Below are 72,089 nucleotides of genomic sequence, written 5' to 3' on the forward strand. Positions count from 1 at the left end.
AAACCCGTCAAAACACAAAACTTATTTCAAAAATCGAAAAATAACTTTTACCTCTACCGAACTAACCGAACCGATGGAAGTCTCAAAGGAAAGATTACATTAGTTTTATCAATAACCCCAAACACCTTAAACAATCCAGACGCTCAAGGAAAACCTTTGCCAAAACGAAACAGCGATAAAAATGCAAAAATACAATCGGAAATTTCGCCTTGCCACCTTTTCCTCCACGCCCGATCTCAGGTAGGTACGAGTATAACGTGTAGAAATTTACCGAGTATTAAATCTTTGAACAAACAACTTGCTCGCGCTTACACACACTCGCACACTTGGTGTGTGTGTGTGTGTGTGTGTGTGTGTGTGTGTGTGTGTGTGTGTGTGTTCTTATTTGTGTGTGTAAGGGGTGTGTGTTTGAGAGCTTTGAGCATCGTTTCTGAACGTTGAAGTGGCAGCGCTTCAGTTTTCATCAGTATTAATGATCGTTGTAATGGTAGAGAAAGTATGCTTGTTTGGGAAATTTGTTCAGTTTGATTAGTAGAACACATGGTATAGTTTTTTTAGCGAAATGCAATGCATAAGTAACTCTTCAGGCAACAATGCAGAGTTTTTACATTAAACTTCTAAGTTCAACGCTAAAAAATTCTGTAAATATGCAAAAATTACAATCATTACTCCACTGTAGCTCTAGCTAGACACTAACACACGTGATTACACTTATTAACACTAGCTAAACGTATGGAGAAATATAAATAGTTGTTTTTCCGTAAACATACAATTATGTAATTAGTTGTTATTTTCTATGCGTCTATAAATGATTTAAAAAAAGAACAGTACATTTTAGAATTTCAAGTTCCAATTTTAAATCATTAAAACAGTTAGAAGCTGATTGGCTTTATGAAAACTGTATGAATGACAAAAATGTTGCTAATATCTTCTTGTACGTACATTCTGTGTAAAAAGTATCGGGACTGGGTCGATAAAACAAAAAATGTTTGTTATTCATCCAAATTTATTTTATCACCTTCAAAGTATGCTCCTTCAGAAAAGATACACATACGCCAAAGAATTATCCAATCATCACAACATTTTTTTAAACGCCTATTCCAGAGTTGTGTTTAGTACTCGCGGCGATTTTTCCTTACATTTTCCGATCTTGTCTTCTCTCGATTGAAAACAGTGCCTCGAGGTGGTAATTTGAGTTTTGGAAAAAAAGAAGCTAGAGCCGTGATACCTGGTTAATATGGTGGATTCCCGATGGTATTTGTTGAGTCTTTGCCCAAAAATTCATTCACAATGTTGATCCTTGTGCGAAGGCGCATTATCGCGGTGAAAATCTTTCTAGATTTTTTTCCACAAATCTGGCCTTCTTTGTCGAATTTGCTGTATTAAATTCCACATAACCCGCAAATAATAGTCTTTTCCCACAGTTTGACTTTCTGGCAAGAATTCCGAGTGCATAACACCACGATAGTCAAAGAAAACAGTCAAACCGACTTTGACTAACAATCGATGGAAGACAAAAAGGAAAAATCGCCGCGAGTAGGTACTAAACACAACTCTGGAAACAGTTTTTAAAAAATGTTGTGATGATTGGACATTGATTGGATAATTCGTTGTCGTATGTGTATCGTTTCTGAAGGAGCATACTTTGAAGGTGATAAAATAAATTTGGGTGAATAACAAACATTTTTTGTTTTATCGACCCAGTCCCAATACTTTTTACACAGAGTAGTATATCAACAACCAAAATATTTGCTCACTTTCATTACAACTTAAAATATCATCAGATTTAATTGAAATCCATCCTCTTTAATTGTGTTTTAGATGCAAAAAAGGCATTTACCCCGAAAGGAGCTATTTTCATACCTCTTTTCAATACACGCCTACTTTCAGAGCATGAGTGATAAAAAGAATATACCTACCTGTATTAGTGTACTTTAAAATAAAATGTTGATAATAAAGTCATTTACTATACATAAATACCTATATGTAAAGTTACTAATTCTTAAGATGACATTAAGATTTTCTTACCTTCGTGCAACTCAGCTAGTGCAAAATATACCTAAACTAGCTGATCCCGCGAGCTTCCCGTGAGAATTCCGCAATAAAAAGTAGCCTATGTCCTTTCTCAGGGTCTAGCTAGCAGCTAGACCATATGTACACCAAATTTCATTCAACCCTGTTCAGTAGTTTTGGCGTGAAAGAGTAAAAGACAGACAGACAGACACAGTTACTTTCGCATTTATAATATTAAGATTATTGTATAGTTTGTGCCAAAAACACTTATTTTTTATTGGAAATTTTATTTAGTTTTAGATACTTATGTCAGTTTGTGCTTATTTTAGGGGAAAACTGCTTTCAGTATTCACAACTTCTGTTAAGTTTCTAACAAGATGCCAATTAACGTATTAAAAATGTCCATAAAAAATAACCCAACTTTCGGCACTTTTTAGCGTAAGAAAACATCTGTCAAATTAAAAACGAAAAGTTTTTCTTTTTAAGCCAAGTTAGCTATCGTAGTTACTAATAAATTGTTATAGAGGGGTTACTAATAAATTGTTACGAGTATAATTCCTCAAATTAGCTATTATAAGAGGCTCGAATTTATTATAGTTATATTAATAGGGCACGCCTAAACTGCGTTTTAAGGTGTCTGTTTCCATTACACATATTTTTTCTATAACCCCTATCACTTGGTATAGGTAATGTTTGTTTGATCCATACAGTGCTTTTAGTACAGGTTTGTTACTTTGCCGAGATCTATAAAAGCTTACGTTTTCTCGCATACAAAGTGATTTTTTTGACAAAAATTTCTACATATACAATACACAGACAGAAAACCCAAACTTTTTCCTTTTCGTAAATTGAAAAAGTGGAAAAACCCGTAGAATCTAGCTCGGATCCACTATGGTTCTCTTAGGGTTCTACAAATACGGAATTCGGCATATCTATTTTAAGGGTTGACAGGTTGACACCCTCCTCACAGCATTATGCAAATGCCCAAGATTTAATGTCATAGGTACTCACTATAAAAAATGCACTTCATAATCATAACACACTGGTATTAAACGATATTCCACGTATTACAACAATGGAAACGAGCTCCTAGCTATCCCCATTTAGCGTTCGCCAGTCGCTGATGGGCTAAGTGGCTGTTTAAATCGTCATTTCGGGGTAATTTCGTCGAAAACGCCCCTCGTTTCGAATTAAACACGATACATCATACGTCATAACCGACCTCTTTCGTTCGGAATCGTTCACCTTTTCGGTAACAAACCTTTTTTTCAGTTAGTTTTTTGTTGTGTGGTTTTTAGAAAACTATTTTCACTTTGTTTGGCTGTCAGTGTTTTTTTTGTAAGGCTGTCTGGTATCGTTAACTGCCAACTAAGCAGCAATTGGTAATTACGACTGGAATGCGAATATTACAAAAAAATATATAGAATATAAAATGACAGTCAATCTAAAATAAATGTATTTTTGTCAATGTCAACAAAAAATAACATGCAAAAATTTTAGAACATAAGCCTCTTTTACTAAGTTTTGCTAAACGATAGTGAAATAAAGTTTCACGTCAATAAAATATGTTTAACACACTGAAGCGGCTACATTCTAAGAGACTAGGTGGTACATTGCACAGATGGTAAGTTAAATGAAGTCAATCAAAATAAGAAGCACAGTAACGATCACTCATTAACCTTTAAAACAAAATTTCACAATGCTAACATCGTCCAAAGAAAAAAAAACATAAACGAATTCCAAATTCAAAATTGGAAAAGTGTTGCCAGCCAGTCACGCAATGTTGCCAGCACATAGCATCAGTATTAGATTATAAAAGAGGCCCATTTGCCTCAATTACTTCTGTTCAACCACTTGGCTGTAATAGGGCTGTTTAACTTAGATTAGTTGAGATTATAATCGTTGTTAGATAAACATCAGCGGTATAATGGGCCCGAGTTACGTCCGTCCGGAGGTGAGCTGTCTGGATGGAGAATCATTATTTTGAGGTTCAGTGTAATTTTAGGCTGCGGTCCCAGTTCACATATTGCTCGAAACATACTGACAGCGACGCTCGTATGTTTGCTAGTTTTCCACTCGATACGCAATTTGCGACGCGTGTTGCTATCGTTCTATTAGGGGGACAATCGACTATTGATAAACCGTTCAGAATTTGACAATTTGGTAAGTAGCTGATATTAAAAAGTAGACTTTAGGCAATGAAGAAAGGGGCGCCAGCCGTAAGTGTACAGGTTGCGCCGGTATACTAACTTAATACGTCTCAACTTGATTATTATTTTCAATCTCTTTCTTGCTTAAAAAATATAAAAAGAAAGTATATAAAAAATAGTCATTTATGTTCTACTAAGAACATAAATGACTATTTTTTATATACTTACATACTTACCATAAAAGAAGACTGCTTTTATAATTATTATCTAAAAGAAAAGTAATTACAATGTGGTAATAACAGTAAAAAAATCTATTCATAAGAGCACAAACTAATCTTGCGACAAACTTTTTAAGGAATCATCAAAAAAAACCTCTTTTTTATATAAATTTAAATAAGCGGCTTCAATAATCCTAAAACGGTTTACAGGATTATTTTAATTTCGGCTTTTAAAACCTTTAAATACCACATAATAATAGTTAAAGCCAAAGAATAGTTTAACAAAACAGATTTTAAATAAGCCTCTAAGTAAATAAGTACCTACATGAAAAAAATTAAATGAAAGAAAGTAAAGCGGCTTGGCAGTAAACAAAATGCGTACAGTTTTTTGCTTTGATTTTGTGTGTGACAAACCATCTTGTTCCTATATTTTTAATCTGAATCCATCCTGTATAAGTACTTACTTACTAGCCCATTATGAACAACAGCGGTTCTAAGGCCTGGGTCTCCTATTTACGCCGTAGATCGCGTCCAGCGTCATGCCGTAGGCCGCGTCACAATGCTCATTATGTCTACGCGCCAACGTCGGCGTGTGAGGGAGACCGCATCAGTACATTTCTATAGTGAGCAAGGTGACGCGGCCTACGGCGTGACGCTGGACGCGATCTACGGCGTAAATAGGAGACCCGGGCCTAATTAACCGTCGCGTCGTTTGATCGCACCGAGCGAGGCAAAGATTCCATCTTGTGCCATGACAAGCTAGTGAACAACTAGTGAATAATAAAATTAATTATTGTCAATAGTTATCAACCACTGGAGCGAGCTGTTAAGGTGAAGTTCTTGTCTCCTACTCGTTAGCTTTTTGGTGACAAACACTAGATTTATGCTAGACTAGTCAAACACTAGTCTAGCATTAATTTTTGAATACTCATATGCTTCTTAGATGTTATTCTTATGATCGTTTGTATTTACCTACTTAGTACATTTCAGTAAAGAAACATTCCAACGAGCAACGCACAATCACTAGACAATTTAATGAGCGGTTAAACTGACCAAACACAACCAATACACCGAGTTAAACAGACAACTAGATCTCGGCCCGATAAATAAAAGCTATTTCCACCAATTTATCTGTCAAGCCCCCCCTTAACTACGTACAATGCGCGCCAAATCTCAACCAAGATTGTAAAGTTTAACCACGTCATTTTGCACTTTATTTACAGTAAAACCACTCTTATTTGCTGGTAATACGAAGGTTTCATGTGCCCAGATGGTTTTGTCAATAAATATCGATAAGAGTTCTCTTTATTTATCCAGTTTAATTTGATTATAGTTATCTCGATGAAGCTGTCAATTGGTATTAGAAGGGCGCCATATTTGACAGATCGACCAATAGTGGCCCGTATCGAATCACACGGCTTTTTTTGTTCGTTATTTAAAATCTAATAGAGATGAGATATTTTGATTGGGATTATAGGTTTTTCAATAGTTTGTATTAATTATTAGGAAAAATAAATGAAAAAACATGCCTATTTTACTCGTAATGTATCAAATTATTAAATACGAATACTACGTACGAAAAACTTACTTTTTTATTTTACTGCCTCTATAATCCAAACTCAAAATAAACCTTAACTATGTAGGGTTCATAGAAAAAATATATTTAAATATATTTAAAAATTAAAAAGCGTGGCATAATCCGTAAGCTCGAAAAGCCGAAGTTTATAAAAAGCGCCGACGAAGCGCGAAAAGTCAAAAGCTCGATCCTTAAAAGGATTAAAGACCTCAAGAGTATCAATACTCGGCTAGGTAGTGGGTTCGAGTCCCGGCCGTGAAATAATCCCATTTTCCGAGAACGTACGGGTGGTTTATAGTTGAAGGAGGCATTTTTAACGACATTAAAAGATTTTACAAACAAAATTACTGATAACGAGTGCAAAATTGATTTAACTTTTTTTCAGTAATCCTTTTTTAAACTTGGTTTTAACGAGTCGGTGCGTTTAATTTTGGTCTTTTTGGATGGAATCGGTGGTTTTTGTTAGGATTATAGAAATTAGTTTAGCCGTATTTAAACGGTATTTTTAAATGCCATTCACCAGTATTTTATTAGTTAAATCGTCTTGGCTTTAATACCATTATAATAATTTAGTTTTACCGACGTATAAAAAGTGGTATGAATATACTTATATACTTACTTACTTAGGTGAGGCAAAGATAAGGCACTAATTCCTAATTGATACTCTGGTACAAAAGTTAAAAAAATATATGACGTATGATTTAATTTAGATTATTAATTTGAGATAATTTGTTTATTACAATTTTCAATTTCAATTTCAATCATTTATTCATAAATTCAACAATTTACACGTCATATAGTAATAATAAAAAGAGGGTAAGTAAGTACAGTATAAAAGTAAAGGCTTACGTATGTACATAAAATCACACATTATACATAGTTATAAATCTTAAATAGTGTTATACATGCATGCATAAACGTTATCTACTCGTAGATCGTAAACTGAAAACGTCTAGTCATAGATAAGATTAGTTAAGATAATGAATGTTGCCTAATATTAATAAATTGATAATATTTCTTGAGTCATAATATGCTAAAAACTTGAAAAAGCCACCCTTCTTGCCATTTAATGTGTGAGATGTCACCATGTATCATTTCTCGCCCGCCTTCTTTACGCCATCACCACCATTCTCACCATCTTCAGCTGGTAATCGTCCACTGCTGGACATAGGCCTCTCCCAAGGAGCGCCGCTACACGCTACTCGACCTACCACCCGTCTAAAATCGTCGGTTTACCAACAGACTCTACAAAAATTAATTTTCCCATGAAAGAACATACCTACCCTACATAAAACAGAATTGATTTTAGCTAACAAAGGATCTTCTTTCATGTAAGATCGGTAGATAGATAGATAGAATACCCTTTATTTGTACACCAAAAAGAATAAGTAATAAAATTAATAAGTTGTAATATAATTAGGGTACAAAATGTACTTAAAGCGATCGCTGCCAGACAACCTTTGGATGGACGGACTAAGAGATTGAGTAAGTAAATTTATTTATTAGAAAGGATAACAAAATCTATGTAACAAAAGCCATATCTCGGCATGCTAAAAGCAAACCTTCAAAGGATTCTAGAATCACTGTGCTGATATTCCAGTATTCGCACTTACAAAAAACATAACATTAACGAAGCGCTTATTCTAATCATTGAGTATTGACCATAGCCCCGTCGTCTGCCATCCAGTTGGCGCCCGTGACCCCCTTCGCCTTGTCGCTGGCCAGAAACACGATCACATCAGCGATCTCCTGTGGCTCCGACACCCGCTTCAGCGCCGTCATCTGAGCCATGTGGTTGAAGAACTGCTCCACATCCTCAAGACCCATGTTCTCTATGAAGTCAGTCCTGACGGGTCCTGGGTTCACCACGTTGACTCTCACCCCTTTAGGGGCCAGTTCGGCCGCGATACAGCGGGAGAAGTGGTCCAAGCCGGCCTTAGCGGTGCAGTATGCCCAGGAGCTAGGGAAGGTCTTGAGAGCGGCCACGCTCGATATGTTCACGATGTTGCCTTTGGTTTTTATTAAATGTGGCATCGCGAGGTGGGTTAGCTGCACGACAGCGCGCAGGTTAAGGTTGTGTATGTCATCGAATACTTGCACGGCTTTATCAGATTCGAACGGTTCTTTGATGCCGAATCCAGCGTTGTTGATCAAGACGTCGATCCTCCCGTATTTCTCCAAAGTTTTGTCGACGAGGTTCTTGAGATCGGCCTCGTTGACGAGGTCTGTGGGCAGCAGCAGCGGCGGCGGGCCGGCGGCGGCGCAGCGCGCGCGCACCGCCGCCAGCTTGCTCTGGTTCCTCGCCGCCAGCACCACGGCCGCTCCCCGGCGACACAGCTCCATGGCGGTGGCCGCCCCGATACCCGAACTAGCGCCGGTCACTATCACCACCTTGTCTTTGAAACTCATCTTGACGGTGTGATAACAAGCGATGGTGTCGAGCGACTGAACGCGCTTGGATTGAATCGTATTTATGTATTTACGGTTGTGACATCATATCAAGCGTTTTCGTCTATTATTGTAACAAGTGGTGCTCACAGTCGTGATATCACAATCATATCTAATGACAGATAATCAGTTTGTTACAAACAGTCCCAAGGTTATTTATACGCACACGTATGTAGGTAGGTAAATACGTATACTTACGTTATCTTACTTATACTATAAGATTCGCAATGGTTTGTTTAGTATTTAAGTTTTTATGGTCTACTCTTATGAAGGCAGTTGAGGTATACCTTACCCATGACTGTCACGACTGCAACTCAAACCATACCTTTCATTTTAAACACCCTGTATAATTATTTCCTTTACCCGGATATGTTTCAAGTACCTCGTTTATTAATGCCCACTTTTTTTATTCGTAAAGCGTGCGCACTAAACATTCGCACGTTGTGTTTTCGCGACATTGTATCAATCAATGATTCCAATGTCTTTAAAAAAACAACTTCACATTCAAATTAACTTGTTACTTTCAACCTTGTGTCGTATATAAAAAGAGCCATTGTAGTTTTCATAGGATCGAAGAGTTTAAAGCACCCTGCTTTAAACTCTTCTCTTTTAGAAATGTTAAGTTTAGTTGGCGATGACGTAACGTGGACTTTATGTGTGGTCTGTCTGTGACTTATGTATGTCTATTGTTTGTCATGATGGACTGTTATTTTTGTTCACTCTACACTTAGGTTTCAGGAATTCAAGCAAAGACTAAATTTAAATACTAGGTACTCCTCTAGCAGAGAAATTAATTCAAGATTTTATAGCAACACCTTGTAGATATTATTGTGTTTGTCGATAGACATAAAGTCAGTGTTAATAGCTCTGGTAAATTAGTAAATACGAATCCTAATGTTTGGGTTCCATATAAAGATAAAAACAACTGTTTTGAAATGAGTAAAAACATATATTTATATCACTTGTCATGTAAACCACTACATTTTAAAGTTTTACTCGTTGTTGACGATAGAATGTAACATTAATTTAATAAGAGTAGGTAGGTACTGCCAGCGAGAAAATGCTATTCGGATATACACACAAATACAATTACATACATAACTGTTTATCATTACATAAATCAATACATATTTTACTCTACCGAGGACTAACACTCATTGATGTTATTATTATATTTACATAATCGTTGTTAAATAATCAAATTTACAGTTATTCTATGATGCTCTAAAACTAATTTATTAATAATTTAAGGAATATTATTTACAATTCGGGATAAACTATGGCATATCGTCAAGTGTTTTCAATGTTTTTAGTTAACATTTTCTTTATGGATTATATAATCATAATGATATTTACCAAAATTAAGGAAATGTACAGAATGATTTTGATTAAGCTGTAAATACATAGTCAATTATTTTAAAATTTCTAATGTCTTAATAAGTACGTAATTTAAGAAATAAATAGTAATTTTATGTACAATTTCGTAAAGGACAAAGGCAGGGTTCTAAGGACGTTTTGTACCACTATGGAAATGACGGGTTCCGTAATGAAAGTACCATGATTAGAGAGACACTGTACATGTACACAAGTCAATTAATTACTAGATTTTTAGAAGCTGGGAGAAAAGAGAAAAACGGAAAAAAAGAATCTTTAAAATGTAGTCGCAATGGAACGTAAACATTCATACAGGAAGAATGGAACGTCAAGTGAAGTAATGTTTATGCCAAGTACTCTGTGATTTACGTCATAAATGTCTAGGTTGGATCTCAGTATAATGATAAAAATTGACAAACCAGAGCAGAAAAATTGAAATGATAAAAAAATGTGTCATGTCAACAACTAAACGTCAACACTTGAACAACAAAAGACGAACAACGTGAATAATAATTTGATAATAATATGTTAGGTTTAGGTATATCAAGTTATATGTTTACGTTTAAATAAATACGGGACGTGCAACGTACATAATAAATATAATGATTTTATTAATATTATCAACTAGATCAGGCTACTACTTTCATCATGGAATAATGTTATACTTATCCAACTTCTGAAGTTTTAAATTGCCATTCCGCAACAGGGATCTGCTATGCCATTTCGAAATGCTATATGTAAAGGTTCTACTATATGGGTATGCATTTGGCGAGTAATGTAATGAAATAATATATACTGTTTAAAAGATCATTGTTTTATTTACATAACATAATTTGCCTGGAATCAACTTTAGGAATTTTATATTCCTATTACCTACTTTATTCTATTCTCTGTTGGGGTGTAAGTACCTGCACCTGGCTCTCTAGATGTGCTAAATCTAGATAGGTATGCAGGTTTCCTTCACTGTAAGTGTGATGGTATACATTTTAATTAGATTCAAAGAACACATTGGTACATGTCAGCGCCGGGATTTGAACTGCAGAACGCAGTTGCTCTTCTCATATTTGACTTAGGTATCATATCATATCATCCTATGGTTCATAGAAAATATTGTCAGGATTTTGCGTGTTCTTGTTCTGCTGCTTCTGCAGGTTCCTGATGAAGAAGTGGGACGGGAGCCTGCCGGGGAGGTGGAACAGGAACCGGGTCTGGTTCTCCCCTTTGTCACATTTGTTCTATATCTTCAGCAGTTTCAGCGGTATTCAAAATATTAAATAATTAGGTTAGGTAATGGAAAATGAAATAACAACTACTATGACAAGATTGACAAGCAAGATTCAGTGTTATTAGATTTAAATATTCAAAAAATATCGATTATAGTGAATCGAATAAAGAGAAAAAGAAAATGGTTAACTATGGATAAAAGTCTTCAAGACTTAAATATAATGATATTTTATAAACCAAATGTACTAGTTTTGGCACAAATAGTACCAGAACATGTAATTTATTGATAAATAAAATATCTTTTGTATTTAAGAATGTATCGATATTTCTATTCGATTACTTTTTTGCTCGGATTTGCTGGTAATATTCCGAGGTCTGGCACCACTGTTGTTACGTTCCGTTCTCTATATGTTTGTTTTTACGTTCCATTATCCTTAGATTTAAATATTCTTCATTTATCATTTTTTCTTTTCCCCCGACTTCTAAAAATATTGTAATTACTGAAAATACCTTATCTACACTGTATTAATAAATGGTGAAAACATGGTTCTGAAACGCTCCAAAAAAAAGGCGGTACGCCCACTGCCGTTCTCCTTTAAAAAGTAGATATTCTCTATTCCCAAATACATTCTTAATTTCAGTAAAGTTCTCTACACAGTAAAAGAAATCTGTGCAGCTTCAGATATAATATGTGTTCACTTGATATATATTTTTAGCAACTATTACTAAGTACTGTGTAACTGTGCAACTATAAAGTCCTGAAAACGGAAGTGGATCCTATCTGTTAAAGACCATATTTAATCGATCCATTATGTTTATTTAAGGACTAATCCGTTAAAAATATATTAAGTATCGGTATTAAATTTTTAAAATGTATGTCAATGTAAGTAAATACTTAACAAAAAATTATAAAAAAATCTTTACAAAATCGCACTCTTTATTGTCAGAACTTTTTAGTTGCACTGTTGACTGTACATACATCCCAATACTTCTGCATTTACTTATGATTTTGTTTTAATCCAGGTTACGCTGTTTATACAATACATTCTATAAAGTTCCTTCTGTTCATTCAACCAATTATATGATATTAATAAAATCATAATTTTAGTAATATTTTTTAAATAAACGGTCTGTAATTTAGCAAACTGTATTTAAAAATCAGAGACGCCCATCAATTGGGTCTGTACTAAAAATATGTGATGAGTAAGTACACTGTAAGACCAATCCAATAAAGTTATACATACGTTAATACTGTGATATATTGTAGGTATTACACAAAACGATGTCATATAAGAAATTCCCATACTTTACTCTAAAGGAACTGTTTCATTAAACTACTTTTGAGCGATTATAGTAGCTAACCTACGCAAGTACAAAAACTTACATACGAAAACACATAATAGGTGCAAATCGTTGTTTACTCCTTATCATCAGTCAAGAATGTCTGCAGTTAACGAACAAATTATGTCACCTAATCAAGAAATAGCCAATCACCGAGTTAATAATTAGAAACTGACATTTCCCCGCGATATGCGACGTAAAATACCGACATGGCTGCTAATCGCGACCACTTAATGAAGAAAATCGATAATTAAAATCAACTAACAGTAATCGACTTGAAAATGGAATCGAGATTAAAAATTACGACTGGCCGGCGAGCATTAAATCAATTCAAGAAAAAAATATAGGCCACATTCATTAGGTTTTTCAATATGCCCTGATCTTAAAGGGTCGTCAGCAAAAATAATGATTGAATTTAAAAATGTTTTTACATTGTAATGCAAGTCGTAACTATAATAACTAAATACATACTTGTTGCTGTCGTTTTACGAGTAAGCCGAGTCGCGAATTCGATACCCGTGTCGTAAATCAATGGAACAAAGGCTCGCAAGGTAAATACAAATTATCCCTATAATCATGGGCCTATAAAACTTAGATGTACATTTAAAACGGCGATGTTTAACGAACAAACTCAATTTTTACTGTCTTTGTTGATATTCGAAATTCAAACCGTGTATTTTTTGCCGAAGCCCGGCTAATGGCCGGTTGCAGGCCACACTTGTAGCGGCCACCAATTAACTTCTTTTTTCGAAATCTCAGAAAACAATGGCAATCGAGTTTGTACGAAAGTTAATGTGCCGGAACGACATGAGCGTTTCTGAACGTTCCAGACTGGCGTTAAATTACACGATTAATTTCACAATATCGAACGCCGATTGAGCCATGCTAATTAAAATCAGCTTCTTAAATATCGCGGAAGTCTTTAGTAAGTAGGCTTATAGGTTTTCTATTTATAAAACTCTTTGTATACCAATTTCAATTCAGAATCAAGATGAAAGTGACAGCGGAACAACAGTGGTGATAACTAGCTCAACAATAACTCAGAAGTTTAAATCCGATTACGATCGTGCATTCCGAACGCACATAGACAAATAGCCGCGAGGACGGTCGTCAACAGTTTAGAAACAATTTGGTCGCGTTCATTGTACTTAATTATAGAACAGCGATGTAAACCCCGATTCTGACAATTTTGAACGCATCTTTAATAGGCCAGCACTTTTGAAAAGTTTAAATTATGGCTTGTTACAACGAAATAGCGATTAAATTACAATGTTTATTGTTATGGCTCTATCTTGATGAACCTCGTGTTGTCTTTTTCTAACGCTTTGACAGCCAGATATAACGTTCAGAAAGTATGGCCGCTTTATATCAGCGTTTAAAATCTAAACTGTCTAATTATACCCACATCATTCGAGGAACGCATGAAACGAGCCATTCTTAATTAATTTAGGCCCAAACTATTACAATACGGTCAATTTAGTTATTTGATAAATCGTAGGGCCAACAGCTCGCCGCCATCTTGTAATATCCATCTTGTGCTTGTTAATTGGCGATGACGCGCCATGGCCCTTTTAATTGAAATGAATTTATAATGGCCGGTAAATATTACTTAAGACATTTCTACAACTAATTCCCGGTAGATAAATTTGTATAATATTTTAGTTACCATATTGTGTGCGTTCATGATATTTAAATAACATTCATTTACTGAAAACACGAACCAAAATCCATAATAAGTACACAATATACACATATAAAATTACATTCAATAAATAAAATCGCTCTCATCCCATACAGTTACCGCTAGAATTACAATAATACATCTAATATTTACAATTTAGCACTTTGTCACTTAAAAGTGGAAAACGTAAACGCCAAACACCTATTTCATTGGCGCCAAATTTTCCGAACGTTTCACCATAGAGTTCGAATGTCTGTTTTTTTAAATTACGTCTCGTTTTCACTCTCACTAAGTTCGTCCATGTCCATGTCTATGAGTTCTTCGTCTTCTTCTTCGTAGGAGTTGTTGAACTGGCTACCGTCGTCTGCTTTGCTGGAAGACCCTGACTTGGTGCCAGTTTTCGCTTCTTCTTCTTGCTGCATTCGTTTGTGTTTCGTTCTTCTGTTTTGGAACCACACCTTTACCTGCAAAGAAAAAAAAATGGGGGTTGGGTATTTTCGTGAAAACTTTAAATACCTACTTAATAAAGAGGGGAGATAGTTTTTCGTATATGTAGAGAGTAAAGGTTGCCGAATATAAGTTTCAGAACATGAAATATATAACGATGTATAGAGTTTCATATTGGCTAACCAGCAACCGATTGCAAACTGAGGTACTTAAATATCGAATTCACTTAACATAAGAATTATGACTGTGATAATTATTATTCAGGCATAAATCGAACTCAATCGGTAGGGTGGATAACTCACAGCGTTTATGTAATAATAATAAACTATCAATCTTAATAAATTTTCATTCAGGGCCGACCATAAAACTACCTACTACCTACAATGCAGTTGCAAAATTCTGTTCGCATGTAAATTTTATCAATAAATGCAAAAATATTAATACTAAACGATCCATCCGTGGGTGTTATATTGGAGATATTATACTTCATAATATATTTATCATCATTACTTTACTACTAATATGGTGCGAAACTGTCGATGTAGCACTGGCATAATGTTTTACAATAAATAGTCCACTTTAACTTTACACTTTGTAGATCGGTAACTTATAGGTAAGTAACTTGGTACTTATAAGCACCGTTTTCGAACCTGGCGTCCACAAACCCGTACTAAGTCAGCGTGGTGGACTAGGCCTAAAACCCTTCCTTCATTGGAAGGAGACCCGAGCCCCAGCAGTGGAGACGTGCTGGGTTGTGATGATTATTTTTTTTTGTTTCTATTGTGAGGTTGAGCCAAAAATGTTTGACCAACTATTTATCTCATGTCAGCCGAATTTAACCCCTTCGAGTTGCATACAATAGAGATACACTGCAGCCGATACAATAACTCGCATATAAAGGGTGAAAACGGAAGGATACAGAACATAAATATAAAACTAGCGACAAAGGACAATTCCCTTCAATATATCAACAGTCATTCAAAGAAAATGTCGCTACATTTTTCTAGCGTCGGAGACTTTCCCGCGCAAATCGAGTCGGCCATTTTGTTTTTGGCAATTTGTCACGTGTTTAATGGCTCGTGAAATCTATTCATGCTTTTAATGCTGTTTGCAGCCAGTTATTTCCCGATTTTAGGTTATACGGCATGTTTGTCGTCGGTTATTGTAAAATTAAGACTGGCTTATCAAAATCACCAATAGGTTCCTTAAAAACTATTTAATTTATAAATATTTTTTGTTTTTATATTTGGACTTACACCACGAACTATAAAAGTAGGCATACTTAAGTAGGTAGGTACCTAAGTATTAATATGCAATTCGACTTCAATATAAACATATAAGTCAACATCAAACCCATTTACCAACCTACCACAGTATATTTTGCTATCAGAAAACCAGTAAAATACAATTTAATAACGTGTATTGAATGTTAAACCGATAACATGAAACACAATTTCATGGCAATTCCATACAAAACGATATTGCAAACAATATAAAGGTAGATATTTACAAAATTGACTGCGTAAAACTTTAAAGTTAAAATAGAAATTAAATTATTTTTCCGATAACAGAGATTTATGTGAAAACTGTATGAGTTGTTTAATTTGATATTTATGATGAAAATGAATTATTTACTTACGCTCCCAAGGTAAGTATATGGGACATGAAAATAAAGGGCCAAATCTAAAAACTTTGCTTCTTTCTAAATTTAAGTTTATCATAGTGCTAAGACTTTCATTTAGTTTAAGCCATCAAGTGTACGCCTAAATAGATGATGTTAATATGATGAAGTAGAAACCCCACCCCCCATGCCACGGTCCATTAAACCGCAACATGAGGGTGGCTCGTAACAAGACTGATTGATATTTGATGTCTTTATAAATGTTTTAATGTAGCGTAACGTGTTACTTTTAGATATGTTTCTAATCTGCCTGGCTACGTAGGGAGACAAAATGGCGAGGACTAGCTATTATATTAGGGGTATACAGTACATCTACAGGGTGGTTGCCAGTACTGTAAGTCAAGTAAGTGACTCTAAAAATTCTTAGAACAAAAGTTGATTAGAATGACCCCAGAGTCACCCCCTTTTGGCTTAATAATATAAGTACCACTTTGCAAGCTCTGTTTATAGAGACCATGCACATGCAAACAAAGATTTAATAAAATACCTTCATAAGTAGTACGTATATCTTTTCATCGTAATGAAAGACAAAGCCATTTTGTTTCCATAATATAGAAAATATATAAAATACCATTCTATAGCAATTTTATCTATGCAATTAACTGACCCTAACCTATCATTACATTGCCATAAACGTATTCCAGACTAGCACACTCGCAACGCATAATTCACAACAAAGCAACCAAACATAATGATTATTAGGTGTAAAGTTCTTTAGCAAATCAACAAATGAAAGGAATGACTACATTCTTAAGACTGAAGGGCTAAAGAAACCTTAGAAGTACTTAAGCAGCAATTTTTTGTCCAGAACTTTACAACTTCAAAATAGGTTCTCAGCAAGTAAAGTTAAGGATGGTTTATGCCTCGTAAAGTTCTTCTAAATGTTTGTTATACACTCAGGAGCAATGAAAAAGCTCCAGTGAGAAAAGCACCTCATTTCTGCTAAACGGGAAAAGCTAGCTTAATGACGCCGTCTTCAAAATTTAAGTACATTATACTTTATTTCTGGAGCGAATAAAACTTCCTAGATCAAACACGAGGGTAGGTAACTTATCCCCTCCCCACCCCCCAGAGACCTAATGCCGTGTAGTGGTACTAGTGGTCGAAGTGACACCGTCCCAGTGGGGGGCACAAGTCACTGTGTTGTGTGATTTGTACCCGGCTTACTCTTGAATTTAGTCGGTTAATTTTAGGGTAGGGGAAATGAGGGATATTTTCACTAAAATTAGAATACTTATGTTTTTAAAATTCTCAAGATTAATCAAAGAATCAACGAGTTCTTAAAATAATAAATTTGTACTAGAGGTACAGTCAAAGAGTAAAATAATAACAAATGAAGAAGCATCATTAAAATCAAACTATCCTTACCCATCACGATGAACAAATGAAGAGGAGAACAAAAACATTATAATTTAACAAACAAATGGCTGACACACACGAAACTAAGTGCCCAATAACAATTTGAACTGACGTCCACTATAACGAGGATTACCCACACAACATGGCTACCCCGATAGTCCAAAGTAAACATTCATCAGCCGAGATAAATTACCCAACTCATACCCAATTATTTCTGACAAAGACCTCATTATTACCAACCAATTGATCTTTTGTAACTACACATAAAAATTGCTAGCTGCACGAGTAAGTATAATCTTTTATATTTTCAACACCACCCTTCGTTTAAATCTGCGTCAATACCGCCGGGAGAGACTTAACGGGCAAAAATTGCAAATGTCTAACAACCCCAATTTGTCGCATAATGGCCTCTCCCTCTCGCAAATAGCTGCGTCTCGTTCCCGTAGTAATGGATCGACAATAAAGTAATATACAGATAAATAGCTTTCCGCTTAAATTTTGGCCCAATTCACGCTCTGCCCCTTAATTGCGTATCTCCCCTCGCTATCCCCGTCTCCTTCCATCTTGCGCCGCATCATGCTGCTATCTCGCTCTAATCCCGAGGGGAAGTACGGCATAATCGGGTATATAAGTGCTTAATCGCATTTGGGGGCATGTTAGACCGTCTATTTATTTAGTACGGGGGCACATTTATTTGAAGCGCGAATCTCCCCTCTCGTATTAAAGCGATTGTTTGCGGGCGACTTATGACTTTTATTCGTCCAGTTTCGCTTGAACTTTTATTATTAACTCAATTTAGCTTTTGACAGTTTATTTTAAACTAGTTTGTCTATTGTCGGGAGCGCAGATGGTGACGTATTAAACTCTTTGTTCGGGTGAATTAAAATTTATATTATTATTGTCACTGGGAGAGTTTTGGTAGACATTTGCATGAAAATGTGATTAATTGTGTTGTTGTCTGAAATTACAGTTTCGCTCCTGTTTTACAACAACCTTTGGCATTTCCAACCGTCAATTACGCGTACTTGGACAGTCGAAATGAAGTCATATAAAACCCTTTTTTAGGTTATCATTTTTAATCTGATTTCAAAAGTGCACACACGCGAGAATGTAATGAAATTCGATGCGCATTTCCGATCGAGATATCGAGCCGACTCGTTCGACATAATGGCGTGTGGTGGAAAGCGCAGGTAATCGCGGCCGGATCGTTTCCGAGTCACATTATCCACCCCCGCCCGGCTAGGATTCACATTTTTGTTTATGAAAAGGCAAATTAGTTGTGTAAGAAGATAATGATTATGTTTATTAGAGTTGTCCGCGAGTTTCGCTTCGCTTTCAAGGGTTTGCCCGTGTTAATAAACATGGGCAACTTTTTATTCCAAAATTTCCAGGGTTTCAGCTTTATGCATACAAAAATTCTTATAAATAAGTCAGATAGTAACATAATCGGTAGATACAAACATAATGTGTTTGTATCCTTCCATACTTTCAAACTTTGACTTTATTTTATTACATTTAATATTATAGTAGCACGTAGGATTCTGCTACATCTATGATAGAATTCTCCTATCTCTACTTTAACGAGAAGTAGATCGCATTGCGACCTTACAAACGACTACAGCGCTAATACATAAGGACTAATTAGCTTACAATTATTATCACAATGATATAGCAGATTTCTTTCAGTAGATCTTTTTATTATTCCTTTAGAATTCTTTAGTACATTTGACCCCTTTTTGATCAAAATATCCTTCCACCCTAAGGTTGTCTTGAAAAACCGCCTTTTTTGTACATAATATGTGTTAGTATTTAAGTTATGTTTAAGTTTATTTTATGTGTGTGTACAAATAAAGAATATTCTATCTATCTAGATATCTAAGTATGTATATTAAATGCTAAACTGCAACAGTATGCCTTTTCTGCCGGCCGCAATGGAAAATGCACTCACATTTCCGTATCCCATTACCCAGGGTCCGATTACCCGGCTTGTGCAAGACCTAATGTCTAGTTCCTGTAGGCTTAATGGCTTTAAACAATGAATAGCCTGTGTTAGCCCTGCAATGGAACCTAATGTATGGCTGAATAACCTGGATTTAAATAGTAAGTTGTTATCAAGCGGTGTATTTTACCCTTTCGTCGCTTTTCAAAAAAGGTTTTATTATAAGTCCTCGAGTGGAAACCACGAGCAGGTGAGCGTGGGACACCCTCTGACCACTGGCCAACCTTAGACAAGTAGCCAGTAGTGGCTGGATGAGGAAGGATGAGGACAGAGTGTTGAGGCGCTGCTTGGGAGAGGCCTATGTCCAGCAGTGGATGATTTCGGGCTAACGGTAACTTTCAAGTAAGTAGGTACTTAAAGCTATCTTCATATTTTTTCTAGACGTAAATAATAAAGAGTTTATTCACCTCCGATGGAACCATACGAGAAATCATAAAATTACTATTCATAAGCACGTTTTAACTATCATTATAATAATTAATAAAAGTGGGCAAATAATAAGTAAATAATTGCTTCCTCCACACTTTTACCGAAAATAGGCACCGTGATTTCATGGACGGATTTTTTAATTTCATATTGCCCCATAGTTTGAGAAACCTTCAGATCATCATCATCAGCCCGAACTTACCTTCGAAAGTACCTAGCCATATTAATATAATATTAGTTTAATATACCTAGGTAGAGGTACTTTAGAAGTAGATAACTGATCTCCCACGTAATTCAATTTAGGTTATAGGTTCAAAACGCTACTTAATTTTTTTTCTGATTCAGTTGATTTCAGTCGGACATTTTTATTTTTTGTAAACTGTACGAACTTCCTGGCAAGCTAAATGTTTTGTTTATAAAGAGAAATGGCTACTTTATTTGGGCAGAGGGGACTTTACAGGAAGTGGGAAATTAAGGAAGTCGAGACGAGCAGATAAATGGATGCATAACTATTAAAATATAAATTGTTTTATGATTCCAAAAGATTAGGTACATTTTATAACCCCTTCTGAAAAAATATAATATAGCTGGTAATATAAACTTTGACTAGGTAAATATGATATGACTTAGGTACTTACTTACGCTTAAGGAAATCAACAGTAAAAATTTATAGAATTAAAATTCAATGTGTGAATTAGACAAAAACGCTATCACATCATCAATAATATCAAGCAAGACGATTTCCTCCTAATATAGATCTCTTGTACAATGTAGGTAGGGGGCCTATTCTGACAACTGTAGTATGAAGTTCACACGAGGCCCGGCAGGGGGCGCCTCGCTTCGGTGATTAATTCGAATATCGAACGATACGCTGTTTGATTGATATTCCAAATTTGAAAATAAAAAGGGGAGGTGTTGCTTGCGTCACTAAAGAGGTTTTGTATTTTTGTTATTGAATTTTAATCTGCTGCTGGCCAGAAACAATTTATGCTCACTGATTTATGTTTTTTTTCTAATCAAGCAATGCAACTAAGAGGTTGTAAATAACATCTGCAATTCTAAACAAAATAATCGATCAATGCGCCCAAAACTATTTAGTGCACTTGTTGAAATAATCAAATTACATACAGTAAACATTTTACGTTAAATGGCCTCCTTCATCGGGCAGGCAGCTGCCCACAATTTATTTAATAACATAAAATTGCCTGCTTTGAGTATAACCTGTCCCAACGCTTCATACGAGGGTATTACGGCCAAAAGAAGTTGGTTACAGATTAATGCACGAGATTGTAGCGGTTATAGGCGTTTTAATGAGTTTGGACAACATTGTGATGATTACTGATGATCGGGCGAAGTGGAGTCGCAGGTATCGACACCCTTGTTGTTTTAAATTGTCTTCGTTGGGAAATATAGCGAATTATCTCGTGTGGTTTTAACAATATACCCTAGCTGTGTGTGTACCTAGCTACTTAATAACCTCTTCTTGCTACTTTTTATAGGGTGTTAAGTTAATTAAGATTGTCCTTCAATTACTGATTTGACTGGACGATCGGATGGTGTAGTGGTTATATATGTATAGTGACCCTGACTACTGAACCGAAGGTCCCGGGTTCGATTCCCGGCTGGGGCACATATTTGTTTAAACACAGATATTTGTTCTCGGGTCTTGGATGTGCCCGAAAAATGGCAATAGGCCCGCCCCCTATTACATTGGGACTAACATAACACTCTGGCGAAAAGTGGCAGCAATGCACCTCTGCCTACCCCGCAAGGGAGTACATTAGTACAAGGCGTGAGTGCGTGTGTGTGTGTGTTTTATAAATGGTTAATTTTATAAATTTGCGATAGCACTTAAGGTATAAATGCCAACAGTAAAAATATTACACTTAAATAACGAGAGCAAACCTAATAAAAGGTTAATAAAAGTAGGAATAATGCACTAATGAGGCTAGAAACGACAAAGGATTAATGATCTCATGTCATATCCACTCATGCGGTGAAAAAGTAATTTTTCCAAGCGAATTTTGGACATGCATCACTAAACACAAACCGTAATTACCTAGCTAAGTATATTCGCATTAGCACTCCTAGTGCGTTGAAAAGAAACCACTGTACTATGTTATAAGAAAACGATTATAATGTGATAAATTTGATGTTTGTGTAAAAACCGTTAAGGGTGCGACTGCAAACATTCGCCTGTAATGGAAGGTCGATCTCATAATGTAAGAGGTAGAGCTAGAGTTAAGACTTTTTTCTTAGTCGGTTCAGAATATAGGGCAAAATAGTAAAAATATAGGTAGGATTTCAGGTAGATCGTGCTTGTCATGAGTAAGAAAGTTCATTCTATTCTATTATATTCTCTGTGGGGGTGTAAGTACCTGCACCTGGCTCTCTCGAGTGGAACCTTTGTGCATATCCCCAAGGTCTAAACTGCCTTCCTAAGCTTGGACCATTTCCCACCACGCTGGTCCACTGCGGGTTGGTGGGTTCACATATCTAGATGTGCTAAATCTAGATATGCAGGTTTCCTCACGATGTTTTCCTTCACCGTAAGAGCGATGGTATACATTGTACTTAAGTTAAGAGAACTCATTGGTACATGTCAGCGCCGGGATTCGAACCCGCATCTCTTGCTTGAAAAGCGGGCGCTTACCCGACTGGGCTACCACCGCTCGCAGTAAGAAAGTCATTTTTATATATTTTAGTTTATATACATTTATGTTTGATCAAGTCTGGATAAATATATCTATGTGATAAAAATCATGCTGAAACATTATTTCAGAGAGCGACCGAATGATAATTATTGGTAAGAAGAAGAAGACACTCTAGCTATAGATTCATTCACATTATCGTTGTGAAAAACTTACAAAATTAACTAACGTAAAATTTCGGTTACTTTATAGGTCTATAAACACTCTGTGTAAAGCGTTTTCTTCAGAAAACTCCCACACTGTTCAATATGTTTAGACCTTTTCCGTTTAGGAGTACCTAATTTGATTTTTTCACTGCTCGTGAGTGTATTGGGACATTTAACTTACGATGACGACAGCCAACCCTGTCACAGCCGATTCCGACCTTCGCTCCCACTGACCCGATAGCTGACCATTAGCCGAGCGAATCCGTACCGACCTACTAGTCATTAGCTACATAATTAGCACATAAATACACTTCATGTATGTATGTATGACTTCTCGAACGGAAATCTAGTAAAAACCACGACTAAATACGCGTTTAGAAACCTCCGCGACCACACCTAGGCGTGGCTGTTACCTACATCGGCGCGTACCGTCGGCAGAAATGGCGACACAGATATCTTTACGGATATTATACTACTTAGGGCTGATTTTTCAATGGTCAGATAAATGTTATCTGAGGAATAAAGTGCTGTCACTGTTTAATACAAACATTCAGATGTGACAGCATCAGAATTATTCCTCAGATAACTATTATCTGACAATTGAAAAATCAGCCCTTTTACTAAAATAAAATACTATGACTAAAATATATTATATTCTATACAAAGTCTTCCTATTCTTAGGGCCTGTTTCATTGTGAAGCCGGCCCTTATAGGGTTCTAGCAGACACTAGAGATGAACTACGTGTTGTCACCGTGGTGAAAAGATTATCTGGTGAAATCAGCGTCTAAGTACTTGGTATGGCTGCTTAGAATTTACAGACAGTCAAATAAAAAGATTCCTTTACTTTCCTGTTTTTTTTAAGCTAACAAAGCTGTATTCATTATCATAGCTGTGTAAGAGATCAATGTTAATTGAATAAGCTCTCAATTACAATCCGTCATACAGAAACTTTCACAAAAACTAACTCCGCCACAGCACCCGACTCGAAACGCCACTGAGCGTCAAATTCGTCATAAATATTAAAGTTTTTTCAGCCATCCTGACTGACTGACTCTCTGACTATTCAAAGGCTGTTTTTGCTATCCGTACTCGGAAAAGCAAAGCACGCAACTACGATTATAATGTTCGGTTAATTACGTTTTTTTCTGCATTCGTTGCGCGTAATTAGTCATAATGTTGATACATTTATCGCAATTTCATTGTTTTAGTGTTATCTAGTACTAAGTTGAACTATGCTACTTATGTTACTTTAAACAGTCCTATTGTCTTAACCTTTAGGCCGAAATTACGTTGACACTCATGTGGTACTATAATAGTTCTCTGATGTAAGATTGATTTCTCCTGTAAGGTGGATACTGATTATAGTTTTTATCAGCTGTGTGTGTTTCGATGTGTAATTTATCGTCATTTTTCATTGCCACGTTCAACGATGGTATAGTCCCACATGAATTCAATGTTAGCTATTCACAATTTTTTGCTACTTCGGAACTGTTTCAGCCAAGTGGCGCCAAGGTAAGTAAGTATTCTTACTATTCATTACTATATAGGTCTGTTAGTATTTGGATGGACGATGAACATGGCTGATATTCAAACCCAGAGAAATATTTAAACGGAGTCTTATCGCGACGTGTTCTAAAATTTACTTTGTTAATACTGAAGTCATATTATAAATAATATTAATAAGTAACGGAGAGTAGTTTGTAAAAATTTACGTTCATCAGAAAATTTTATGTTTATAAGATGAATAAAAACATTTGACTTTGACTTTCACTAACTACTAACCTAACTGAAATCAAAAATAGATTATCAGTGGAGGCCTTACAGTCATTCGTACTTTTTTTGCCTTACAGATACACATAGAGGCAAATACACAAATCTTGAAAATATAACACCCCTCTTTTACGATGGTTAAGGACGAGTCAATTAGCAATCGACGTAACCTTTGCATGCTGCAATATGGAAAGACATAAGTATCATAAACACAGTAACAATTTATTTTCTCACAACATAATAACTTGAGGAATTATCAAGTTATTTCTCCTGCTAATTAGTAATGTAAACTTGTCTGTTTCAAGCTCATTATTTTTGTTTTACCACTTAATTAGTGCTTATGTACTGAGACATAAATATATGTAGGCTTCAGGAGGGCTACTCTACATCCTAACTAATATTATAAATGCGAAAGTAACTGTGTCTGTCTGTCTGTTACTCTTTCACGCCAAAACTACTGGACGGATTTGAATGAAATTTGGTATACATAGGCTACCCTGAGAAAGAACATAGGCTACTTTTTATCCCGGAATTCCCACGGGAAAACTTTTTAAGCCAAAGCGAAGTTCGCGGGAACAGCTAATTGGCAATAAGCGAATAAACTGAAACAGCCATGTAATCGGCGCGTTTAAAACAACGAAATAAAGTCGTGTTTAGCACATCAGCGGTCCGTAACGTAACTTTTTGTAAGGTAGAGTGACCCCGGAGTCTAATTCATTTCGTTATGCTCGCTGGCTGTGCTTGCATGGCGCATTATGTCAGAATTGATGTATCAAGATTTCAAGATGGCGGCAGAAAAAAACTAGACTTAATAAACAGTAGTAGCGAACGTGTAGCTTCATTCAAGTTAGTGTGATTATAAATTATCATTTACCTTGTTGTAAGTATATTTTTACTTGGTATAGTTTATACCTATAGACCAAAAGAGTCCTATGACGTTTGATTGAGTTTCTTACAGAATCATCAAGCTAACGTGGAAATTTGTAAGTAGGAAACGGATGGATGGATATTTGTTAATCATTTTTATAATAAATAAATAAATTCACGGTTACTTATACTCATTCACGAGCAATGAAAAAGATCGAGATAAATTATCACCAAATTACTCCTAGACGAAAAATGCCAGCATAATATCACCCCCTGCCGTATTTAGCTCATCAGAACATTACCAACAAAAACGTCAATATTTTGATCATTTTGGTGTCGACATTTTGTATGTCGAACTTCTTACTTGCTCGCGAGTGTATATCCTAACTATCCTAATCCTAACTAATATTATAAATGCGAAAGTAACTGTGTCTGTCTGTCTGTCTGTCTGTCTGTCTGTCTGTCTGTCTGTTACTCTTTCACGCCAAAACTACTGAACGGATTTGAATGAAATTTGGTATACATACGGTCTAGACCCTGGGAAAGAACATAGGCTACTTTTTATCCCGGAATTCCCACGGGATAACTTTTTAAGGCGAAGCGAAGCACGCGGGAACAGTATATTATACATTGTATGCTCTCCTCACCTGAGTCTCGGTCAAGCTGAGCGCCTGGGCGAGCTGTTTCCTCTCCGCGCCCACCACATAGTGGTTCTTCTCGAAGGCGTGCTCCAGCTTCAGCAGCTGGGATGGAGAGAAGGCTGTTCGGATGCGCTTGGGCTTCCTGAAGGGCTGCAGCAGGAAGCCCGGGATGTCTGGACCTGGAGAGTGAGGGGTTGGTTTAGAAAATTGCCATCGGAAATGCATATAGAATAGAATAGAATAGAATACTCTTTATTTTGCACCATTCAAGAAAACATTATAAAATCACAACTTATAAATAACATAGTACAAAAAAAGGCGGTATTATCGCTTAAAGCGATTTCTTCCAGGCAACCTTAGCCTGCGGTTGCTACAGAGGTTATCGTTCGTATCGTAAAGTTACGTTCTCGACAGTGAGAACCTCGTTTAATGCGCGTTAAACCAATCACAGCTCAGTTTTTATGGCGAATCGCGGTATAGTGACTTTATCTAGTAGCTAGTAGCGGCAGCTGTATTAATCTAGTGCAGGCTATGGGAGGCTCAAAGACTGAGAGTAACTAAGCACCAACGGAATAAGTACCTAATAGCGAATAACATAGGTGCACACTAAGCCCATTTGGAGGATTTCTAAAAATCACACCTGATAAAGTCAAGCAAAACAGAACTTAGGTACGGAATGCATCAAAGTACATAGTAATATAGGTACCTACCTACATACATAAGTCAGACTTCGGAGTAGTTCGGAGTAAAATATTTATTTCCATGCTTGGCAATAATTTTACCAGTGTTTCGCGTCCATTAGTATTGCCACGACAAAATTACCTCTTACAAAGATAATTATAATTAATAGTGATTGCCTCTACACAGTGAAGTGGCTGAAACATATTTTACACTCAACTACCTAGTTAGGTATTAAGTATTTTGCTAACCAACAAAGATAACTTATTAGGCATTATATCCAAGCTTAGCTGTCTGATTTATAACTGGATTCAATTAAAATAATTGGCAGACAATATTAGCTATAGAAGATAGGTGTCAATATAGCGCAACCACGTTGTGCAGATCTTAAGCTGGTGGCGCCACTTTCTATGTAAAATTACCTACTTACGAAAGATATCAAAATCAATACGGTTGGACTACCTAGGTATTAAACTATGATTTTATTTACATGTTGGCAGGATTTTTTTAAGATCTTACGGTCTTTAGGTATTTCGTTATATAAATTGCTGTGACTCTTGACATTGGTTTATCTTTTACTTATTGAACAGTCCACTAACTAGCTGATTTTAACACCTTGTAAATAAAAGTAACCCTTAGGATATACCTATAAATTAATAATAGGAAAATTAATGAAGTAGGTACATACGATTAGCAATAATTTATTTATCTCCATTTAAGATGAAACACGTTTTGTTTTAAACATTTTGCAACTGGCAGCTGCCATGATTGTGAAAAGAGTTATATATATTTTACAGGTAATATGTATTATCATATTTATAATTGAATTTATTGACAGTTCCGTTGCATTTACATTGTGCTATGGCAGCGTTGTTAGCCAATTTAAGTGTTAAGAAAACTAGTTGATTTTGTTCTAGAAGTATTCTTTAGTGTTGTAGTTTAGAAAATAATCCCAATTTTGTATTAAGATTTCACATAAGGTCAATGCACTCAAATTTTATTGCACCTTCCCATGTGTTTTATGTGAAAATAAATAGAGAATTATTTGTGTGTGAACAAATTGTATAGTATATAATATACTGTAATTACCAAAGGTATACAGATGGTACAGGCAAGACCAAGAGTAGATGATAATATATTCTACATAAGAACTAACTTTTGTTAGGCTGTGGTATATAATACAAGAATTTTAAAACATAAGTTACCTACTGTAGTAAAATTCCTTTAAGTATAATAATAATTATTATGATGACTTAATCATAAGATTGACAGTTCCATATTTTATTATTAAAAGAAAAACTAAGATTTTTCATAACCGAATAAGGTAAGATACCTAATAAAGAGATAAGTGGTTATATCACTATTATGACTGAATTATACATAAAGTTGTCAGTCTTGTAGACTACTGCAATATTTTATGTCAATTTCATTGAAAATTATAGCCAAGACCGGGTGAAATACTAAATTGTCATAACTGCCAATAGCGGAACAGCTTGCCTGCAATGGAATACCCAGTTTAAATGAGAGCTTAAAAGAAGAAGAAAAAAAAAGAGTTTTGTGTTAAAACCAGGGATGAAATCACAATGCAAAAGATATCTAGGGAACTACCTTAATATTTCTGAGGCTGTTACGTTTGCATGTTAGTGTTAGAAAGTGACAGCAACAAAATATATTTTTCATATTATTTTATATGAATATTAAAAAGTCATCTACCTATAAAGTATGAAGTCTAGGGGGGGTTGCACCATTTAACTTTAACTATTACTAACGTCAAATCTCTTGAAGATTGATGCCTCTCGTCAAGGGATTTGACGTTTGTAATAGTTAAAGTTAAATGGTGCAACCCACCCTAGGTATATTTATATTAAGTACGTATTAATAAATGTTAAATAAAAGTACGCTCAAGTACGTAGTAGGCGATTTAAAGACATAAATTGACTAACGCAGTTACTACTAACTCAAAGATTATCTCGTTCAAACAAGAAATTAATTATCCAGCATAAGCTACTAATTAGCTCGAAGGATCCCGCCGCCATTTTGAATAAATTCGCTCACAAAATAAGCGATGGAAATGTCTCCTTTTAATTACTTGAACAATGAAACGAACAAGTAATTGATATTGTGCATTAATAAGTAATAAATTGCTTGGGGAGCCGTGCAATTATAATGTCTTTAGTTGAATGCCAAGACGCCTATGCGAATGATAGATAAATGCATCATGTAAAGTAAAGTTGTAGTCAATTTTTTACCTTAGGAAAGAATATCCTAAGTCTGTGTCTTTTAATTTTTCTATACATTCGTGTTTTTCAAAAACCAATAAATGCCAGAAGTTGTAATGGTTCAATATTTTTGAGTCGACTGTAAGTACCTAGGTATAATGACATGGTAAATAGAGACACACAGACCTATACTATACCTAATATACCTATAGCTATACTAACTCGACATGCATTCCCCTCAACTGCCTGCTTAAGATAAGCGTCTACGTTTCGGCATCGTACGCAACGGACGCATCGCATTCAGTATTCTTTATACAGAAATTCACAGAAGTGCGTCCAGTTCATCGGCATTGCCGACGCCGTTTTTCCATACATTTATAAGAATCCGTTTTGTCCAATTCGTACGATACCTACCTATATAATAATAATAATATGTGGGGACATCTCACACACGGCCATCCGACCCCAAGCTAGGCAGAGCCTGTGTTATGGGTATCGGACAGCTGATATATCTACACAAATACATAGATAGATACATATTAAATATAAATATCAACACCCAAGAGCTGAGTACAAATCTTTAAACAAATATCTGCCCCAGTCGGGAATCGAACCCGGGACCTTCGATATAACAGTCAGGGCCACTATCCACTACGCCATTCGACCGACACATATATGTGGACGCTTACCTTTAGAGTATGTAGTAGGTTTTCCTTTACTAGAATATGACATTATCAATTAGGTACAGTAATTGTGAAATTGCTCTAACTACGAAACAAGCTCCTTACTGAGATTAATAGAAAATAGCCATTTTGTTGTGCCTTCAGGGCGTTTCAAATGGGCCTACCTGTCCTGTAATTTGAATACATGGTACGTTACCTGCTATTTCACAAATACTTGGCTATAATATGTTGGATGCATACATACCTACATAGGTAGGTCTTGTACGGGACAACATTTTTTGTGTTTTTTTTTTTAAGTATGTATCACAAATAATACTAAATACTACATTTCCTACATCAAATATCAAATATTTATTGCATACATTTTGTACATAGGTACAGTAAGAATGGTTTAAGTAAATAAAGTGGTGGAAAAATTACAAAAATGTATAAGTTTTTTTCTTTTACACCTTAAAAAATATTGTGCGTAACCTTTAAATTTTAACGAATGACAATAAAAACGAAGTCTAATAATAAGTGAGTTTAATAAGTGAATTAGTTTTATTATTAAATGTACTACAAATAATTAAGGGGGTGAGAAGGTAGTTTCGCGTGTGCACTAGATGGCGCCTTCTATGTAAAACTCAGTACAATCGCAAAGAAAAGTGGTACAATTGTTTTAATGACTTTAGCGCCGCAAAGTGACCGTTGAGTTGACGGTTTTTGCTAAGTCTGTGTTATTAAATTGTCATCATCATTTCAGTCTTAGAGTACGTCATTCGGTATAGTTAATGGCTTAGATATTTTCTATATTTTTTTAGGTTATTCCTTGTAATTTACTGAATATATTAGTTGAATACGTTACTATAATTGTATGTAACTATACGTTATAATATAATAAGAACTTCATTGAAGTAAATAACAGTAGCAGCTCAGTTTTATGTCCCTTATATCTATTTTTTATATAAAGACTCAAGCAATGCCCTCAATACGATTACAATTTCACCCCTCATAACTCCAATATCCGCGCACATTATCAATGTCAACAGAGACCGTATCAAAAAATCCCCCAACAACCAATGTTCAAAGGAGCAAATATTATTCGGCAAATAACTGCCACCATCCAGATCATATCCCACCCTCCTGTTACAACAATATTATTTTTATGAACCCGCTCCATCAAAAACGAATGCTCCAATTTAATTAAACTGGCTTAACGCGCTACACGAATGCGTCAAAATCGTCACCCGAAAAAAAAAACAGTTGAATGACAAAGGAGTCTTTGTGAAAAGGCGGGCGCGCGATTACCAACCGTCGCCATTGTCGTTCCAAATTTGATTATTCTGTTAGTGACCGTAGGGCGGTCCGATCGCGCTGTCGATAAATTTTTATAACTTCCGTGTAATTATACGTTTCGGTTTTGATTCATTGTTTTTGTGTCGAAATCTAGGTGGTTGGTAACAATTGGTTTTTTCGAAAGGTTCAGTATGCTATGTTAGTAGGATTTTTTCAAGAAGCCTCAAAATTATATGAGGTAAATCCTTGGATATTTTTTAAGACTTTTGGCTTATCTCTTAATTACTTGAAGTCTTTTTCATGCTACTTATTCTACAGCTTATGTAATGTCTATTATTGGATATAAGGACAAATAACTTAACGTGTGTAACTTTATCGATAACATGAAGGGCAACACTAGTGTAGTAGCTCCACACGTCAATAGCTGCGTTACGCGCTCTTTTTCTTAATTACCTCAATTGTTGCCACAAGATATTTTTTCTTTCCTTTTTTCTAGAAGGATTGAATGGCTTATAATTGGATGTAATTTTAGGCTACTTTGTTGTTGAGCGATGACCGAGCGATTAGTTGACGTTTAAGAACGAATGTTTCGTTGTGTTGGTACTAGCAGCCATTTTGTTAGTGATGGTAGTTAGATAAATGATTTATAGTGTCGAGAAATCTTAAGTGGCAGTTGGGATATTGTGATTAATTAATGGCGGTTGTTGTCGATGGTCCGTGAGTGGATGTAATCAAATCATTGCCTCTGCACCGTTTAGCCTCAAGTCTCGTGAGAGAAGTATCTCTAAGTATAGTTTGAAACTATTAAATTTATGGAGCAACTTTCGTAAGAGTAGCACCTAAGAGTGTTTGTTCAAATATGTATAGGTACAGAGTTTTAATTGTTTTGTAAAGGGTCTTAAGATATTCGACTTTTGGCTTGCTTATGAAAATGTAGTTCTGTTTTCTTAATTTACTAAATCCTACTTAGGTATATACTTATAGAGCTCGACAAAACCGCAGAAACAAGTATTACCATAATATCCACGCTTGATAGGCGCGTTGGAGATACACATCCCAAACATTTACCATCCTTGACATTTAAGACCCATGAACTTGAGCCAAAATCTGTCTTTGCACATAATCTACTGAACAAACTAATATATCTAGCTACCCCGGACGGGGATCGAACCCGGTATAACAGTCAGAGTTACTAACCACTGCACTTTTTTTTTTTTTTTTTGGTACAGTCATCTCAAGAGAAAGAGTTTACAATCGCCTCAGAGGTCAATCCATGGTCACGTAATGAGCAGATAGATAATAGATACCCACTTATTATTCTTAATTTGAACCAATTAATTCATCAAACGATATAAAGAGAAATCATTAAAAACTGTTTTGTGTTAAAGTTTATCAACAATATAAGACCCACCGCCTAACTGTAATAAAATGTTTATTGATACCTAAATGTGTATGGAAAAGTTTAAGTTCTCTACAACCTGATACCTAAGTACCTATCTTTCTTCAGTAACATTCACACGGGGTACCTAACAAATTGCAGTTTTTTAATACGCACTCAAATCTACCTAAACAAACCTACATAATTATAATTAAGTAAATGCACAATAAGGGCCCAAGTGGCAAGGGCCAAGGGCCAAGGCGGCTCAAGATAGGGAAGTGTGGCGAAGAATGTCTGTAGCCCTAAGCTCCACTAGGGAGTAACAGGACTATAAGTAACTAAGTAAATGCACAATAATCTTTTGACAAATAATAAATTTTATCCAATCTTTGACCATGATAGTGATCGAAAACCATGAAAAGAAAAGGGCCCAACACCAACCCCTGAGGTAACCCTTTCCCTTTACCACCAACCGCAAGCACTAAGCAATCATCAGTTGAACAAAGTTAAACTATTTTATTAAACTCTCAATAATTATCTTTATAATTAAGTTATCATTGACATAATTACAACTAATGGGATGATAACGACAATGTAACTGAAGCGGAGGCCTGAGGTTATCACGTCTCCGCATATCTTTGCAACTTTATACCGTAGATAAAATATATAACTGTCTTTTATGTCTGTCATAGGTCAGAATAGTAAACTAGCAACTTATTTGTACAATCTAGGTTAGGTCATTGAGAACTCGCTCATTAGTGAAGTAAGACTTAGTAAAGTTATCAGTGTTTAAAAACATAATTAGCTCTACAGCAGCGCAAATATCGATGAGTTGTTCATTTCTATTTAGGTATGATTGGTAGTTAATAATAAAGCTGAAGTTTTATTATAAACATAACATAAAAATTAAGAACATTTAGAAAACGGCGACACTCATTTTAAAATTTACAAACAACCCAGAAACCGCAAAAATAAAAAAGAGTTATTCCAAATGTAAAACCTTCGGAATTTTTAAACACGTTAATCTTTCAAGCTTATTGTCTCAAATGTTTTTCAAAAAAAGACAAGCTTAAAATGTGTTTGAGATAGCGGACCTTATCGTAATAGCCTTGTTTTAAGATAAAAAGGATACGGTTCTTTAAGAGAGTAAAAAAACTATCTATTTAAAAGCTTAAACGTATCGATAGCACCGTTAAGTGATTAAGAACTTACAAACAAGGATTAAGATAATTTCAGATAAGTCCTTGTCACAGTGAGTGAATGTTAAACTAAAAGTTTACTAATTGATTAATACTTTGACTTTGACTTTGATGGATTAAAAAATTGGCTTATTTATTAAATTTTGGTGGAAGTAAGCCGCCGCCGCCGCGCCGCCGCTGTCGCTTCCGCTTTTAAAAATGAATCACTTTTGACGATTATTTTACTTGTTTGTTTTGATGATTTCTGTTATTAATCTTTCTCGGAATTTGCATTTGTTTATCAATAAGTTCTAAAGTTACATTAGTGTCATTCATAATACGTTTTGCGCACCGCTTTTCCTCAATATGATTACTAACTATAGCTGTAATTAGTAATAGCTATGTACCTAGATTGTAGAGTTTAATGTTAGTTATTCATATATTTTAAGTAGGTATGTACGGCAATATTTAATTCCATTGTTTTTAATGTTGTTTTTTAAGCATATTCTAGTTCCACCGTCTTTTTGTTAATTGATTAATTATTACACTATCTCACTCTATCACCATCATGACCTGTGCCCCGGGCCATAGACACACAGCCTATCTCCAATCTGATCAAGACTAGGATATCTATGCAATAACCTAAACTTATTGCTCTTTCCTATGGTAGAGTATCTACCTACCTAATTTGTAGAATATTGACATTTGTCATTTGTAAAAATAAAAAATGTACGGTGAACATAAACATTAAACTTTTCAATCAAGATGAATCTCTTCACTCACCTCCTGGAAACCGGTGCGGGAATATCCTTCCGTGCCTGTTGATGAGCCACGGGTAGAGCTGGTAGGACTCGCGCGGGGGCGGCGCGGGGTGGTGCGGGGGCGGGGGGAAGCCCTGCTGGTGCAGCGCCGCCGCCAGCGCCGCGCCCTGGAAGTGGGCTAGGAACTGGTGGTGGTGGCTAGGAGCGTCCAGGTACGGCAACCGCTTCAAGTCAGGAGGGAAGGCTGGTGGTAGCGCACTCGGCCGCAGCAAGGGCCGCGGGCTCGGACTCCGCGGAGACCCCGCAGACCCCGGGCTGCCCAGCCCCGGCGACGCCGCCTTCCTCTCACCACCCACTATCGAGTCTATACTAAAACCGATCTTCGGCTTCGATGGCACCGCCATCACAGGGGTCGGTGCGAGAGGCATCATGCTTCACACACAACTTGTTCTGTCACAAAAATAAACACAAATCTCAGTAGCACATGTCACACAACACAATCCATTTTCGTGGCGCTGTACACGATACGGACGCCAGGGCGGCGCGCGGCCGAATGAGTGAGGAACCGGTGCCGGGCGCTGGATGCGGGGGAAAAAAAACCTCCGATCATGGACGCCTGGCGCGCGATTGGCTGCCGGCGCCGGTGGGTGGTAACGAGCCCTCGAACCGAATTCTCTATTTGAATGTCCGCGCCGTGATTGGCGTGGAGGCGTGTCGCGGTGGTGTTCGGATTTCGAACGCTTTCGCAGGAGGCGGGGGCGCGAGCTTGCTCTTTAGCCTGCCAGGTGGCGTGGCACGCCAGACGGTAAAGCTTGTTGGTCGCGACTGTACTTTTGAATTTCGTTGCGTTTCGATTCAATTATTGTGCGGGCCGGGTGCGAGGTTGGTTCGTTGTCTTTTTGCCCGGCGCTCGCAGGCGCTGTCTCACAATAAAACTTTTTAATTAAGCTCAATAGTTTATTAGGCGAATGTCGCGAGATAAGCCGCGGCCTCCGCCGACGCCGAGTGACCGCAGCGTGGGACGCCGTCGGATTTGTAATTATTCTTATCGACAATAAAATAATTGTTTGCTCTGCCTGAACGATTGCACTCTATGCTGTTTTATACAATTTTAATGAAACTAAGATAAGGTTTGCATTTCACGGATATTTCACGCCATTACAAACTAAACAGTGTTTTGAAAATAGTTGATTTTTAATTAAAAACGCTACTTGATTGAGTTTTGTTTTTAAAAGTAATTAATTAAGAATCGATGTATTTATTTATTCAATGTTGTACCTACCTACCTACGATATAATGTACCCATACACAGTCTTCAGTAAATACCTAATATTTAGATTTGTAATGCAATAGGTAGTAGATCAGTAACGGACGTATTAATTCCTACGAGGATACTGAACTTTTTAACTAAAATCATCTTTTAAATTTAGGTTTCACTAAATCTTTCATTAATGTTGTGTATTCAGTATCATTATTACCAGTAATGTAATCTTTCCGTGTAACCAGTGTAGGTATGTACTGTCTTAAAAAAATTAACAATTTATGTAGGTAGGTAGGTATCTAAAAGAATGAAATCTCTTCGAATTTAAAAAGTAAAATATGAAGAAAAGATTGTAAGAAACATAATGCATTCTACGGTATTTAAATTGAATATGTTAATTTCTAATTTAAAAAGTTTCCTCCGCCTTTATTTTACTTGTAGGTAGGTTAGGTATGTTAATATCTAATATCCACCACCATTAGTTTTTTTATAACTTTTCCTTCTATATTATCATTATAAAGGTAAGTGCCCACCGGTATCGTACGTATCGGCCCAAACGGATTGGCATAAATGTATGGAGAAACGGAGTCGGCAATCCCGGTAGAGTGGACGCACAAGACTTGTTTGAATTTCTATATACAATGAATACTGAATGCGATGCGTCCGTTGCGTATGATGCTGAAAGGTTGACGCTTACCTTAAAACAGCAGCAGAACAACAGTCAAAATAAGAAGGAGCTAAGAAATTAATAGAGTCATGGTGGTGTAACGGATAAGATCACGGCAATCATCGTTGAGGCTGTGGGTTTGTGCCATCAATGAATTCTTTAGAAAAACGAATATGAGTACAATTATCACGATATATTCTTACGGTGAAAGAAAACATCGTGAATCATCGTACTCATCCAAAAACGGCGATACGGCTCGCGACCTATCACGTGTGTACAAATCTCGAGTCACCTCTCGATTACACCCCTTCGATTACAGTCGTGAGCATAATGTATGAATGTAGGTATGTATGCAAGAAAATTATACCATTACACAATAGAAACTGGAAATAATACCTGCTTAAGAATCAGAAGCTGGTGTTTTCAACTCACGCCTCCTATAGGAGTGGCGGCGGACTATTCTAATGATTCTTTAAGTCACATAGCTATTGTATTTTATTCTCTTTAGGGATGTTAATAGGTATCTGCTCCTGGCTCTCTCGAATGAAACCATACGTATAAAAATCTCAGACACTTTATTTGCACCAAAAACTAAAAATCCAAAAAACAAAGTAAAAATACAAAGAGCCTCATTGCTTATAGCGAATTCTACCAGACAACATTTTGGATAGAAGAGAGTGAGTTTATTAATTATTAAATGATTTATTACACTTGATATACTTATATACCCAGAGCGAAATATTTACCTCGTACCTACTGGTACTTCCATCATTTTCTATGAAAATAATACATCTAGCATTAGGTACATGGTAGGTTTATAAAAATAATAGTCATATGTTATTTCAAAAGTAAAGAAACTGATTAACTTTTCCTGTTTGAAATTTAAGAATAGAGCACTTTTGCCCACTATAGCTCTGTAGGACCTTCTGTTCTTTGCCGTATAAGGCCTAATATCTGGTTGCATTGTAGTTGGACCCGTTGTTTAGTATTTTAAGTTGTGTTTATGCTTATGTACCAATCATCGAATTGACCAATAGTCCTAGTCCTGTCTATAGTATCTAGGTTAGGTAGGTACTATATTAAATTGAATAGAATAGAACAGAATAGAATAAGTACTTACATTTATTTGACACCAAAATCGTTATACACAGATAAGTATTATAATATATACCTACTTTAACAATTTATAGTAAAAAAACTAATCATTCATTCATAAGTTTCATGATAAACACTAGTCGAATTTATACTTACAATTTTACACAGGGTAAGATCTAAGCTATCTAGTTTCTTTCAGATAACAGCAGATATATTCATAAATGCAACATCAACATGGTGTGAACGGAAATATTCATTACTTTTGCAACACAAGCTGCTATTGACAATATTATGTCGGTATTATTAGTCAAGGGTGAGTCAAACTAAGTATACTGCATTATATTTCTTCAAACTTTTTTCAGACATGATGTACTTAAATACATATGTGGGTGTTGATATTTATTTTTAATATTTATCTATCTATGTATTTGTGTAGATATATCAGCTGTCCGATACCCATAACACAGGCTCTGCCTATCTTGGGGTCGGATGGCCGTGTGTGAGATGTCCCCACATATTATATTATTATTATATTATATTATATTATATTATATTATTACATATGTATAATCTTAGTGTGACTTTTTACTCTAACTCTTTTTGCTAGGTAGTATTCTAGATTGGTTGTTCCATTTCATTTCGAAAGTTACTTTATAAACAAATCTAAAGGTTGTCTGATAGAGATCACAATTACAACTTGTTAATGTTCTTATTCTTTATATTATTTGTGTACAAATAAAGAGTATTCTATCTATCTAAATCGAAATAAAAATGAATCATACCTACAGTCTAAACAATTTTCGCCACACTTACCGACTGTTGCTTCACATGGCATTAATCCCACAAATGAATGAGATCCAGACCGGCGGTAATCACGCCCCGGCCGAGACTCGAACTCGCACCCGCCGTGTTTACACAAACTACCCGCCGATAATCACGCCGTGAGATCATATCAGAGCCGTAGGGATGGGACAGGCCACGATTAATGTTGTTTATCGTTAAAAAATAAATTTTTCTTTCTTCTTTTTTTATTTGTGAAAATGAGTTTTTACATACGTAGGAATATCGACAATCAAACACTTTTACTATTAAAAGATTCTTAGATAAAGAAACAGGTTGGTATTTGATACACTGATAAAAACAATAAAACAATTAAAGTACAATCCTACTTTTTTGCAGCAACAGAAAAATAGTAAAATATGCGGTCTTATTGCTTACCTAGTTAGATTCTTTTAATGACTCTGCTCTATCAACTTATCATCATCATATTCTAAACATATTTTCTGATAGCCAATGTTATGTTGGCATAACTATGCTATGTAAAATTTATTACCTACTAGTAATTACTAGTAATAAATTTTAATATAACTAGAATGGGTAATAAAACTAAATCGATATGAAAAAATCCTAAACTAACCCACAACCGATCCAACACTACCGATCGAACTTTGCACTGCAAAAATAATTCCATCCGAGCGCCCAAGTGGAACCTTACCACAGCCATTTCACGTCAAATCCCGCAGCTGTACCTTACAAAACCTCCAGTAACTTACTTCGACAAAGTTGCAAGTGAGCAACCGTGAGAGTATTTGAGTAATTTGCTATTATAAGGCTGGTTATAGACGGTAATGTTTGAGTAGCTATCGCGGTAAGTATGGTCCGTCGACGCCTCTGATTGGCGGATCGGCACGACTGTGGCGAGAGCAATCGAACAAATATTTGATCTTTGTTCCAAGTTCTAAGGAATGTTGCTGGGTGTTGTGATATTGATAATAGCTTGTACCTCCTGTAGGTTGGCTGGCAGAAAATGCTTTTAGCATTAAGTCCACCTTTTGTACACTTATATCTCATATTTGTGCAATAAAGTATTAAATAAATAATATGATACGGTGGTGAAATTAGTTTTTCAATATGTAGAGGTTGTGAGTGGTAAGTACTTATAGTTAGGTAATCAACTCATTAATGGTATGTAGGTAGGTACTAGTAGGTAGTAATGCAATAAAAAAAACCTATAAACAGGTGGCAGAATTTTCATGTCTCAAAATCAAGTCAGTAACTAGTTGTTAAAATAGTTACAGCTATCACCAGAGGTTTCGAAATATGTATAATCATTAAAATTAAATAATCCTTAAATTTTTAGTCCAACGCACACACTATCGATTTTCTTAAAAATTATATAATAATGATGATAGGTATGTAATAATAACATACTATACTTCGTCGTTTGTCCTAAATCCAATAGTATAAGTATATATTATAGGCTACTTATATTATATGTATAAACTGAATATCGATTGATAAAACATATTATAAACACAACATTTTCTAGATAAATATGTACTTACCTTAAATGTATTTGAAACTATTCTTAAAAGCATTCGTTAAGCCTACGCCGCTACGGGCTACGCCGTAGCAAAATAGTTGTAGCAATTAATTATTGTGACTAGGTATGACATATTCACAATTCCACAGTTATGATTTTACTAGCTGTACCCGCGAGATTCGCTTCGCCTTAAAAAAATCCCGTGGGAATTCCGGGATAAAAAGTAGTCTATGTTCTTTCTCAGGGTCTAGACCATATGTATACAAAATTTCATTCAGTAGTTTTGGCGTGAAAGAGTAACAGACTGACAGACAATCAGACAGACACAGTTACTTTCACATTTATAATAATAGTTAGGATTTTTCGAAAATCAATATAAATCCTAACATTCTTTGAGATTTCTTTGTAAGTACCTACCTATTATCATCTGATAATATCTTAGTACAGACACTCAAATTTACTTATACCTACTCTATTATCATTTATTAGCCTCTACATTCAGCAACGGTCGGGAGACAAACCTAGATCTTGCAGATTTTATTACACTCACGAGCAATTAAAAAATTCTACTTACAAATTGCTTATAAAACAAATGCCACCTATTATTAAAAAAAAAACGAATTTGTTCAAAATAGGTATTAAAATTTACGTTTTCAGTCGGTAATATTCTGATGTGTCATTAAGCTAGTATTTTTCGTTTAGGAGTGATCTGGTGCTATTGCCACTAGAACTTTTTATTGCTCGTGAGTGTAGTTAGCATACCCACAACCACTGCTATAGGTAGTCTAAACCACCTACGAGCTCGTATTAAATATGAATTATCGACCATACCGGCAGTCCTGATACAGTTTAAACATAATATTAAGTAGTACTTAATGTGAAGGAAGCGAATTAATGACTCGTAGTGTTCCGCGCTGCGGACGCGGCTTGTCGATGGAATAGTGATGGGACACCGGCTTTTATCGATAGTTATAACAATGGGGTTGGCCGGTGAAAGATATTCGAAGATGGCAGCACCATAGCTTGTACCTGTCAACAAGTTATCTTACGTCTCTCCTTGCAAATTGTTCTTCAATTTTTTTTAAATATTAACTACATCTGCATGTTTAAAAAAATGTATGCGACGTGGAGGATCGTTAATCTAAAAACTGAACTAAAAAAACGGGGTTTTCATTGAAAGAAAATTAGACCACATTTTTTATTATTTTAATATCTTTAGAAAATCGATGCGCTCCTATTTCCTTGCACAAAGGCACTTCACACATCTTTTCTGCATTAAAAAATATAACAAATTACTAATTAGCCACTGTAAAACAAAGCGTCTTCGGTACAAGCTGTGTTAGCGCCACTTTGACAGTTGCCAACCCCATAATTACAATATGTGGAGACATCTCACACACGGCCATCCGACTAGGCCCAAACTAGGCAGAGCCTGTAATATGGGTATCTGTCAACAGACTTATCTACAGATATAAAATACATAGGGTAGTGGTAATAAATAGGTTATTATTAAATTAAATAGGTGTACGAAAGGACGAGTGACGTTGAACTGTACAACTTAGTTTACATCTGGAGCAAAAGTGGCATACCTACTGAAGCCGAAAGGTAGTGACTGAGGGGGTTATTCTGTACAACATTTGTTCAGATTAATGACCCCCTGAGTCACCCCCTTCGGCTTAGTATACCACTTTTGCAACACACTATACGGGGGTTGGTCACTGTGGTAAAGGGATTAGCCAGTTAGACCTGTGAAGATGCAGCGATATTCGATACAAAATTCGACACGCCGCCGATCATCGTACTCTCGTGTCCCATCACTAGCGAATCAATCATAAAAGTGTCGCAGAAACAATGGCGGCGGGTGGGCGACGCGGGCGGTCCCCCCCACCCCTCCCCCCACTGGGGAAGGGTCATTGAAGATTAACTCTCTATTTAGCATATATGATGTAGAACCTAAGTGAGAAAGTTTTAGGGTTTTCTTCTAAATACTGTCAAGTAACCACTGCATGTCACTATTCCACTGGAGTGAAGCTTCAAGAAAAAAATATGTTTTACTGAAGTTCTCTATTGTAACACGTACACATCTAGGTACCTACCTACTTATTTATAACTATGTTTAATCTAATCGCTTTCAGATATAACTTTATTTATCGGTATACTTTCGTAAGTCATTAAAGTGACAAATTGACTGGAAAATAACACTGTAATTACTGCCAGACGAAAGTACCTGCATAGCATAAATAAACATAAACCTTATGTTCAATTTTAAAAGTTTATGCACAATCGATTCACGTCTAACAGAACCAATATTTATTAGCTTCATATTTGCATAGATAAGGCACATGTTTATTCATTCGGAGAGAGAATCCTTACACAAAAGCTCATTATAGGCGTATGGCGCCCGAGGCTACCCACAAATAACTACCCCAGCCCACATCCCTCACTTATTCGTTTGTTAATCCGTTAATTATTCCTCAACGAGGCTAGAAACCGACAATTAACGTTTGAAAAATAAACAACTAAATGCCAGAATACTTCGCCGCGCTACTTATTCTTAATTGCGTATAACTAAGACGTTACTCAACCGGCTGAAAATAGGTATTTAGTAGACTTATCTTAGGTTTCGGACATTGATGTATTGCCGGGCGAAACGGAACGTTTTTTGTTTTTTTCCCGCCGTCGGCAAAGGTTCGACCCGTTCAGCCACCATGTAATTAGGTGGTTTTAAAAAACTTTAGGTAATTAATTGTTTTGCTTTGTGTGCTTAAAGTGCTGCTTTTGTGTGTATTAAATTTATATTTATTGTTGACATTCCGTGCCGTGCGCCTGCATAGTATTTTTAACTCTTAGTTAATTTTTATTCATTATTTTTTCGTAGCGAGGGTGAGCCTGGCTGTTTGGAATTTGTGTCGCAATTAAAATATTTGATTCGAAAAGAGAAATCAAAATAATGGCGCGAATCATGATCATAACACATAATGGCTGCTTACCTAACAGATATAATTAAATTATTCTAATTATTATGAAGAATATGAAGCTGGCTTATAAGGCGTGGTGCTTTTATAACTGTAAGTAGGACCCAATTAAGCCATCAGTGGAATATAATTAGTCATTGCGATTAATTGAATGACATTTGAAATCATGGTGTGTGGGTGTGCGGCTAACAAACGTAATCAGACTTTCAATTGCCTATTGTTGCCTTCATTGGTGGAATTATACTTAAGTACCTCCCATAATCGTTCAGACTTAGGTTACCTACTTAGTTTAACATAACGGTAGGTAAGCTGTGGCTTTATTGGCAGGGGGTTAATCATCAGCCTATAGCAGTCCACTACTGGACGTAGGCCTCTCCCAAAGCACGCATCTGGATGGGATCTAAAGCTTTCCACTTCCAATATTTACCAGCCATATTATGCAAGTCGTAACCTTATCTAGCCGGCGGGCGTCCAACCCTACGTTTGCCTAGTCGTGCTCTCCAGAGTAGGATTACTTACTTTCCAAGGGGTTAGTCTTACCTATAAATTATATCTAAACAAAACATCTTACACTCAGCTCTAGGCCAGCGTGGTGGACTAGGCATAAAACCCCCCCTCATTGGAAGGAGACCCGAGCCCCAGCAGTGGGGACATGATGTGATGAGGGGTAGTCTTCCATAGGTTCCCGTGGGCCTGCGGGGTTGGGCACCGAAACTCTCCGCTCGGACACTTAAAAGTTTTCTTTACGTTCTCGGTTTGCAGGGCAATACACGGCCACTTTTCCTGGCTCCACTGTAATAATATAATATTTATTCAGAGGTGGCTCGAACCCGCTATCAACATACAGCTATCTAATATTTACATTCCTTTTTAACATGTACACTGCACCCAATCTTAATCTCTGTTTCCCTCCATCCAAAGGTTGTCTGGCAGAGATCGCTTTTAGTGATAAGACCGCCTTTTGTACCCTAATTAAGTTACATTTTGTTAATTTTATTATTCTGTTTTGGTGTACAAATAAAGTGTATTCTATCTATCTATCTATTTACCTATCTAAATATTGTGTAACAAGCAGTAGTTACCTAAATGTAAGTTACCGATACCTAGGAAGGAATAAGAGGTGCCTACACCTTAGGTACCTACGAACCAAACTTAGTCCTCCGAGCCACAAGCATTTAGTTTTTTTTAATATTCATCAGCCATTATTATCTTAACCATTATAACTAAGTATAGGTAAGTATACGATATTATAATATCGTGACCTCATACTTAAAGCTAGCGCGCCAAATGGCGTGCTTGCAACCATTTTCTGTGACGATAAATTAGCAATTCAAACAAATTTAGCTTAATAACACCGGCTAAACTCGGTAACCAATTGTGTTAAACCGTAATTAATGCCTTCCTAGCCATAAATTTTATTCTACGCGAACCACGGTCACGATTTGTTAAATAGCTCTTTGTTTTTGAACTCACTATGACCGTAGTCATTTATTTATGTAGTTAGGTAATAAATAGACTTATTAGTTACTACTTACTTAAAAGAGTTAAATTAACTGGACCAAAAATGGCTACACTGATTGAACATGTGGCTACAACTATTACGACTATTGTCATATAATTGTCCACAGCAGCTCCTGAGACGAAAATAGTAAATGATACCGATTGAATAAGTATAAGGCCAGTAAAAGAAAAATATATATGTATATATATATATATATATATATATATATATATATATATATATATATATATATATATATATATAAGTACTCTGATTGACCTTAGTCCTTGAGCTAGAGGAGAGGTGGGAATTTAAAGGATTTTTTTTGGCATAAAAGTTTTTTTGGTCATTGTTTTCTTGACCTTTAAACAGTAATTAGGTAGGTAGGTACTTACGTTAAGAAAGTTATTACTACCATTGTAAATTCAAAAGTACTATTACAATACTACTAACGCCATCTAGGTACCTTGTGGAGTAGTCTCATAGTTCTTGTTTTGAGCATGGTGACAGAATGTTCACAGAGTATTCTCTGTGGTCATTGTCATTATGACATTGACATTTTACAATCAGCTGTTATCACCAAAATTTCAAACAATAATTTTCCATTGCAAAATTTGCTAAAAATCATATTTGTATGAAATATTAACACAAACCATGTTTTTTTATCGCTTCCTTTTATAAATATTTACATCATTTAAGTATACAGTGATTCTTACCTATGATAACGAGCTTCTTATACATGGGGTATAGGTTATGCAGCGCAAAATGTTTGGTGCTCGGTCTGAGCCTAACTTTTATCATGGGCTGTTATCTAGCATCAGTATCAATACCTTCAGGTGTGTAATTCATTTATTTTCTATACATATTGTTACTCCAATACAGTAAAATATCAATATCTATGTTAATACCTTACAGAACAGAAGATGTTACCTGATGCTGTGAAACCTAAAATATCTCACTCTACAGCCAACAAAAAAACCTTAGCAATACTCGTACCGTTCAGAGATCGATTCGAAGAGCTCCTGGAGTTTGTACCGCACATGTACAAGTTCCTGGACGCCCAAAATGTACCGTTCCACATATTTGTCATTCAGCAGAAGGACAACAACCGATTCAACCGGGCTTCCTTAATAAACGTTGGGTTTTTATACACGAAAAACGTTTACGACTACATAGCAATGCATGATGTTGATTTGCTGCCTTTAAACCCAGATTTAAAGTACGATTACCCGGCTTACGGGCCACTGCACATATCATCACCGAAAACTCATCCCAAGTACCACTATTCAACATTTATTGGTGGTATTCTTCTGGTGAAGAAGGAGCACTATGAGCTAGTTAATGGAATGTCAAATAAGTACTGGGGCTGGGGGCTGGAAGATGATGAATTCTACGTGAGACTGAAAGAAGCTGGCCTGAAGGTGACAGTACCGGCTAATGTTACTACAGGACCAGATGATACATTTTTGTGAGTAACTTTTAACTTTGCTTGCACAGAACTGACAAGATCTCCAAATAATCTAAGCAGAAATAGATTTAGAATATTCCTTTACTGTTCCATACTACAATCTCCTAATCTCAAAGCCTAACAAAATCCAGTCTTAATATCTCCTGATTACACTTAAAAATCATTAATCACATTATTATTTCACAAAATTCCAGACATATCCATGACAAGACCTATCGCAGACGGGACGGGCGGAAATGCTACAACCAGCGGGAAGTCACTCGTAAAAGAGACAGAGAGACGGGACTCCACAATGTAGCGTACAGGACGCACAGTGTCCACAACCTTACCATAGACAGCTTGCCAGTGACGGTTCTGAGTGTAGAACTAATTTGTGACAAGAATGTGACGCCGTGGTGTCAATGCCCCGAGCCTGTAAAGCCAAAGAAAACTAGATAGGACTAGACTAGAAAAGCCCTAGATTGGTAAGTCACATTCACATAGTTACTTTAAAACTCACGCCTAGTACTACTGTACTGAATTCAAAGATTGCAGTAGGTTTTTTTACAATACTCATCAATACTCTATTGTTTATTATTTTTCAGTATGCCAATATTACTTGATTGGATTTGTTTCTCTTATGTATGTATTTGCCTCGAAGTAGGTTGTAGTAGTATGGCACATTTATCCTTTTTTTGCAAGTTCCCTCACATAACACAGTTAACTCCATAAATATCTAATACACCTCTAAAATTCCTTAAATTTCCTTTCTTTTTTACTTTACATGTGATTTCTTGGAGTTGACTTCACTTTACATAAACTTCAAGCCAAATAGTATAAGTATAATAATTAATTCTTTTTAATTGATACCATTCGGAAAGACTGTATCATTTCATTCATTATAATTATTTTCTAATACGAGTCCACTAATACCTAATTGTAGTATTGTTATATTTTGTATCACATAAGTAAATTATTGTACATAAGAAATTTAAGTCACAAATTATGCATTTTATATTCATTTAAATAGGTAGGTATAGCTTTTAAACTAAAATCACTTATAGTTCTTTTTTATAAGTTTATGTATAACATGGTGTAGGGGGTATTAGGAATGAAAACGACAATAATTAACATAAAATATTATTTATTTCGATTTGTGGTTTTTAAGCGCGTGAGCTACAGTTGTAAGTAATAACATTTTATATACAAGTTTATATTGATTAAATATAAATCAATTAAATGAAACACTATTCTAATTCTAGGATATAATTCAAATCATACCTAAATATTACTGGTTTTCCGGATATTTATTATTAATTTTAAATCAAATAATTGATCATTAATTAATGATATTACTCATATCATAACATTAAAAAACATTGCAACCATTTAATTCAATTTGCATATATAAACTATATATATTTGTACATAAAGTAATAAACAATTGAACCATTTGTATTTTCATCTTTTATTGCACGTGCATCAAGCTATGTTTAACATAATATTTACTTTTTAAGTAACTTTTATGTGAAATAAATAAAATAAACAGGAACTTACTGGTATTTACGAACTAAGACCAGGAAAAAATTATATAATATTTGTGACTCAAAGTAATCCATATATTTTACAACAAGGTGGCCTTAATCGCTAAATAATTCAGTCAAACTGCTGATTTAATTTACTGGGATTTTCTATGGCTCACCATCATAAGTAGAACCGAGTTGGTCGTTTGTTACTAAAAAAAATACTATACAGCATGTGCTGTATTATTAAATTATTATATTCCAGCTTATTCTAGTCCACTACTGGACCTAGGCCTGCTCCTAGTGCTCTTAATATTAACAGCATGTTTCACAATGCCAGGATAAAGATCATCAATCTATTTTTCACTTTTAAGGAGCACACAATGTTGATATTTTTTTCACGGTTGTGCTTGTGATTTACATACATTTACAACCTGATTGGTCCATCGACATCGGCCAAAGTGTATTTGTTTCAGAGGGCCAAGTGTTGGTTTTCTTGACCGATGGAGATGTGAAAATGGACTCAAATTTGTATGGCGCGGAGCTAGCGCAGCGCGAGTACCGCTAGATGGCGACTCTGCCGCGCCATACAAATTTGTAAAAACTCGCATTTTCTTCATTATCATGAATATTGTAAATAACTTTTAAACTTATGCACATTGTTAAATTTAAACACTTCATTTACCGTTTGTGCATTTTAGTTATGAGTTTACAACAATGTGTAAGTTAAATTACATTTTTGTTTATGTATACTCAGTGAGGCAAAAAAAACTTCATCATCATCATCAGTCCGAAGTCTCTAATTATTTCATGAGCTGGTGATGATGATACAAGAACTGCGAAACCGTTATAACTATAGCTAAACTATAACATAAATGCATGCACGAAGCTATCACAAAACAAAGTAAGTATTCAGGCGTATAAAAACATAATATTCTATTCTATCTAATTGAGAAACACTTTGATATATAACATGAAGTAAAAAAAATCAGTAGGTATTCTATAATTATTAGCAGAATTACAGTATAACGTCCGCACATAAAGAAACAATATGAAAATGGCGGACTCACCCATGCCGTCTCGCTCTATTCGTCTGTATTACCGCAATTTTTTCTACTGTGTTAATTTTTGCGGCATATACGTTCACTTAACAAGGCTGTAAGCGGTAGTAGAATATTGAATGTTCCCTACCTGTTTTATTGCGATGGCGGTATAAGATAAAACATAGTGTAATGTACATAATAGGTACTGATCTATTATTTGAAGCACATTATTTGGGCAGAAGCAGATAAGTAACTAAATAATTAATGACTCGCCACAAGAGTTTCCTACTAGCGCAGAAAAATATACATTACTATATTCTATCTTCTCAAATCTTCCCATGATTTTCATCTTTATATTATTTCATGACTAGACCAGAAAGATACTAGTCATCCGCAAAATATAAATATTGAAACAGGCATCATTCCAAAAACATACACTTAAGTACAACATCTAAAACGAAACTAAACGCCCGACCAACTAAACTCTATTTTTTTTTAATTAAGTATTACTCGGTAGATTTTTATTGGTCGAGAATTTAGAAAAACGTTGAGATAGGAATGACATTAACCAACAAAGCTAGGTACAAACGATTGACAAAAAAAACTTATTAAACACAAAAATATTGTTAATCTTACAATCATATTTTTTATCCAAGAATTCATGATGAAATTTTAATTTTGTTCTTTGACTTCATAGTAAATCAAAAGTTTGTACCTCAATTCAAAATAGCACGAGTTTGTGTCATAAACACTACCACCACCACCCATATTTTTACTTCTGGTACTGGTAACAAAAAAGTTTACCATAGAGATTCAAAACAAAACACAAACTCGCGCGTAAAAACTACCGCTAATAACTTAAAAGCTCAAGAGATGTCGCTAGCAGCAACTTTCGTGACAGCTGTCAGAATGCTCGCGCCTGATTGGTCGGTTCGCGTTGCGGCTAGCGACCCCTAGCGGCTATTGGTCTAGACTGCGTCGCCATGTTGCTTGACGCCGCAGCATGTCAGCTACAATGCGCACGGACCGCCTCCCTACAAGGCCAAATAAAAAAAGAATTATATGGTAACATGAAAGATAGAGAAAGGTAACAGAGACAAAGAAAATAATCAAGCGATTCTGAACACGTTTTTTTGCATTGTTCTCTGGAAAATTAGATTTTCACAATGATTCATAAAGTATTTTTTAGAAAAAGGATTTTTAACTTTCCTAAATTATAAATTGGTACCTTCAGAATCGCTTATTTAGAGTTATAACTTCGGTCAGTGGTCTCTAGTTCCATACAAAATTCACTGTTTCAAGCCCAAAACGACACTGAACGCAGTTTTAACCCTAACATTAAGTATTGTTAAAGGTACATAAGTGTAAAAGATATACCTTTTGGCTGCCACTCACAAATTAGGCCATGGAAGCAGATATGTATTGGAAAAATAATCACAGTTTTGAAATAGGGGAGGTAGGCATTTACAATAATATAATTGACATCGACATTGAAGAAATGGAAGAAAAAAAACATCAAACAGCATTCACATAATAAATATCGACAAAGAGTTAGTTAAGTACAAGGTATGGTTAGCAACAGTGGCGGCTGCACCTCAAGTGCGCCCGTGCAACGCACTACCATTTAAAAACCTTCTAAATATGTACCTTCCTTCTTCCTATACCATAGTAGGTACGTCTAAAAAAGAACTTAAAAAAATACCAATAAGTATAACAACCGTAATACCTACCCTAAACAGAAATTACATAAACCTGATTATCTTTACGAGTTAAATTAAATCGAGCTGGCCTATTTTGATTTCTACTGCGAAAGAATTAGATCTTATTTTTGCTTGAACAAAAACGGCCTCGTGCGCTCGGATTGTCGCACGGGGCGAGCTCCTACATTTAGTATGAAACAGGATGGAAATCGCCTGGCGCGTGAGACGGAAGATGCTCAGTACAAACTGTATGCAGTTCTAGGATAAATTCGTGCGCCGCACGCGGCCGGAAATTGCCGAAATAATACGAATGACGCCACGGGAGGCGCGGGCGGCGGCCTTGACCGGTGGCGTAACCTACGAACGATGCACTATGCACTTGTCATGTCATTCTCACAGTTTCACCTTTCGCGCGCGAATACGTAATTAATTTGTTACTCTAATTATATTAACTAAGAAAGTAGTAAAGATTTCGTGAGTGTGTATGTGTGTGTGTTTGTGTGAGTGAAAATGAGTGCAAAATACAATATTGACTTCATAAAAAGCAATAAGACATTTCAAAATAGACTGGACATTAAATCTGCTGGGCCGCCTCGGCCTTTCCTCATCTTAAAACAGGAGTGCAAAACTAAAAATAAAATCTATATAAGTAAGTACCTACCTGAATTTTCAAAAGTGAAATGTACCTACAATAAAAAGAAATGGTTAGGTATGTGGATGTCAGAGACGAAATGCTTTATTTTGCTTTCCGTGTGTTGTTTTCGTTTCGGCGGAGAAGCAATTTCGCGTCAAAAAAGGAATGCAGAATTGATTTAAAATATAAATAAGGTAAAATATACTTATAATTTTTTTACTTCTAATTGTAATAAAATCTATTTTTTTCCAAAATTTACTAAACCCATAAAGTGCACCACCGGGTATCTGAGGCACCAGCCGCCACTGGTTAGCAATGGTCCTTTATCAAAAGTCACTTTCATTAATTTGAACTATTTAGTTAAATTTTTAGCTAGCTCTTTGTCAATTATAGCCTATTTTTTTTTAACAAACGAGTATCGAAACTTTTTAACTTCGTAAATTACCCATCTTATTACGTCAACATGGAATAATGTGCACGAAACATAATAACACCTAACACAGTAAGTACCACTCGTTTGTTAAAGAAATAGACTACAGTAAAAATACTTACCAAAGGGACTATCTACACAAAGTTTATGATGCTCTATCTACACAGTCAACATTTAATTAAGTCAGTATAGAATCTATAAAAACTTGCCTGTAAGTACTACCAAATAATACGTATTTAAATTCGATATTTTTACAAGGACTAGTAAATAGCTGCTAGGTGCTAGCGTACTAGCCCAATTTTTTTATTTTATTTTTTTATACAATTTGTTTTTTATTGAATCTATTATACTTAGTTTTTAACTCTCTAATAATATATTGTTAAGCTTTTTATAGAGAAATGGATTTAATGTTTCATTTTATATTTCAGAATATCTAATGTCTACTTGGCACTACCAAAATGGAAAATCGTAGGTAACTTTCCTAAAACGTTGAATATAAAGTTCGAAATTCTATGCATATCACAGGGCATTAGAGCCATTTGGAAGATTGTATACTAGGGGATATAAATTGGTGGTTTCTCTCAATTCAGACTTATCAGTCTATGTTTTGAATATTTTTGCTCGGCTGTAGCCTGTGGCAGAGCTAGAAAGATTATATTTGGTTAGAAGCTAGCAGTTATTTTGCTTTTTTTGATTGGACACTAGAACCGCAAAATTATTTTTTAATTCAATATTTTTACTTTATACTGCCACATAGAAAAATGTATACTTAGCTAGTAATTTTATCTTTCTTAGGTATATATAGGTTTTAAAGGAAGAAATATTGAATCCCTTCTACAAATAGTAACTACTAGGTACAGTATATTGTGCATTGTTATGCCTCTAGCCGAAAAAAGATTGGCTTATACAAACATGAGGCGTGAATATAGAAAAGCACATGAATTAACAAATTGTCTTTAGATACCTAACACTCAATACTATAATACTTTTGGCATACTAAATTGTTATCAACATACTTTATACTTTCAATAATACTCCAACATTTGTTATTTTAATTAAATTTTACTATATTTTATGCTACTCGAAACATTTTATCAAAACATTTACTTACTACCTAAGTATTACTAGCTAGCGATAAGAAATATTTAAGAAACAGATTATAATTAACATTAATAAATAAAATACTGAATTATTTATAATGTTTAAGTCTATGATTTAATACTCTTTCAACGTTTTTTTCTTTTGTAATTTTGTAATACTGAAATTATATAAGTATTTATACGACCGTCAGTTGGCTCATCTAGATAAGTTTATATTTAATCGTTATTCGCCAATTTACGAGGAAATTTGCTCTATGAACAACCCGAAAGCACAAAAAGATTATTACTATTTTAGATTAATTTTATATCAGACTGCCCACGTGTCGGTAAGTGGTCAAATCGGCCCTTTTACTTTTATGTTATATTATATCTTATGATAAGATTCTTATCGTTTGCATTCTATTTTGAATAAGTGTTTTTATCTCTTTTGTGTATAGATTTGCGCGACAAACCCAGAGAAGTTTCGAAATTAAAACCTTTACATTAGGCTTTAAGCTTTAAACTATAGCCTCGGTATCGCTAATGACATGTATGCCATGCTTCGTCAGCACCAACCTGACAATGTCATTGCAACTACGCGTCTTATAATTCCTGCCATCCTTCTCTCTCAACTTAGCATTCCTCATCTTTTCGCACAACTTACTCACTTCCGACCGTGACTTTTTGATATTCTCATTCTTTTTACCCGTGAGTTTCTTAATAGTTGATGACGAACAGCGTTTTTTTATCGTGTCTTTTGGAACGGCCGCGTCCACATTACCCTCGCTCACCCTACGCTTGTACAATTCGGCATCGACATCGTCTTTCGCCGACAAATAGCTGTCCAAAGACGAATACGTGCTTTCGGCGAAACTCACCTTTTCGTCGTGCGATTTTTCGCTCACAATCTTCACTGCTTTCCCGGGGACGTATGTGGCCGGGACTTTATCAATAAAAGCCTGTTTCGGCTTGCTATCAATAGGGCTGACGAAGTCTGTATGTGTGTAGGGTAGAAGATAGTGAGTTTTACGTGGTTTCTTGACCGTTATGGTCTCATCTACGATGTGGGGTTTGTCTCTGATGGATATGAGTATGTTTTTGAAGTTGGCTTCTTCTGGAGACGTCATGATGGTGTCTTGGGGTAACTTTTGGTCGTATTTAGCGATCATGTCGTGTAGTAGATTGTACTCACTGTATCCGGGTAGGCGTGTGGGAGAATTCGATATTAGTACGGTCGTCATCTGCGTATAACAACGGGGCAAGGGTTTAGAAATTGGGGCTGATTTTAGATACTTATTCAATTCTTATTACTATGAAAACAAAGACATATTGTTAGGAGAGTTATTTAATTATAAATTCAATTTCATTCATCCACACTACATACACAGTCCTACTATGACAGTAGTAGTATTCACGTGAGTGCTCTCTGATGACGTCATCATGAATTAGCTACCTCGCACTGTGAGGGAAGTCCACAATAGTATTCTGTACTCACATGACACTCGCCGCTAGTGAGTACAGCGCGCTCAGCCAGATGTACTCAATAACCGTACCATCAGTAATACACTTGGCACTATGAAGTTTGTCACTTTACACACTCCTATTATGGCAGTAGTATACTGTACTCACGTGTGGGTCGGCTTGGTTGAGTACAGTGCGTTATGTCTGATGTACTTAATGACCTCGTCATCAGTTCGCTACCTCGCATTGCAAGGGGTGTCCCACACTATACACAATAGTACACTGTACTCACGTGTGGGTCGGCGGCTGTGAGTACAGCGCGCTCAGTCAGATGTACTCAATAACCGTAATATACTTGTCACTATGAGGTTTGTCACTTGACACACTCCTATTATAGCAGTTGTATACTGTACTCACGTGTGGGTCGGATTGGGTGAGTACAGTGCGTTATAACTGATGTACTAAATGACGTCGGCGACGTAATCAGTTCGCTGCCTCTGCGAGGGGTATCCCACACTACAGGGTGTTACAAAATGAAAAGTTAACATGTAAGTTTCGGCTTAGTATACCCTTTTTGCAACACCCTGTATACACTAGTGTTGTACTCACGTGTGGGTCGGCGGCGGTGAGTACAGCGCGTGTACTCGGATGTACTCGAGCACGGGGTCGGCGGTCAGGTAGCGCGCGCTGTGGCCGCGGCGCACGAGCCGGCGTAGGACAGTTGAGCTGACCTCGTTGGGGATGTGGTTGGTTATTAGGGTTATGTTGCGCTGGAATTGGAACGAAAATGGGGTAGATTTAGTTTCAATGAGACATGGTGGCGAAAAGTATAAGGCCTCGTGCTCTCAGTGAGTCTCATTCATGAGGCAGAGTGTCCAAATTCTGGCATGTACCAATAAATTATTTTCAAGTATAACGACTTGAAGGAAAACATCGTGAGGAAACAAGCACATCTAGTGTAAGGACCTCCATTTTTTTACAGGTAGGTATTTATACCATTTTCCAGAACCAATGATATGTGTGACACTTTAAAATTTTCCATTTAACGCATGAATACTATTGCAAAATCTGTCATTTTATTGACAACGACCACAGATAATATATATTTCTTGAGTACACACTTTGGTAAAATGGAACGTACTAGAGACGGGACACATGAAAGTCGACGTTCTGAAATCGATAAAATATTAGAATTTTTTACATTGTATTATATGAACCCGACAAACTTTAAGGGTGTTTTTTACGAGTGATTTCATCAAGAAAACACCCCCATATGTGGGGTCAAATCTCAATATTCTAGGAATAGCGGCCACTTAGTTTTCATAAAAATTCATATTTTGAGATTCAAACGCCATCATTGTTGAGCTTATTTCAAATACTTTTAAATAAATACATAAAAATACCATCAAAGGGGGGCGATTTTCAAAGTTATTCAAGTAAATGTAAATTTGTGCTGTTTTTTTTTGTCAAAAAAACTAGATTCGGTGCTTGTAACATATTTTATGTAACTTTTTAGCAGTTTTGCATATTTTTATTCGATAGAGATGACTTTTTGCGCATAAAAGCATTTTATTTCACGTCCGTAAGGCGTTTGAATCTCGAGATATGATTTTTTATGAAAACTAAGCATCTAAAACTTTAAAATGGCCGCTATTTCTAGAATATTGAGATTTGACCCCACATATGGGGGTGTTTTCTTGATGAAATCACTCGTAAAAAATACCCTTAAAGTTTGTCGGGTTCAAAAAAAACACATTGTATGGTATTTCTTACTTACTTTCTCATCAAAAGCTTTAAAACAAACTATGATGTTTTTAATCAGAGTGCATATCTCTCTCATGCTCATGCTGCCTCTCAGAATAATAACAATTTTAATATATGTTATTAATAATCTACCTTCATGTAGTTCATCGATATCCTTCGTATAATTTGAGTAAAGTTTAATTTATTGTTTTATTATCCTATTGTTGTAGGAAAATTTCGGTCTGTATTTTGTCATTTTGTTTGTTATTTTTGTCAAAGTGCCGAGAAAGGCTGTTTTAAAACTCGGAATGTCGTGAGTTTGTAATTCATTTGAGTTTGGTTGATAGAACAAAAACAATTATATTACAGGACTGTGACTATTTGGCTCGGATAGATTGTTTGCAAGATGAACTGATCATCAATGTCTGTGTTTAATCTGACACATACAAATTGACCCGTACAAATATCGATAGGTACAAGTCGATAGAATTTTACTCTCGGACATCTCTAAAACTGCCAAACTCAAAACGTCCCCCATATCATTGGTTCTGGAAAATGGTATAGAACTAAATTTTACACATTTATTAGGCGTTTGACAGCTTCTTGACATATTTATAAGGCGGTTGACAGCTTCTTGACAGCGTTTAGCATTTTCTAAGTTTTTATGGTACCTAAGACTCCTAGATTGTCGATGTGTCCAGGACTATTTTTAACACGTATCAAAAACTTCTGTAAGTATAGATAAACATTATTTCAGGAAGTCCCTTCATTACTTTTATCCCACAAACGTATCTATCAACCTTTATCATTGCGAGACTATTTACGAGTCTAGTCTATTATTCACATTAGAAAAGGCGTAAGTATTTATTAAGAGTTATATCACTATTTGTTACATTTTCTATGTAGATAACTGTAAACACTAGCTCACCCTATGTTTGTAGAGGAGATCCGAGTCGTAGATAAACTTGTCTGGGTTGCTGCCACTACGAGTGATGACGACTAACCCGTGCCGACCGACTATCGCCTCTATCTGGAACGGGATAAGGATCAATATTGAGTGAAATGGATAACAATATAAAATGTATCTAGATTTACAAATATTATGATCATGATCATTATAACAATAAATGTAAGTAGGTATGTGTTTATGATTCGGAGTCACAAATATACCATAGTTGACAAAAGGTCAGCATCCAAACATAGCATCAATAGCATTTTTGATTGGTTAAAGAACAATGAGCTGATAATGATGTCGATTCTGAAGGCAGAAATTCTAAATTTAGAGCTGTCAAAACCTTAATTTCTTTGTTTAAAATTCGACTCTATGATTGTTTCCGTAAATGTCATTTTATGCTAGCTTTTTTTTTAGTTTGACAGCGTTCTCATTCATCATTGATGTCGATTCTGAAAGCCTACTTACTAATTTTAGAGCTGCCAAAGTATACATTTTGAATTACCGAATCATAAAGTCAAATTTTAAACAAAGAATTTCTAACAATATAATTTATGCCTTCAGATCATCATCATCGATATAATTGTATGTATGTGTATACATATTGTGTGTGTCTGTGTCTATCTGTCTATCACCAACATCGTCGTCGGCCCACAGGCCGGGGGTCGCGGAGCTCTCCAGCAGGTCGGCGCCGCAGAGCAGCCGCACGGCGACCCCCCGCGCCCCCCGCGCCTCCGGGGACGGGGGGAGCCATCTAGCGGGAACTAGTTGAATCAAATTGTTGTATTCCCTTCTAGCGAGCTTCGCTTCGCTCTAAAAGGTTTCCCGTGGGAATTCTGGCATAAAAACTACATGTGTTTTGCGCGAGCTTCACTTCGCTCTAAAAGAGTTTCCCGCGGGAATTCCGGGATAAAAACTACATGTGGACCTTCCTCTTAAATCCTTCTATCTATAAAAGAAATCCGCATCAAAATCCGTTGCGTAGGTACTTTCAGAGATACAAGCCTACATACATAGACACACACACACAGACGCGGAAAGCTACTTCATCTGTCACCTACATCATCATCGGCCCACAGGCCGGGGGTCGCGAAGCTCTCCAGCAGGTCGGCGCCGCAGAGCAGCCGCACGGCGACCCCCCGCGCCCCCCGCGCGTCCGGGGACGGGGGGTTGCCGTTTAGGGACTGGTAGTTGTCTGGCTCGTCGAGACTGGAAAAAAGTAGATGGTAAATAAGAAGTGTTATGTAGGACATTGCTTGTGTTGACAGACAATCCATTTATTATGGTGACAATCCCTAGTCCCAGCTCTGGTTATTTTCACCGATATGCTAATAAATAAAGAAGATAGGTTAGATAGATATGCCGTTTTCTCATTGAATTACCACTAGGGAACCTGTGACGGTTTTACTATATTTTCAAATTCCATTTCAACAGATATTGCACTCGCTACACAATGGCATAAAAAAGTGAAATGTGACTGAAAAAACGAATTAAGCTTACATACCCATTCATGTTATTAACATTGAGGATATCATCCGGCATCCACGACATACAGCCTTCAGAGTTGTTCTGGTAGAGGCTGTAATTGTTGAGGGCATCCTGAAATGATGTGGGCAAATAAATATAAACAACATTAAAACTAAGAACAAATTTAAAAAACATAGAAATGTGTACACTATTGGTTCATCAATTTTTAAGTGTGCTATGGATAGAGCTATGTTCGGGGTTCAATTAATGATTGTATCAGACATAAATTATTTATTAAAAATTTATCAAATTACGGTGAAGGAAAACATCTTGAGCAGCACCCTGTATACAAGAGCCCGCAGCACCCTGTATAAAACACCCCCATGTACCTGATGGTAGGCCAGCGACAGCCGGGTCCTGGTCCAGCCCGACTGCCTGGTCTCCCACTCCGACACCTTGATCCAGTCCGAGGACTTGAGAGCCAGCTTCAGCATCGCTATCCTGAAATTTATATGTGAGAGGATTTTATTATTGTATCAACCTGTTCGTTAACTTAAATCCTACTAATATTATGAATGCGAAAGTTTGTAAGCATATGTGGTATGTATGTGTGTATGTTTGTTACTTCTTCATGTCAAAACGGCTGAACCGATTAGCTGGCACCCTGGATTAACACATAGGCTACTTTTTATCGCAGTAATCCCACGGGAAAACATTTTAAGGCGAAGCAAAGCTCGCGGGAACAGCTAGTCTATTCATATTCTTCTTTAAATATGTCAGTGGCAAAATGTGGTGCCAGGTTTTCGACTGTGGGTATGGTAAAAGGCTGCTTTTATTTATACCTATGAGTTTTAATAAGTATAATACTTATGCATAGTTATGTACGTATTTTATGTGCTTAATAAACTATAAACTATTGTATCTAATAAATTAAAAAGAAAAAAAAAAAAAAAACACGCACTCACGCCTTGTACTAATGTACTCCCTTGCGGGGTAGGCAGAGGTGCATTGCTGCACCCACTTTTCGCCAGAGTGTTATGTTAGTCCGTAACGTAGTTTACGGGCACATCCAAGACCCGAGAACAAATATCTGTGTTTAAACAAATATCTGCCCCAGCCGGGAATCGAACCCGGGACCATCGGCTCAGTAGTCAGGGTCACTAACCACTACGCCATTCGGCTGTCTAATAATTCATAATTCATAGTGTGCATTATAACATTCATAAAATTGAAACGATTTCCATGTAATAAAACTGTATATGAAAGTGTTTAATAGTCGCCCAGTGTGTGTTTAACTGTTAATGGTTTTAATACTTAACTCGTTTTATCTGATGACCTTGGTCCTTGACACAGCAATGCATATTTATAATAGCTGTGACCTAAAGACCTCCCATACCAATTTTAAAATAGATTAGAAATTACATAAGCTAATTGAATCAATTAACAAAGCAAGCAACTCCCATATGGTTTTTTCATTCTCCAAGTCCAAAAACAAGCAAGTCTGACAATTAAACATACATACATACATATGCTCACCACTGTAATCCCTGAAGGGGTAGTCAGAGGTGACTTGCATCACCCGCTTTTCGCTGTACATTTGTACTCACGTGATAGGTCATGAGCCGTATCGCCGTTTTGAATGAGTTCATTTTGAATTAAACTTAAATCATATTTTGGAGCTGGGAATAGGAGTCAAACCCTACTTATTTTCATTATTATGTATAGTGCACTAACTCATATCAATTCTGATTGTGACAGATTATTTATTTATTTAATACCTTATTTCACAAATATGTATATGACATATGATTATCTTTTCTGTTTGAGCTTAACATCACTTTACTCTAGCATTCTAATGGCTTTTTTTTAGTCCTTAGATACAGAGCATATTCATATTCAATAACATACAATCATACCTTCTCCCTTAATATTTGTGTAGAACTGTAGACAACAAGTATGGTGACATTATAAACATTACCTATGATTAGCAGTGACTAGGTCTTTCTTCCCATAGGCATCATGTACGGGAGACATGATCCCTCCAACCACTGTCTCCATTCCCGAGGAGTTTATGTGGTCTCTCGCTATTTCTGAAAACAATTGGTACAATAATATTGCTATAAGTTCTAACAAAAAATCCATGGTAATAGAGCTCAATACTCAACCATTTATTACATCTATAAGGCTTAGTTTCAAAATACTCTGTTAGATCATTAACACCCCTGTACCATTATAACAAGTTATTAGTTGTTGACTTTTGACACATCTGTCAGGAATTCAATATGAACAATTTATTTTAGTTTACACTTACAATGTAACAGGAATGTTAATGATCTAACAGACTATGGTGAAACTTGGCCTAAGAGTTGGCCTAAGGGATGATCTTTCAATAGCCAGATAAAACATATCTGGGGAATAATTCTGATGCTGTTGTGTCTGAATGTTTGTATTATTAGACAGTGACAGCAACAATTTTATTCCTCAGATAACATTCCTCACATAACATGTATTGAAAAATGAGACCTTAGACAGGTGGTAAATATGCAGTAAGCTAAGTACTTATTCAGTGTAACTTTAAAGTGGCTGAACTGGTTTTTAGACGGCCAACATCACTGTTTATAACACCAAGCATTTTTATGTAAGTATTTATAAAGATTTACTTATAAGAATTTCTCCACAGTGAGTATAAGGCCAAAAGGCTATCTTGGAATCAGTACAAGAGAGTTAACATTTTTTTTATATCACCCATCTGAAGGAAATTAGATAACCAAACTATAAAAACCATGAAAGTGGAAGATTATTCATTATTCTTTATTATGACCTAGGTAATCAAGCCTGCCATCAGCTCTAAATACCTATAATGCTAAGGTTGAGATTGACACTATTTGACCTTGTAAGCAGTCATGGTCAAAATTTATTTAGGTACTACTGAGGTAGGTCACGTCAGGTCATAGCATGTCTGTTTTAACTAAAGCGGGGCTAATAAGGTGTATTTAGAGTGATAGCATAAGGAGTTAATAATCAAGGACAGATACCGGCATAACACTTGCAGTAAAAGGATATGTTGCAGTAAGGATATGATCAATATTTACATTACTCACCGAACATTCGCAAGTGCATGTAGGTTGGAGGGCTGAAACTGCCGCAAGCCATTAAAACTACTTTTCCTTGCGTCATTTTGAGGCGATTTGAACTTTATTTGATAATTTCAATATAAGCAGCCTTCTTCGCTGCGAATATCGGAGTTTTTGAGTTTTATTTCGTGTTTTGTGGTGTGTGTCAAATCCAAACCTAAAAATCGATTTAACACAATAATGACATTTATTAAAAAGGTATTTTAAGCCATATAATATCGCGTAACCATGTATACTTCTGCATTTAGCAGCTTTATATCAGCTGTCACTGCTGTCTGTGTCTGTCATCTGTCAATGTGAAGTTTTCTGAGTCACAATGTTGAATAAGAATAGTGTTGTACCTATTCAATATTTCGATAAAGTCGATAGGTATATCCGTAGATCTAAAAATACAAAAAAATAATCAAGCACCTTTTGCAACCTATAAAAGATAGTCTTCTTCTTCTTCCTTGCCTTATCCTTATTTAGGGTCGGCTTTGTTGGTCATGTCACGCCATTTTACCCTATCCTCTGTCATATCCGTCATATAAAAGATAGTATAAGTCCTAAAACAGATGTCAAATCCATACATTTTATCTTTCATTTATTCAATGAAAGAATAACTTAATTCACCGCATAAGCATATGTCAGAAGTCGTCATAGGAAAAAAAACACACACACACACATACATTAGTACAAGGCGTGCTTGTACTAATGTACTCCCTTGCGGGATAGGCAGAGGTGAATTGCTGCACCCACTTTTCGCCAGAGTGTTATGTTAGTCCCAATGTAATAGGGGGCGGGCCTATTGCCATTTTACGGGCACATCCAAGACCCGAGAACAAATATATGTGTTTAAACAAATATCTGCCCCAGCCGGAAACCGAACCCGGGACCTTCGGCTCAGTAGTCAGGGTCACAAACCACTACGCCATTCGGTCGTCTAGGACTCATGCTATAATAATTATTATAACAAAGTATAAAACGAATAAATAAATTAATTACACTTCATTTTTCTCATCTTGTGTGCAGTGCGGGGGACCCCCTGCTAAGCAATATTTTAAAGCCTTCTGCTTTTTATTTATACAGATTGTAGATTTCGATTCTGAATGCACAATTTCGATGACGACTAGTTATGACTGTTGCCGCAACCGTTTCACTTCATTAAATTTTTTACTCAGCAGGCAGAAAGCTCTCATCATGATGAACTTTACTAATTCATTACACCTTGGCTTGGAATAAATATTTTTAACATTTATTATCTCGATAATAGATTTGTATTCTTCCGAAGCCATTATTCCCAACCAACCTTTTTTTACGCTTCAAACTACGCAAATACTTTTGAGTTACTTTATATTTTTATCTCTATATATAGTTTCTTTATATGGTTTTATTATTCATTTTGACTGTTAAATCCTCCTACAAATTTTAGAGAATTGATTATTTGTGTATAAATAATCATACATAAAACATAAATTTGGATTTAGTGTAATTATATTCCGATAAATACTTAAGTTTTTTGAAGTTGCGTGTATTGAAAATAAAATCAAAGTGTCACTTTGGTTGGTTGGCCCAAGGCCCAACTCAAACTTTAAATTTTAATAACTTTGTTTATTTTTGTGATTTGCTCACTGCGAACTGCGAGCAGTGCTAGAGAATTTATTTTAGTTTCACTTGTAGTGAAGTCTCAAGTCACACGTTTGCCGCGCGGTGACATGTCAATGTTTATTTACTTTCTTTATTTCACCTTTAGATAAGAGGTTATATCTGGGACTGTTTACTCAATAAAAGTGCTGGTTATTTTCCAAGTATGCGGTTAAATATACGGCTGTTAGCAGCTGTAAAACAGAACTTTTTCATAACTACTCCCATATTTTATGTCAATGCAGGTAATATACTTAACTAATTATTCCTGAAATAGTCAATGAGTAGATTAAACTAAGAGTGAAAGGAACAATAATTTTAATACTGACTGCCCAAAATGTGTAATTTTTATGTTTGTTTATTATTAAGAAATTATTTAATTCACTTAACAATATCTGAAACAGCTCACAGATTTTGACTGCGATTAACTTCAGGGCATTTTCAATATAATTCCTATTAAATACTGTAACTTATACCTTCTTCTTCTTTCCCAGCTCCGCACATAGGTCACCTATACACGGCGCTGGTTGCTGACGCAGTGCAGAGGTTCGAGAAGCTTGTGCATCCTGATATCAATGTTGTCTTTACCACAGGTAATGTGGAATAACATAATATAATATGTGAATTCTTGGAAACATACGTAATGAAATTAAGAATCCATGCATACCCTAACGCATACCTATTAAGCTATTAACATTATTTAGATTTAAAAGTTCTATAAGTACCACCTACCTACTTAGTTACTCATTTTATTTGTAACCAGGTACACTGGCATCCACGACACAGGCTGAGCCTAGTGTGGAAGCCACCGAATTTCGATAATTTATAATCTCTCACCCTTTATTTAATTTCCTAAAATTATTTGTTTGTTTGTTTGTTTATATAAAGAAACAAAGTGTAAATAGCAGTGAAACTCATGCTATCTTGATTTTACATAATTCTGTTTAGTCTAGATGGTGTAGACACCCACCAACTGTACTTTCATACTTATATATACTTACTGAATCCTCCAATTTATATTTATGCTTTATCTATATTCTTTCATTCAATCATAGAACACCTGAAATATACCATATGACATAATAAAAGAAATTTTATCATTCTTTCCCTGCTACCCTACCAAACTAAAAGTCATTCTTTCTCATCTATCTCCAGGCACGGACGAGCATGGCACTAAGATCCAGCAAGCGGCAGCGAAGGCCAACCTGCCGCTACCGGAGTATTGCACCAAGATCTCTCAGGAGTACAAAGATCTGTTCAAGGAGTACAATATTGGGTACACAGACTTTGTGCGGACCACTGAGGAGAGACATAAGACTGCGGTTCGGCATTTTTGGGTGAGAATAGTTCATTGTATAATTTCATTTCTTTTATTCAATGTGTACATGACACTGTTGCCACAATTATACTTTAATAAATTATACTTCAATAGGAATCTAGAAAATACTTACGAAATACGAAATTGAATTAAAATTGAATTCCAGAATTTTATATGGTTACTACCTTATAAAATTCTGGAATTCAATTTTAATACTACTGTAGGTACGTAGGTAGTAGTCCTATTATTATCCCCAGTGCCATTTATCAAGGTTAAGTATTGCATGTTATAAAATGCAAATGGGTGATGCCCAATGAAAGTTGATTTGAATGGCAAATGGCTGAAATTATGGTAAATGGCGCATTTAGTATAATTTTCCGCAAACACTGTTGGTACCTTTGATACCGATAGTACTGGATAGTTTTGCATAAATAAGATGACATATGATAGAAATGGCCATGATCATTAATTTAAGTGTTATTGATCGACAGTAACATGACATGAGTGGGTATAAAATAGTAGGTACAGTCTGAGGAAGTGAAATCTGACCCCTCAAAGTGTCAATTTTACATTATAGAGGTCAGGTTTCTATACTGCAGACTGTACATCGCTGTACTATAATAAAAATTATTTAGTTACAATCACTTACAGGGTATTAGCTTAGGTACTTATAACGCGTACAGATAAAATTATTACCTATATAATAATAATATTTTTATAACACTGACTCCACTGTGTGTTTGGACAACCTTTTTTTTTCGACTCTCTGAACCTTTTGCAGGGAAAAATTCGTGGAAGTCCAGGGAAGGTTTAAAAGGTAAAAGGGTAGGGTAGGGTATGAAGTTCTCTGGGCCATCTAGTAATAAATAACGATATGTTGGTATGTATTGCTTGTATTGTATTTCTAATTTGTTGTGTATTTATGTATTTTTGTGTACAATAAAGTGTTAAAATAAAATAATAATATAATAATAATATGTGGGGACATCTCACACACGGCCATCCGACCCCAAGCTAGGCAGAACCTGTGTTATAGGTATCGGACAGCTGATATATTCTACACAAATACATAGATAGATACATACTAAATATAAATATCAACACCCAAGACCCGAGAACAAATATCTGTGTTTAAACAAATATCTGCCCCAGCCGGGAATCGAACCCGGGACCTTCGGCTCAGTAGTCAGGGTCACTAACCACTACGCCATTCGGTCGTCTAATAAATAAATATATTTAAACAGAACAAGCTGAAAGAGGATGACTACATCTACAAGGCGAGCTACGCTGGCTGGTACAGTGTCAACGACGAGGCCTTTGTACCCGACGCGCAAGTGAAGGACCAAAACAGGGACGGGGAAATGGTGAGCAGATTTTATAACTTTTTGGATATAAAGAGCAGTGGTAGCATAGTCGGGTAAAGGCGGGTACTGACCAACGTTACCGACTGTAATGTAACATTCCCAGCGAGCATGTTACGCAACGCTGTGTTCTTATATCTCGCTGGTTTCCCCGTAACACTATGTACTGGCTGCACGAATGCTCGCTGTGAAACAGTTTACATTACACCTCGTAACGCTGGTCAGTATAAATGATAATTAATGGTTTCCATCGCTCTTACGGTGAAGGAAAATATCGTGAGGAAACCTGCACAAGTGCACGTCTAGATTCTAGATGTTTACCCTAGGTTCATTGTAGAAAGAGGATGACATCTACAAGGCGAGCTATGGGGGCTGGTACAGTGTCAACGACGAGGCGTTTGTACCCGCACTCACGTGAAGGACCAAAACAGGGACGGGGAAATGGTGAGTAGTTCTGTTCTATTCTATTCTCTGTGGGGGTGTAAGTACCTGCACCTGGCTCTCTGTAGTGGAACCTTTGTGCTTATACCCTAGGTCTAAAATGCCTTCCTAAGCTTGGACCACACACACCGAGACGTTCACATACCTAGATGTGCTAAATCTAGATATGCAGGTTTCCTCACGATGTTTTCTTTCACCGTAAGAGTGATGGCATACATGTGGGATGAAAATAAAACCGCCACTTGAAACAACTTATTTTATTTATTCTAACCCAGAATCGAGAGAACAATCTTTCGTGCTAAACGCCAAAGCAAGACAGTAGTTTATAAAAAGAACACCATAGTCAATAAGAATGCTATAATCCATGTTCAAAGATATCCCACATCCTACGTACATTGTACTTAAATTCAAACTTATCCATGAGTGAAGGTAATATCTGTATTTCAGGTGAAAGTGTCGCTAGAGTCCGGTCATACCGTGGAATGGACGGAGGAGACGAACTACATGTTCCGCCTGAGCGCCTTCAAGACTCATCTGCAGAGGTGGCTCAAGACAGGTCAGTTCTATTCTACAGGCACAACTCGTTGCACAAAAGTTGTTCAGAATTATCCCCTGACTCACCCCCTTTAGGCTCAGTATACCCTTTTTGCAACATCCTGTATTGTAAATATTATCTTTTGGGGTGTAATCCGGTGTAAGTACTTGCACCTGGCTCTCTCGAATGGAACCTTTGTGCATGTCCCCAAGGTCTAAACTGCCTTCCTAAGCTTGGACCATTTCTTACCAGGGTGGTCCACTGCGGGTTGGTGGGTATCTACATTTGGCAGTTTAAACTAAATGTGCAGGTTTCCTCACAAGGTTTTCCTTCACCTTAAGAGCGATGGTATATTCATTGTACTTAAATTCAAAAGAACCCATTGGTATTTGTCAGCTTCGGGATTCGAACCTCGCTCGCAACTCTGGCGTGAGAAGCTAGCGCTTACCTGACTGAGCTACCACCGCTCCGAATCCTAACTAATATTATAAATGCGAAAGTAACTGTGTCTGTCTGTTACTCTTTCACGCCAAAACTACTGAACGGATTTGAATAAAATATGTATACATATGGTCTAGACCCTGAGAAAGAACAAAGGCTACGTTTTATCCCTGAATTCCCACGGGAAAACATCTTAAGGCGAAGCTTGCGGGAACAGCTAGTAGACATATAAATAAAATAGTACCTCACTCTCCCACCAGATGGCCTGATCACTCCGCACAAGTTCCAAAAGCAACTACAAGACATGGTGGCCGGAGACGCGTACTTACCCGACATCTCTGTGAGCAGACCCTCGTCTAGAGTGCATTGGGCTATACGGGTGAGGATTTACATAACACACATACATCTTAAATCTTAACATAAGTACATACAATCGTGATCATATACACTCACGGGCAATGGAAAAGTTCCAGTGACAATAATAAATAGCACCAAATTGTTCCTAAACGGAAAAGACTAGCTTAGTGACGCCGTCTACAATATTACATTTATCAGCGCATCAGAGTATTAGGTACCAACTTAAATCCTAACTAATGTTATAAATGCGAAAGTAACTGTGTCTGTCTGTCTGTCTGTTACTCTTTCACGCCAAAACTACTGAACGGATTTGAATGAAATTTGGTATACATACGGTTTAGACCCTGTTAAAGAACATAGGCTACTTTTATCCTGGAATTCCCACGGGAAAACTTTTTAGGGCGAAGCGGAGCTCGCGGGAACAGCTATATACAATAAAGAATATTCTATCTATCTATCTACCCAGGTGCCGGACGACGACACACAGAGTATCTACGTGTGGCTGGACGCGCTTGTCAACTACCTGACGGTGGGGGGGTACCCGCGCCCCCCCGCGCCCCTGCACCCCCCTGACCTGCACGTGCTGGGGAAGGACATACTCAAGTACGTGGCTTTTAGCAGTTAGACAGCCTTTTGTAATCAAACGCTCTAATCGGAAGGTTGCGAGTTCAGATCATGTCGGGGTCACCAAACCTGGCTTTTAGCAATAAAACCACCTTTGCTGCGCGTTAGTGTCGCTTCAAACGCTCTAATCTGAAGGTTGCGAGTTCAGATCATGTCGGGGTTACCAATTTGTAATATTTAATTAAAACTTTGTATAATATGAGTCCAATGACGTTTCTTCGTATTCCCTAGAAAATTCATAGATTACAAATAAAATGTATCTATGTAAGAAGCACACACTTCACATAGTAGCCTTTTTCACTTTTTAGACCCAGAATATCAACTCAGCATTTTCTTTAGCTGCAACTGTTATGGTATCTTGTTGAAAGAGCTTGTTATCTATAGCACAGGTGATAAGCCTAGTTTAGGTAACAATGTAAATTCTTTATTTACGCGTCCAACTTATGTATACTATACAATACATATTTTTTCTGTCAATAAAGTATTCATTCATTCATTCATTCATCTTCCCTTCTCCATTTATATTACCGCTCTTTACAACCTCATTCCTTTTCTCTGCCCAGATTCCACGGCATATACTGGCCGGCATTCCTAATGGCGATCAAATGGCACCCGCCGCGCGCCATCTTGTGCCACGGACACTGGACAGTCGACGGGGCCAAGATGTCCAAGTCTCTACACAATGTGGTCAGTCCACGGGACAGTGAAGTGGGCAGTGAGGGCCTGAGGTACTTCCTGTTGAGCGAACACACGCTGCATAGTGATGCCAGTGAGTATATGTAATGAATAAATAAATAACACGGCCATCCGACCCCAAACTAGGGAAAACCTGTGATAATGATGTCGGACAGCAGCTGATATATCTGCATAGGTACCTATATACTTAGATAGAAACATATTAAATATAAATATCCACACTCAAGACCCGAGTACAAATATCTGTCTTTTAACAAATATCTGCCCCAGCCGGGAATCGAACTGGACCTTCGGCATAGCAGTCAGGGCCACTAACCACTACACCATTCGACCGTCATTTGTTTTGGAAATTCTTTTTTGACACCCCATACGATAGTCCCTATATTATCCGCAAGGTCTAAAGCGAGATACCTAATATACGATGATACCTTTGGCCGAGCCGTTCAAGTAGAGACGCCTGAGCGCGCTCGGATTTGCTCGCGCCGAGCTTGCTCAGCGTCTCCACTTGAGCGGCCAAATGAGCCGCCCAGTCGCCTGAGCATACTCAACTTGATGCTCACCTTACTCCACAGACTACAGCACAACAAAGCTAATCAACACCGTCAACGCATCCCTGGCCGACACTCTCGGCAACCTAATGTCGCGGTGCTCGGGGCCGGCGTTGAACCCGCGCGGGGAGCTGCCCCCGCCGCCCCCCGCGGCCCCCGCCGCCGCCCGACCGCTAATAGATGCCGTCACCGAGTTGCCAGGTAAATTGACTATACTTACAGGGTGTTGCAAAAAGGGTGTGCTAAGCCGAAACCTACATGTGCAGCAATCTAAACCCAAAAATGTAATGAAAATTTCAACTGCTCGTCGATGCCGTCACCGCATTTTCAGGTAAATTAGTTGCATCGAAGTAGAAGGAAGCTCTCTAACTAAAAACTGACGCACCCTAAGGAAGTCGATTTCATTGTTACGACGAGCCTGACACACACACACACACACATTCACACTCAAAATAAGTCAGTTCGCCGCCGCACGCCAATCATGTCACGTCGCACCTACACACTCATGTCGCCGCCATTGTGGTGCCTCATTTTTTTGCTAGCGAGATTCATTCCGCCTTATTTTCTACTTCAATGTTAACAGCATGCCGATTTCATAACGCACGCGGGGTGGCTCGCCATTTTCCCGCGTCTCTAAATGTAATAGACAGGTCGCGCTGTATTTAGATCGCCCAGCAAAAAAGAAGGGGTATAAGTTATTTTTAGTTCACGTCTTAATTGCGCCCTATGCTAATGCCCTAAGCCCTTCTAATGTCAACTTCATAAAGCAACCAAGTTCCTTTCACTGTTGCAGAGAAATGCCACCACTTCTACAGCAACTACCAATTCTACAAGGCGGTGGACTCAGTCATAGAGGTACTCCACATGGCCAACCTCTACTTCGAAGAACAGAAACCCTGGGAGCTCCGCAAAAGGATAGAATGCCAGAAAGACCTAGATGACATCCTACATATAACCATGGAAACGCTTAGGGTTTGCGGGATCATTCTACAGCCTATCATCCCGGAGTTATCGACCAAACTGCTGGATAAACTGTCGGTGCCAAAAGATGAGAGGACTTGGGAGCATTGTGAAAAGATGTCTTGGTTGGAAACGGGGGCCATTCGTGAGATGAGGCATATTCAGAGCGGCAAGTTTGTTCTGTTCCAACGGGTTTATACGGATAAGGATAAGAAAACCGCCAAGGAGAAGAAAGCTAATGTGTAATGTTCGGGCAGTGTGAGTGAAGTAAATAAAGAAACTATGCGAAAATGGTGGCCGTTTTATAAAATAGAATACTCTTTATTCACACAATGAAAGAAAATATTATAAAAAACCAAATTATAAATAAAATGAGTACTTACTAAAAAAAGGCGACCTTATTGCTTAAAGCAGTCTCTACCAGACAACCTTTGGATGGAAGAGACAATTTTAACATAGGTAATTTATGGGAGTTGAGGTGATTTATATGTGGGAGTAGGAAGGAGACCTATAGACATACGGTTATAGCGACATAGAGTAAGATAGCATGAATCCTTCCGCCATTTTCATATTGTTTCTATATTCACGGATATTATGGTGTAGTTTTTTTTCATGCTGAGTGCCAGTTGTTAAGTTTTTGTTAGTAAACCATGGAAGTAACTGTATTGTTTGTTATTTTTTTTCTATTGTACAAATTTATTTACGCGTTTGTGCCTTCGCTTGAACCACATTTGACATATTACCGTGTAATTCAGCCATAATTGTTAAAAAGTGATAGATTGCCTGCTTCTCTAGCGCCACCTATAGATTAAATACGGTCTATCTATAACAATTAATTAGGATTATGATCCACTGCCGTTTTCAGGACTTTATAGTTGGACTGTTATTCAGCCATAAGAAAGTGCTAGATTGCCTGCTTCACTAGCGCCACCTAGTATCAGTCGTCTGAGTAGGTACATTCACTTTGTCAGACATCATCACAACCCATCACGTCCCCACTGCTGGGCACGGGTCTCCTTCCAATGACGGAAGGGCTCAGAGGGCCTATCACAGGCTAATTTTCGATTCTACATATGGAAAAAGAACAGCGCCAACGCCTTAGATTTTGACAGTGACAGCTGATGATACGCAACGTAAACGAAGGTTTGAAAATCTTTTAATCCCTGTACAGGCACAGTGGCACATAAAAATAAAAGAAAGTCCAAAATGCTGTTTAAAAATAAGCGGCTACCTTTCTATGGTTATTGTAGATAAGGTGTTATCTCAAATGTGGTTCAAGCGAAAACACGAACACCTAAATAGTTCTTTAATCTTTTGTCAAACTTTACCATTCACATACCGAATAAAATACAATCACATCATACAGTTATTATGTAGTATATATGAATGTAAATAAGAACCTATTGCATTATTTATACGCGGAAATGATCAACTGAGACTGCCCTTGAGATAATGATGTGTTGTGTATTTATCATTAGTTTTACACTTAGAGTGTGCAATATTGTTAAAGTTCTAACGTTTCTGTGCAATTATTGAAATAAGTAGGAACGAATCTAAGGGTTTATTCTAGCTTAGGAATATCGAAGTTTCGTTTGTTTTTGTCTGGAGTTAACCCTACCATCCCACATTACCTGTGTGAACAAATCAACTATTGGATAATTTTACTGCATTTAGTTTCTTAATTTAATACATAGGTACCTGCATAATAATATGCTCACGATTGTATAATCCCTGAAGGGTTAGTCATAGGTTACTCGCAAGTGAGTCACCCGCTTTTCGTTGTACATTTGTACTCACGAGATAGGTCGCTAGCCAAATCGCCCTTTTCGAATGAGTACAATGCACTTAAAGGACACATCTAGAATCTAGATGTGCAGGTTCCCTCACGATGTTTTCCGTAAGAGCGATGGTATACATTACATTTAAATTCCAAAGAACTCATTGGTAAATGTCAGCGTCGGATTTCGAACCCGCATCTCTAGCGTGAGAAGCGGGCGCTTACCCGACTGAGCTACCACCGCTCCTAATTTTTAATTAATGATTGTTGTATTTTGGAATGTTTTGTTGGATAATATCCAGTATGTTGGCCTCTGTTAGGCTAGCATGCAAAAGAGGCATATTATTATTTACTTGTGTTTATTTATTGTACTTATATAATGTTATGAACCTAGAGCTGAAGTGGGATGTAGATTTAGATAGTTTAGTTGTATTGAGTTGTTATAGAAAAATAAGGGTGTTATAAATTTGCCAGTTCTTTTAACCGAATCTACCTATTAGTTAGTCACTTTGTACATACGTAATAAATTGATGAAATTAATTTATTACCTACCTATTGTTTTATTTTATTTTGTTCCTTTCTTCCTCATCCAACTACTAACAGCTGCCTCAGACCAGTGGACTGGCGTCTAACGCTGGCAGGCAAATGGTTCTCGAAAGGTTAGATATGGCATTTCAGCATTTTTAGCTTATCACATTAAAACTAGCAGACACAATCTTTCAGAGAAA

The 72,089-nt window shown here is 36.5% G+C and overlaps 5 protein-coding genes across 7 annotated transcripts; 2 read left to right on the top strand and 3 right to left on the bottom strand.

Moving 5' to 3' along the window:
* Window positions 1-7,438: 7,438 nt before the first annotated feature.
* Window positions 7,439-8,420, bottom strand: LOC105398821 (uncharacterized oxidoreductase MexAM1_META1p0182). The gene has a single exon (XM_011571052.3). It carries the CDS (start codon window positions 8,364-8,366, stop codon window positions 7,605-7,607), a length of 762 nt encoding a protein of 253 aa, XP_011569354.3. The 5' UTR covers window positions 8,367-8,420; the 3' UTR covers window positions 7,439-7,604.
* Window positions 8,421-11,603: 3,183 nt separating this feature from the next.
* Window positions 11,604-34,813, bottom strand: LOC105398822 (homeotic protein empty spiracles-like). Its single transcript, XM_011571053.3, has 3 exons — window positions 34,268-34,813; window positions 26,080-26,252; window positions 11,604-14,489 (listed from the first exon to the last, which is right to left on the bottom strand). Exons 1-3 carry the CDS (start codon window positions 34,674-34,676, stop codon window positions 14,292-14,294), a joined length of 780 nt encoding a protein of 259 aa, XP_011569355.3. The 5' UTR covers window positions 34,677-34,813; the 3' UTR covers window positions 11,604-14,291.
* Window positions 34,814-44,635: 9,822 nt separating this feature from the next.
* On the top strand, window positions 44,636-47,790 carry LOC105398823 (beta-1,4-galactosyltransferase 7). Its single transcript, XM_011571055.3, has 3 exons — window positions 44,636-44,903; window positions 44,983-45,535; window positions 45,730-47,790. The coding sequence occupies exons 1-3, from the start codon at window positions 44,786-44,788 to the stop codon at window positions 45,971-45,973; spliced, it is 915 nt and encodes a 304-aa protein (XP_011569357.3). The 5' UTR covers window positions 44,636-44,785; the 3' UTR covers window positions 45,974-47,790.
* An 814-nt stretch (window positions 47,791-48,604) lies between these two features.
* On the bottom strand, window positions 48,605-60,869 carry LOC105398824 (nicotinamide/nicotinic acid mononucleotide adenylyltransferase 3). 3 transcript variants are annotated; one of them, XM_048630673.1, is made up of 10 exons: window positions 60,648-60,867; window positions 59,525-59,636; window positions 57,936-58,047; window positions 57,584-57,678; window positions 57,225-57,288; window positions 56,719-56,811; window positions 56,056-56,157; window positions 53,994-54,154; window positions 52,802-53,114; window positions 48,605-49,114 (listed from the first exon to the last, which is right to left on the bottom strand). In XM_048630673.1, the coding sequence occupies exons 1-10, from the start codon at window positions 60,721-60,723 to the stop codon at window positions 49,091-49,093; spliced, it is 1,152 nt and encodes a 383-aa protein (XP_048486630.1). In that variant the 5' UTR covers window positions 60,724-60,867; the 3' UTR covers window positions 48,605-49,090. The 3 variants fall into 3 exon arrangements, with proteins under 3 accessions (XP_048486630.1, XP_048486628.1, XP_048486629.1); XM_048630671.1 differs by lacking the exon at window positions 48,605-49,114 and having other exon boundaries at window positions 52,093-53,114; window positions 60,648-60,869; XM_048630672.1 differs by lacking the exons at window positions 48,605-49,114; window positions 56,719-56,811 and having other exon boundaries at window positions 52,093-53,114; window positions 57,141-57,288; window positions 60,648-60,868.
* Window positions 60,870-62,197: 1,328 nt separating this feature from the next.
* Window positions 62,198-71,912, top strand: LOC105379988 (methionine--tRNA ligase, mitochondrial). The gene is made up of 10 exons (XM_048630670.1): window positions 62,198-62,548; window positions 62,798-62,896; window positions 63,459-63,640; window positions 64,866-64,985; window positions 65,871-65,979; window positions 66,660-66,778; window positions 67,223-67,359; window positions 67,944-68,149; window positions 68,649-68,825; window positions 69,418-71,912. The coding sequence occupies exons 1-10, from the start codon at window positions 62,470-62,472 to the stop codon at window positions 69,828-69,830; spliced, it is 1,641 nt and encodes a 546-aa protein (XP_048486627.1). The 5' UTR covers window positions 62,198-62,469; the 3' UTR covers window positions 69,831-71,912.
* Window positions 71,913-72,089: the final 177 nt, after the last annotated feature.

This window comes from Plutella xylostella, chromosome 26 (genome assembly GCF_932276165.1).
Source record: "Plutella xylostella chromosome 26, ilPluXylo3.1, whole genome shotgun sequence".
In the NCBI taxonomy this organism is placed as follows: Eukaryota; Metazoa; Arthropoda; class Insecta; order Lepidoptera; family Plutellidae; genus Plutella; species Plutella xylostella.

Excerpts from the sequence above, each read along its gene's own strand:
- LOC105398824 (XM_048630671.1), bottom strand. The coding sequence starts at position 60,723 with ATGACGCAAGGAAAAGTAGTTTTAATGGCTTGCGGCAGTTTCAGCCCT. Across the intron at positions 57,679-57,935 it reads TGTCGCTGGCCTACCATCAG|GATGCCCTCAACAATTACAG; the intron begins GTACATGGGGGT and ends ACATCATTTCAG. Across the intron at positions 56,158-56,718 it reads GCCTGTGGGCCGACGACGAT|ATAGAGGCGATAGTCGGTCG; the intron begins GTTGGTGATAGA and ends ATCCCGTTCCAG.
- LOC105398821 (XM_011571052.3), bottom strand. The coding sequence starts at position 8,366 with ATGAGTTTCAAAGACAAGGTGGTGATAGTGACCGGCGCTAGTTCGGGT.
- LOC105398822 (XM_011571053.3), bottom strand. The coding sequence starts at position 34,676 with ATGATGCCTCTCGCACCGACCCCTGTGATGGCGGTGCCATCGAAGCCG. Across the intron at positions 26,253-34,267 it reads CCCGCACCGGTTTCCAGGAG|GTCCAGACATCCCGGGCTTC; the intron begins GTGAGTGAAGAG and ends CTCACTCTCCAG. Across the intron at positions 14,490-26,079 it reads TCAGCTTGACCGAGACTCAG|GTAAAGGTGTGGTTCCAAAA; the intron begins GTGAGGAGAGCA and ends TTTTCTTTGCAG.
- LOC105398823 (XM_011571055.3), top strand. The coding sequence starts at position 44,786 with ATGATAACGAGCTTCTTATACATGGGGTATAGGTTATGCAGCGCAAAA. Across the intron at positions 44,904-44,982 it reads ATCAGTATCAATACCTTCAG|AACAGAAGATGTTACCTGAT; the intron begins GTGTGTAATTCA and ends AATACCTTACAG. Across the intron at positions 45,536-45,729 it reads GGACCAGATGATACATTTTT|ACATATCCATGACAAGACCT; the intron begins GTGAGTAACTTT and ends ACAAAATTCCAG.
- LOC105379988 (XM_048630670.1), top strand. The coding sequence starts at position 62,470 with ATGCGGTTAAATATACGGCTGTTAGCAGCTGTAAAACAGAACTTTTTC. Across the intron at positions 66,779-67,222 it reads GAGTGCATTGGGCTATACGG|GTGCCGGACGACGACACACA; the intron begins GTGAGGATTTAC and ends CTATCTACCCAG. Across the intron at positions 68,150-68,648 it reads CACGCTGCATAGTGATGCCA|ACTACAGCACAACAAAGCTA; the intron begins GTGAGTATATGT and ends CTTACTCCACAG.